This window comes from Hylobates moloch, unplaced genomic scaffold (assembly GCF_009828535.3).
Source record: "Hylobates moloch isolate HMO894 unplaced genomic scaffold, HMol_V3 SCAFFOLD_14, whole genome shotgun sequence".
NCBI lineage: Eukaryota > Metazoa > Chordata > Mammalia > Primates > Hylobatidae > Hylobates > Hylobates moloch.
The window spans coordinates 95,235,509-95,307,374 of NW_026652289.1; the positions used below are offsets into that span (position 1 = coordinate 95,235,509).

The 71,866-nt window shown below is 44.4% G+C and overlaps 1 protein-coding gene across 5 annotated transcripts; it reads right to left on the reverse strand.

The window, feature by feature from the left end:
- Positions 1–6,462: 6,462 nt before the first annotated feature.
- Positions 6,463–54,891, reverse strand: TNFAIP8L3 (TNF alpha induced protein 8 like 3). 5 transcript variants are annotated; one of them, XM_058427980.1, is made up of 3 exons: positions 54,720–54,891; positions 44,331–44,474; positions 6,471–8,303 (listed from the first exon to the last, which is right to left on the reverse strand). In XM_058427980.1, exons 1-3 carry the CDS (start codon positions 54,889–54,891, stop codon positions 7,741–7,743), a joined length of 879 nt encoding a protein of 292 aa, XP_058283963.1. In that variant the 3' UTR covers positions 6,471–7,740. The 5 variants fall into 5 exon arrangements, 4 of the variants coding, with proteins under 4 accessions (XP_032031433.1, XP_058283963.1, XP_058283961.1 ...); XM_032175542.2 differs by lacking the exon at positions 54,720–54,891 and having other exon boundaries at positions 6,463–8,303; positions 44,331–44,685; XM_058427978.1 differs by lacking the exons at positions 44,331–44,474; positions 54,720–54,891 and adding an exon at positions 27,054–27,219.
- Between the last annotated feature and the right edge of the window lie 16,975 nt (positions 54,892–71,866).

A 71,866-nucleotide genomic window follows, 5' to 3' on the forward strand; every position in this document is an offset into this window, starting at 1 on the left:
CATACACTGACAGATTCATCCTGAGAAATGCGTTGTTAGGTGATTTGATTGTTGTGCAAACATCATAGACTGTACTTACAAAAACCTACATGGTGTAGCTTACCACACACCTAGGATATATAGTAGAGCCTATTGCTCCTAGGCTACAAACCTGTACTGCATGTTACTGAACTGAATAGGTGACTGTAACACAATGGTAAGTATTTATGTATCTAAAATACCTAAACATAGAAAAGGTATAGTAAAAATACAGTAGAAAACATAAAAAGTGGTACACCTGTATGGGGCACTTAACCATGAATGGAGCTTGCAGGACTGGAAGTTCCCCTGGGTGAGTCAGTGAGTGAGTGTTGAGTGAATTTGAAGGCCTAGGACATTACTGCACACCCCTATAAACTATAAACAATGTACATTTAGGCTACACTAAATTTATAAAAAATATTTTTCCTTCTTCAATAAAATTAACCTTAGCTTACTGAAACTGTAAATTTTTAAATTTTTAAAAAATATTTTGACTCTTTTGTAACAACACTTAGCTTAACACATACATTGTACAGCTATAAAAAATGTTTTCTTCCTTTATGTCCTTATTCTACAAACTTTTTCTATTTTTAAAATTTTTACTTTTTAAACTTTCTTGTTAATAAACTAAGAAACAAACACACACATTAACCTAGGCCTACGAAGGGTCAGGATCATGAAGACATAACCAGGTGACAGGAATTTTTCAGCTCCATTATAATCCTATGAGACGACTGTTGTCTATGGGGTCAGTTATTGACCAAAATGTCCTTATGTAGCGCATAACACATCACAATTCAAAAAACCATTGAATTGTACTCTCAAACTGGTGAATTGTATGTTATGTGAACTATATCTTTATAAATCTATTTTTAAAAAAGGACTGAGAATTCCATAAAATGTTTCATTTGTTGGTGGAATGGCTTCATTAATATATTTTAAAATAATTCTCATAGCATCCTATGATATCTGACTCAAATCAATAATGACTTATTCATGACTTTGCTTATACCCTGTTCTCTGTCCAGAGACCTGTTACTGGAGTCTGACACAATTTTGATCTGTAATGCATGTCTCACTAGAGGGTTGAGCCTAACATTGAACCCCAGCGGGCTCCTGCTGAGTTGGCTAATTGGCTGACTCCCTGGGCCCACAGTGTGTAGTTCTCTGGTGTTTATGGAGTCTTGATTTTACTTTTCATTTTTCTGGCTTAAAGCTTTTCCCCTTTGAAATCCATCAACTAAGATCTTCATTCAAAAGTTCTGAAGAGGATCATTGAGCAGTCATTTTTCAATTCGGAGGCTATTGCTCTGTTGAATAATGAATAGGTTTTCCTTCTAAGAGATCTACAGCGCAGAAATGCCCAGAGCTTCTCTTCTATGCTGCTTGGAAGAACTATGGAACTGGAAGGATTCTTAAAGACCTTGTACAACTCCCTGCTTTTGCAGTTGAGGAAACTGAGGCTTGAAGAGGTGAAGCATAAGGAAATCCCTGGCTAGTGGGCAAGCTAAGACAAATCCTCCTGACCCATGGCTGGCTCCATGTTCTACATTTTCTATTGACTGTGAAAGCTGAAAAGACAGCAAACCCCAAAATATCCATCTCCCTCATCTCCCCCAACCCAAAGCCAACAATCTATTTCTAAAATCAAGTTGTCACTATTTCTGAAACACAAAGTAGGGGAAGCCCCATCCCATGGCTGAGAGGAAATGTGACCCTCTTACAGGGAAGCCAGCTGCTGGAAGAGGTGGAAAGAGCCCAAGTCCGTCCTCGGGGACCAGCCCACAAGCTCTTCCTTTACCAGTGACAGAGCCTGAGAAAGCGCTTCTCTCCCTAACATAACCTAATTGCCACTTCCCCATTAGCCTCTGGCACTCACTGTGTGCCAAGCTCTGGCTCCTGCCCAGCTGCTCCTTGAGTTGGGAGCCAAACCCCAGACTCCCTTGTCTCAGGAACTGGTCCAGAATGGCCTTAGTAGTCAGCTAAGGAGCTCTATATGAAGGCCTGGGAGGGCTGGCTGCCCAGACTCTGGCTGCCTGGGTGGGCTGCCAGGACCCCTCCTCTGTACAGACCTGCCCCAGCTCAGCAAAGGAAGGGCATGTAAGGAAAAGGCAAGGCTACCAGTGGAACTGTAGTGCTGTTGGGGGTGGGTGTGAGTCTTTGCACCAGCTGACCTCTCCTTTTTCTGGGGCTGGAAGGAATTTGATGTCACCAGTATCTTAGAGCCACAGGCCTCATTCTTCAGGAACAACCTCTTGGGATCCTGGAAGCATACAAGGTCTCCTGAGGCCTTGGACTTGTGTCTGCATGCCAGCAGATGAGGCTGGAACTAGGACAGAGTGTGAGCACGTGCAGGTGACCTCTTCAAAAGCTTCTCCCCGTTCCTTTCCTTGGGAGTAACACTGCCTGCTTTGTCCAGTGGTGGACACTCTTGAGCCTTTGAGGTTTAGTATTAGGATTGCCAGCATAGGTTGGTCAATTCTTTAATTTGATTTCTATGTTGATATGGTTTGAATGTGTGTCCCCTCTAAATCTTAAGTTGAAATGTAATCCCTGGTGTTGGAGGCGGGGCCTGGTGGAACATGTTTGGCTCAATGGGGATGGATCCTCCATGAATGTCTTGGTGCTGCCCTCGCAGTAATGAGTGAGTTCTTACTCTGAATTCATGTGAGATCTGGTTGTTTAAAAGACAGGTTGTTAAAAGAGAGCATCTCCTCTCTTGCTCCTTTGCTCCCTCGCTTGCCATGTGACATGCCTGCTCCCACTTCACTTTCTGCCATGAGTAAAAGCTCCCTGAGTGCTCACCAGGATCACATGTTGGCACCAGGCTTCCTGTACAGCCTGCATAACCGTGAGACAAAATAAACCTTCTGTCTTTGTAAATTACACAGCCTCAGGTATTTCTTTTTGGCAATGCAAGCAGACTAACACATATGTGGTAGCTTCTTTTGGCCAGGTTTCAAAGGGCAGGCAGAACATGTGGAAGCTGACCTGCATATAGAATGCAGACCTATGGGTGCTTCAGACACTTGGCTCACCTCTCAACCTTCAAGCCCCCACAAGTAAGTCACTGTTTAGGGGAAGGTGACATTCATTCTCTGCAAGCCTCCACTTTCATATGTCGTAGCAATGTTTCTCTAAATTGAGTACTCACAGACCCTGCAAGTTCGCCCTGCAGACCTCTAGGTGATGTCAGACCTTAAACACATGAAGTTGAATTCTTTTCTTTCACCTGCCGTGCTCAGTCATCATGAGTGATGTTGTAAACACAACGTCAGAAACTCAGACTGAAGCCAGATGGCACCACATGGCTATAAGGTCATTCCCAAATAATGTGGAACATACTTATGTTGATTTTAATTTTTTAAAAAAGTTGTCAGAATGAAACAAAAACTTAAAAACTTATTTTGGAACTCATGGACTCCACCTCCCCCACCCCCTTGCCCTCAGGACTTTCAGAGATTCATAGATGCTATTTTGAGGAATAGTGTTGTAGGAGATTCTCTCTCCCCTTCCCCTGCCCTTGCCAACAAGCAAGACCTCCCTCTAAAGAAAGAGCATGAGCTGGGCCCAGCTTGGGCTGTGGCTCATGTAGCAAGGTCAGATTAAACAAGCAAAATCCAGTTGACCATTCAACTCCCAGTTGGGCAGGCCTTGGCAACCCTCTTCTCGAAGGCCATCTGATTCATAACTTTATTGTCAACATTCTGGTCCATTGTTGGATAGCTCCTGTTAGTGCAATGTTTTCACAGCTAAAGTTGAATTTTCACTGACTGGTTTCAGTCTTGACCTCTGGGATCATGTTGAATTAAAAAAAGAGAAAAGTCCTAAAAATATTGGGGCAAGGCTGGGCACAGTTGGCTCACTCACATCTGTAATCTCAGCTCTTTGGGAGAATGAAGTGAGAGGATTGCTTAAGGCTAGGAGTTGGAGACCACCTTGGGCAACAAAGCGAGACCCCCGTCTCTACCAAAAAAAAAAAAAAAAAATTAGCCGGGCATGGTGGTGCACACCTGTAGTCCCAGCTACTCGGGAAGTTTAGGCAGGAGGATTGCTTGAGCCCAGGAGTTTGAGGCTTCAGTGAGCTGTGATCATGCCACTGCACTCCAACCTGGGTGACAGAGGAAGACCTTATCTCTAAAAAGTAAAAAAAATAAAAAAAGATATTAGGGCAGAGGGCACTTAGGCCTGATTCGAGCTCTTTTCTTTTTTAAAATATGAACGGATGTAATAAGTTCATTGGAGCAGCCAGTGAACGTACTGATTTGATTCTATAAAATGTACAGATGGGAGAGATGAGAGTGTGAAGAAGCACAGATGGAGAAGTCTTTTCATTTTGTCGCTGAGCAGAGACCTGGAGTTACTGAGGGTGTCAAGACCCACAGATGCAAACACAGAGAAGAGTGGTACAGACACATGGCAGGCGGCAGCTGGCAGGGAATGTGTTTCTGCAAGGCTCAGATACATGAGGAAGGACACGCACAAAAGGGCTTGATGAGGATTTCAGCACAAGTCCCTGGTGTCGTCCTGTGGGGACAGAGCTGAGTGTTCAGGGACGGTTGAAGACCCAGTGATGTTTCCAGATGACTTATGCAAGCTGCTCCTGCCACTCCTCAGCCTTAAGGAATGTCACGCCCCTACTTGGTTTGCTGAATCAGGCATTGCTGTCTGAAGTCTGTGTGGAGCTAGATCAATTGAGCCATCTTGTACCATTGCTTCTTTCGAAATTGCTTTCCTATCACTTTGCAAAATGATACGTTTGTTATTGGGGACCTAAAAATGTAGCTGTTCTAACTCTGCTTTTGTGGGTTCTTATATTGAGATTTTGTACAGAGCTCTGAGCACAAATGCACATCTAGAGTCCTGCTTTCCAAAGCATCTGCTGGCCTCTATCACATTTTTTTCAGCCAAAATAGCCTTTCAGGGCCACCAGGTGATGTGGTTAGAGTACTTAGGATAAACCAATAGGACTGTATAATGAGATGCTAGCTTTGGTCACTAGATTGTTACGTAAAATATTTGAAATTTGTAGGCCTTTCAGCTGCTTGATGAAACTCAAGAACCACTTGATTTAGATGCAAATCGTATGTTTGAAATGTGCACATGGGATTGGTTTTGGCTTTGTATTTTTAGAGGAGTTCTTGTGCCCAGGTAGCCCAGCTCCCCACTGGTTGCTGCTGCTAAGTCTGGGGGTCTTGGGTAGACAGCCCACTGGCTCCCTCAGCAGAGAGCCTAAGGTAATAGAAAATGTTTTGGTCCACACTCTGCCATTGCACTTGGTGAGATTCACTGGTGGAGGTGCTGATCCTTCCTTAACCAAAGCAGAAAGGACCCAGTTTCCTCAGAGACTTGTGGGCTGTCAGAACCCAACTCAGCCTTCCTCCTACACCACTGTTGTGCTGTGGCCTGCAGGGCCAGGAGAGAACCCATCACCTTCTTTAGCTGGGGGTCCTGCCTTCTTCCCCACTGTATCTCACACGGACAGAAGACAGGTTCACTCATTCCTCTTGGGTCTGAGTTCTCTGTAATGGTCCACTTAATGAACAGTGAACCTACTTCTAGAACCATCTCTTGAACAAGAAAACAGTCTTTGGTCAGATAAATACATCAAGGCAAACCTTGAAGACTGCATGAGAAAATCCAGCACTGCTGGACTGGTGCCTTGCAGGCAGCTGGGAAGGAAGGGGAGCCAACTGCCTGTAGTTCCCACCAGCAGTGCCAAATGAAAATGACTAGCCATCTCCCCAGCCCAGGTGTGCACAGGGCATCATTGTTCAACCCTTAGGTTTGAGTAGAGGGCTAGGCCATGTTTGTCCAATATGGAGAACAGGGGTTGGCCTTACTCCTCCATATTCCATACTGAATAGCCTTCCTATGAACTAATTCTGGCTGCGTGGCTGAAGAACGTAACTAGATGGTTTGCTATGATGTTGACATGACAGCCAGCTGAGGCTGAATGGCCAGTGAGGCTCAGTGGACATTGTTTCACACGTCCCCACAAACCATCTCTTGATGTTCCTGCTGGAGATAGACCGTGGGGTGGGATGAACCATAGAGCTGTGCTAGTATGGTATTTTTACATTATCATTAGAAGAGAAGCAGAGGAGGATGGGAGGAAGGGCAAGTCTCTTAATGTGGCACAGTGTTGAAAGGAAGTACATTGTTCTGACGTTGGTTAAGACCATGATGAAAAGATGTCAGAAGCTGCACTGTGAAAGCAAGGCTGTGACATTTGGAGAAGGTGGTTTGTGTCTGTGGGCTAGCTCCCCATTGACCATCTCACAGATCCACCCACTTGTGCTCCCCTGAATCTACCTCCCCTTGGGGTTCGAGTGCAGAACTCTTGCTCTTCATTTTCTTCTTCCTTTCAATCCTGTTATTCTTAACACTGTATTTAACTCCAAGGAATTTTATTTTGAATCACAACTCTAAGATCTCTTGTTTGGAGGGCAGTTTCAATTTATTAATGAACCAGAGAAAACAGCACAAAATGACTGTGAAAGGCCAAGAAAGATGGGTAGGGGTTCATTCTGCCTGATTCTCCCGTGCATATGGAATAAAGCCTCCCTGAGCTCCATGCCCCTTAGATAAGGGAAGGCTGGTCCTGCAGAGGGAGCACAGTGCTTCTCTGTTTCTGTGTTGTGGATGGAAAACTCTCTCTCCCTACCCCCCCATGGAAATTTTCCCTCCGCAGGATCATAAACCTGAACATCTAAGACCTCAAAAACACTTCTTTTTTAAAATTATTATTATTATTATTATTTTAGAGACAGAGTCTTGCTCTGTTGCCCAGGCTGGAGTACAGTGGCATGATCTCAGCTCACTGCAGCCTCCATCTCCCGGGTTCAAACAATTCTCCTGCCTCAGCCTCCTGAGTAGCTGGGATTACAGGCATGCACCACCACGCCTGGCTAATTTTTGTAATTTTAGTAGGGATGGGGTTTCATCATGTTGGCCAGGCTGATCTCGAATTCTGGACCTCAGGCAATCTGCCCGCTTCGGCCTCCCAAAGTGCTGGGATTACAGGTGTGAGCCACCACGCCTGGCCAAAAAGACGACTCTTGAAACACATTTTTCCAATTTGCAGCTATACTTTTTCACACCTTTGGATTTCACTTTGTCTGAAGCAGTGCATTTAGAGACAGATTGCAAACCCAGTTCATTAGATTCTATTGTTCTTTTCTCCTATGCTGCTTAATAGTCTACATCCAGGTTTATCCCCTCACGCTCAGAAGACAAAATATTAAGACCTTAAATTAGAGATTCCAAAAGTATGAACATACATCATCTCATCTGGTCCTCACAAAAGCCCTGTGAGGCAGGCAGGCAGGCATCATGGTTCCAGAATGCAGAGGACAGAGTCCTAACTGGTTAAGCTGGAAACCAAATCCATGTCCTCTGTCTCCTGGTTTAGTGCTCCTCCCATTCCATGAGATGAACAGCACTCACTGTAATGAACAAAACAGCCTTTCTGCTTAGAATAGATGAAATGTCCTTTAGGCTTGCACACAGGTGATTTTAAGTAGAAACCTTGCTAGAAAGCTTGGAAGAAAAACACACCTGAGCTCAGTTCAGCATCAGAATCAGCATCAGAGGGATGAACAGGGCAGAACATGGACATCTTTGACAAGGGTTTCTGTTTATGTTCTTGATTCTCACCCACATCATGGTTGAGTGCTGTAACTTTAAAGCAGCAAAGTCCAGTAGGAGGGAAGGCATTTAAAGGACTTTCTCATCTAGCAACTTATTGATTCCTTCACAAATCCTCTTGAGGTTGGGCCTACAGTCTCCATCCAGACTATAGAGGGTGGAGAGGAACTCCACATCGGCAAAGTGGTTAAAGACGTGGTTGATGCGCCCGTGGGTCCTGGGCGTCAGGTGCCGCTGCACCAGTTCATGCACCAGGTCCTTGCACTCATGCAGGAGATTGGAGAGCACATTCCTATCGAAGGTGTATTCCACCTCATAGAAGCTGACGATGGTCATGGCCGTCTGGTTCAGCTTCTTCCGGAACTTCTCCACAATAACAAGCTCCTCTTGGCTAAACTGGTTGTTCCGGTAGAGGATCCCGATTTTGATCGCCACCTTGATTAAGTCTTTCATGATCTTGTGGGCTTCCTTCTTGTTTTGTGTGTGCTCTTTGGTGACTTTGTAGAGCTCATCAAAGATCTCGCTGCTGGTGTCATCAATCAACATGTTGGCCACAGTTTTGCTGGCTATTTTGCTCAGAATCTTCTTCTGGGCTTGAAGCGCAAGACTCTTTGAACTAAAAACATCAGGACCTATGGTAAAAAAAATATATAAAAGTTTTAGAAATATAAGAACTGTCTATTATTTTCCCACAAGTAAAACACACTAACTTGAACTTATGTTCTTAGTGCAAAAACTCATGTCTTTATATCCCCTCACTCCCTAATTAAACCCCACCCCAGCCTGGTTCCCCCACTTTCCTCTCCACATGATATGCTTTGTTTACCCTTTTGAATCCTCTAAACTGTGCTTATGCTCTTTCCTCTGCTGGAGGTCGTCTCCTCTTATCCAGGCCAAATCTTACCTTTTTAAACCTACTGCATTCATAAAGACTTCCTGATTCTACTAGCTCACAGAGGACACTCTACCACTGCTGTCACACTGGAAACCATTCAGCTTTGCAAACTATACAGGAGCAAATTATTGCTTAATGGCAAGAATGTAGCCCCATTGTCAACCCCAGTCCCAGGGCAGACATGGATAGTTGATCACGACAGTCATTTTGACTGAGCCTCAGAACCCACATATCATTGGGTCTAAGAGGAATTCTTTGGATTTTGAAATATTGAAAATTGGATGGGTCTTTCAGTTAATGTTGCCAGGTAGCTGTTGTGCTGTGGTTGTTATTACCTGTGTGCACACCAATTTACACAAAAGTTGTGAGAGATTTGGGAGAAAGTCAAGAGAAATTTTTGTAAGAAATGTTGCCTCCTGAATACCCTTGATGGCATAGAGAGTTGTACTGTGGGAACACAGACATCAGTAACTCCAAATCAAAGATGCTAGAGATGAGTAGTACTCTGAAAGTGAAGCAGCTTAGGAAAACCAGACCCAATTTATTTTGCTGTTATTTTCTACTTTATGAATGAATGAGAGCAATATATGTTTAAAAAAATCCACAATATTATATGCAAAGAAGTCTAAAAAGCCTCTTTCAATAAGTATAAATAAAAATTCTAACTAATAAGAAAGAAATGGTTCATAATTTAATTTATAGCATTCTTTTTTCTTAAGAACACATAAAATGGCATCTTACAATTGATGGTGTTTTGATTTGATGAAGTACTCTACAAGGCCACCAATTAGCTGGAGCTGACATCTGAAATGAAACCCACTAGCTATCCTCACTCTACAGTATATGTGTGTATTGTTCTTATCTTCCCAAGGAGATCCAAATTGCCCAAGGACAGAGGCAATGTCTCCCAGAGCACCTAGCTCAGTTCTGAGCATAGGGAATGGTGCCGTTGAGTAAAATACCAGAGAAATGTAGAAGAATAAGAAGGTAGTAAAATACAGTGTACATCAAACTGATACTAAGAAAAACCAATATTCCTTTTAAGAATGAGGGCCTGGAGAATCCCAAGAGCTTTTGTCCAGTGCTTCGTGTCCACACAGGAGTGACTGGATAAGCAGAGCAGACAGAGCGACGGCCACATGCCCTGGCTTTTGTTGTCCTTGTCTGGTCCCTCCCTCTCTGCTCCTTCTGGGTCAGCAGAACTAAACCAGTGAGCACCAGGGGCCTTCCACAGCCCTAGCAAGCTCTCTTCCAAAGTCTGAGACCATAGAATCTTTAAGCAACTTCACACCCAAGTGACCCTGACATGGCCAGGCTTTTCCCTTCCACCTCAGTGCTAAGAGGAATAAACGCTCATTGTGTGGAATATAAAAGGAATGTACAATCTCTCCTGACTCTTCTTTACTATGAGAAAGCTCCGACTTCCTGACTGATGCTATTCCAGAGTTTGAGGCAAATGATATTCCTGCCCAGTCTCATCATCTACCATGATCAGTAGAGCTTTGTGTGAATAGCTTTTGTTCTCTGCAAAATCAAAGCTGTTCTCCAAAGGCAAATATTTACAAGCACTAAGCATATTCAGAAGATTGCACTGTATGCTTTGAAGTCAATTCCACAGATGAAGCTTAAAGACTGTTGAGTAATCGCCCTGTCACTGAAATAAGTATATGCCTCCTCAGGTGACTATTCTAATAGGAATAGTGGAATGTAGATGGATCCATTCTAGAATATAAAAAAATGAGTCATGGCTTTGTAGTCACAGCTTCTAAAAACTGCCCAAGAATAAGTCTTTAGACTCTCTAGAAATGCAGCCAACATGCATTTACACAGAAGCAGCAGGTCAACTACATATGCATCCAGTGGCAGGTTGGTGCCTGAGGGCAGGGACTCATGTCTAAGCCCGATTACCCCCAATGCCTGGCACATTGGCCACACACAGCAGGTGTTGGCTGAGTGAAGGGAGTGCTGGTTCTGTGCCAGGTGCTGTTTAACCCTTTGGGCTGGGTTAAGTGGGCATTTTCCCGAGGCTTTCCTGCTGGCCTGATTCCATACCCTGCTGTTTGTACTGCCAGCATTTCCTCTATTCTGCTCTGGACCAGTTTTCAGAGCTCACATATCACATTTAAAATAAATATAAGATTTATTTTAAAAATAATTAATTGGCTGGGTGCTGTGGCTCATGCCTGTAATCCCAGCATTTTGGGAGGCTGAGGCGGGTGGATCAGTTGAGGTCAGGAGTTCGAGACCACCCTGGCCAACATGGCTAAACCCCATCTCTATTAAAAATACAAAAATTAGCCAGGCGTGATGGCGTGCATCTGTAGGCCCAGCTACTTGCGAGGCTGAAACACCAGGATGGCTTGAACTCGGGAGGCAAGTGTTGCAGTGAGCTGAGATCACGCCACTGCACTCTGGCCTGATCGACAGAGCAAGACTGTCTCAAAAAAGTCATAATAATTCAATTTACCAACATTTATTTTGTTTTGTTTTTTGAGATGGGGGTCTCGCTATGGTGGCCTCAAAGCTGGCCTTGAACTCCAGGGCTCAAGCAATCCGCCTGTCTCAGCTTCCCAAGTAGCTGGGACTACAGGAATGTACACTGTGCCAGGCCCCTATAAGAAATTTTAACAACTGTATACCTCCTTGAATATTTTAAAACTTGTCAGCAAGTATTTTTCATGTTAAGATTAAATAGTTAGGAAAGATATAATTTCTAGATAATGTAAATAGTGACATTTTCAAATTAACCTGTTAAATCATTCTTTTAAATGTGTCCAATGTAACATAAGTACCGTTGTTATATAATACCCATTATTGTACACTTGAAAAACGACATGAACAAGGTCTTCTTTAAAAATTGGAAATGTTACATTTTTTTCTCCTTGAAATTGTATCTCTATTCTACTTCACCCACAGCACTTTAACTTCATGTATGTGCTTTGCTTGAAAATATTTATCAATCCATCATAATTCTCTACAACCAAAGGATGCATATGAATTTAAATTTAAATTAAAAGAAGATTCCAGGGACCATAAATCTCTAAGCAAAAATTAAAAATTTTCCTTTGGAGTGAGTTATCATTTTAATTATTTTAGGTATAATATAAAATATCAAAATTTTGATAACTACTTACTAAACATAAGAAATGAAGTTTTATTGGAAATGCACCTCTAAATAAGATGGGCAGGGGTGAGTTATGGTGCCTTATCAAAAGAGTCATCATTGGCAATGTGAATTTCACATCAACTGTTTGTTTGCCAGGAGGTTTTGTACCCCCAGGGCAAAATGTCCAATTAAAATTTTTTTCTTGGCCACCACACCCTGTAATCTCAGCACTTTGGGAGGCTGAGCTAGGTAGATCGCTTGAGCCTAGGAGTTTGAGACCATCCTGGGCAACATGGCAAAACCCTGCCTCTAGGAAAAATACAAAAATTAGCTGGGTGTGGTGCCATGCACTTGTAGTCCCAGCTACTTGAGAGGCTGAGGTGGGAGGATGGCTTGAGCCCAGGAGATTGAGGCTGCAGTGAGCTGTGATCATGCCACTGCACTCCAACCTGTGTGACAGAGTGAGACTGTCTCAATAAAAATAAAATAAAATAAAATAAAATACAGTGAAAAATTAGCCAGGCATGCACCTGTGGTCTCAGCTACTCAGGAGGCTAAGATAGGAGGATTGCTTGAGCCCAGGAGGTCGAGGCTACAACAGTGGAAGAAAGGGAGATCCACCACGCCTTGACCTTAGGTTTCTTCTTAGGCAGATGAGTTTGTATATTAGTATGTACAAAGAATATGTATTGAAGTTGTCAAGAGGAATTTGGATCTATAACTGAGTTCCCTCGAAACTCTGCACATGTTGTGGAATGTCTCTGGACTCTTGCAGTCTGCCCATCAACCATTCTGAATCCTATTCTTCTGCAAGAGCAGCAGACTTCCATGAAATGTTAAGAAGTGTTCCTTGGGAAGAAAAGAAGAATTTCTTGATTACATAAATTTAAAAAAACACTGATTAAGCAAAGTGAAATAGCTTATTTTCTGTGAGATTTTAAAAATATTTATTTAATACATTAGGGTGTTCTATCAACTCCCAGAAAGAAGTGGGTGTGGTAGGCAGAATGACCCCCAGAGATATCCACATCCTCATCCTTGGAACCACTGGATATGCTGCCTTACTTGGCAAAAGGGAATTTGCAGACATGATTAAGTTGAGAGTGAAAGAGGGAAGTGGGAGAGTGAGTTAGAGAAAGAGATGTGATGATGAAAACAGAGGTTGGAGTGACATGGTGGCTGGCTCTGAAGATGGATGGAGAAGTCAGAACCAAGGAACGTGTCCTGTAGAAGCTGGAGATGGCCAGGGAGGGGATCGTCCCCTGGAGCCTCCAGGAAAAAAACAAAACGGAGCTCCTGCCAGCACCTGGATTTTAGCTCTGTAAAATCCATTTCGGACTTCTGATCTCCAGAAATATAAAATGACAAATTGGTGTCTTAAGCCACTAAATTTGTGGTAATTTGTTGCAGCAGCAATAGGAAATGTATTCAGGTGGGTAGAATGAGATGTAGCAGTCTTGATTTTCTTTGATTAGGGAACTATTTTTGTCTCCTGAGTGACCAAATGCCTAGTTTTCCAGCAAGGAGGGCTTTCCCAGGCAGTGGACTTTCATTGCTAAAATTGGAAATATTCCATACAAATTGGGACAAGTTGGTGATCTATTCCTGAGCTACTAGTGATGTATATTTATCATATGAAGAACGAGAAGTAACAAAGATACAACTTAAGAGTGGAGGAAGATTATACCATTTAAGAAGCTTCTATCTCAGCAGGGAAACTGAGTACCTACCCATCTTGCCACATTTACCACCTGCTCTACCTGCTTTTTAATTCTAGAGCCAACCTTTTGTCCCTTTTAGACCAAGGTCCCTTTGTCCCTTGTTTTCTCTGCAATTATTGAGCATTTACTCTTAGTTTGGCTATGTAGCAAGTGCTATGAGGAAATCCCGAGAAAAGTATTCAGTTAGGTCTTGCTCTGAATATGATCCTGCAATGAGGCCAGATATAGACAATGAATCAAAATACAGAAACATGTGAAACAGCCCACATTGGCATGAGTGAGAATAGCTGGGGTAAAGTCCATGGGCTCTGAAGGTGGATTTGCACGTAGGTAGGGACAGCTATGATGTTAGGAAGTGGTTTCTGAAGTCATGGATATAGGCCAGTATTTTTCCCCAAGTCACAAAGTCCCTGGGTGTTTTCCCTGATAAGCTTCCAGCCATCTATCTTGTATAAGAATTTATTATTTACCTGCAAGTAATTTGGGGTGCAAACTTCTACAGTGAGGGCTCAGGAGGGTCACCGGGATAGCATCTCTGAAGCTTTAAAGATCAAAAGTGTCATGTAGAGGAACCCAAATGTTATGGACCGCCAAAATTACCAGGAAGGCTTTAAGAAAAGACAACAACCAAGTAGATTTCCATACTCTACCCCAAATTGTTACAAGCTCCCTAAGTGATTCTGACATGATGAATGTAGGACCCATGATTTATAACAGTGTCCTCCAACATGTATCCTATAGAGAACTTGTCCTGTTAGATGCTCCAGGAAAGAAAGTCTTGAGGTCAGTTAAAAGAGTTTGTAGATGACAATATATCATGGTTTGCTTTTGATGGTTCACCAAAACAGGTAGCTTATTAAGGCTTTGAGAAGTCCTACAGTAAAGATACCTGCATAGTTTTGTTTAGTCCACCACTTCTCAAATTTACTGGACATATACATATACATATGAATATATATATACGTATATGACATATATATATCACATTCTCTGGTATGCATTATAGGAAATACTGGGATAGGATTGAGAGAAATAAAATCAAGACACTGGTCAACAGAACACTTTCACAACTCTCAGAGCTTAATGGGGAAGCTGGGGAGATACCATTGTTTCCAACATGCATACATAATGTTACAAATGATTTAGGGGAGAGAGAGGGCACTGAGGAAGCAGTCCCATTTAGAAGACTTTTTGCACATGGAAATCTTGGCCTTGCTTTCAACCATACTTCTGCCTCAGCCTTCTGCACAGGGTGCCTATTGGTGACCCACCAAGGAGGAACACTGCAGGCTGAGAGAAAGAGCATGAGCTAAGCTTTGGGAGTCAAGGTCACGAGTGTGCTTGGGATATTTGGGAAACAGGCCTAACTAGTGGACCATGTTTATTAATGGGGAAACACTAAAAGATGGAGGATGGGTCTTGGTAAAAACTTCTCTTTCTGTATACAAGCCCTAGGAAAGCTCTTTTGGCCAGGGATAATTCTTTTAACCATGTTTGAACAAAAGTTCCCATTTTCCAGGCATGAAAGGTAATGGATTGTTTATAGTACCTCAGAATCTCTGAGAATAGACATAAAAATGTGATTATGTAGCGATAGCAAATTCATCCTGGTAGAAAGACAGGGGGCTTCCTTAAACCAAGATTGATAGAAGAGCTCAATCAAAGATAATATGAAGGCTCTGAGAATAAGGACCCTTCGATCATTTACAAGAAAGGAAACACACCAGGACTATGTTGGGAGAATGGTGTGACAATGGCAGTGAGCTAGTTTGGAGAGAGAAAGTGAAAGATAATTTAAGGGGGGAACTTCATGGCATGGAAAAGTGCTGGGGCCAGTCTGAGCTGCTGCTTTTATAAATGATGTTCAGCCGGAGTACAAGTGATGTTTCCATGTTTCTAGAAAACACTAAGCTCTCCCAGATGGTGAAATGCCAAGCTAATGGTGATAAACAACAGGAAGATCTTTACCAAGCTGGGTGAGTGGGCAGAAGAGCTTCAGCATGGTAAGAACAAGGTAATAAATTTTGGGAAAAATAAAGTAAATGATGGTTATAAAAGATGACAGGCTCTGAGCTCTCAGCTACAGCCCAGAAAAGGGGCTCTGAGCATCACTCCAGGATGTGGGAGTGGACAGGGTGAGGGGACAGCTATTCTCCCCTCTTTTTCACAGGACTTGGAAACTTCTCTAAGGAGTGTGTGGAAAACTTGAATGTAAGTGTGGATAGCTGTGTAAAAATTATAAAATGGGAAATTATTTGTAATAGCCAGTGCACATCAGAATTACTTTATTTCTCTAAATAGCTTAAGATAATGGCAGGGAAGAGAATTAGCTAAAAATGTTAAGCAGAAGTTAAGAGTGAAGATGGTTCCCAGAAGAAAACAATCTGGAGTGCTTAATGGGCATCATCTGTCAAGGCAGGGGACCCAAAAGACAGGGAAGGTGGGAGGAAAGGCCCAAGGGATGGGGTAAGAGCCTTGGGCAGAGGGAGATTCCTGGTAGTCCAAGTTTCTGGCACTCAATCACTTACACTTAATTGTTAGGGGAAAAAAAACAAAAAATGAAAGAACTTCAAGCAAATCTCCTTAAGACGGATCAGGCTCACAAACTGCTTTGAACTTGAACTTTCTTTTCTTTTCTTTTTTTTGAGACAGAGTCTCGCTTTGTCGCCCAGGCTGGAGGGCAGTGGCACAATCTCAGCTCACTGCAACCTCCGCTTCCCACATTCAAGTGATTCTCCTGCCTCAGCCTCCCGAGTAGCTGGGACTACAGGTGCACACCACCATGCCTGGCTAATTTTTGTATTTTTAGTAGAGACAGAGTTTCAACATGTTGGCCAGGCTGGTCTACAAACTCCTGACCTCGTGATCTACCTGCCTCGGCCTCCCAAAGTGCTGGAATTACAGGTGTTGAGCCACAGCGTCTGGCCTGAACTTGAACTTTCATGATGAGCAAACACAGTTTATGCAGCCAGAAAAGCTGATTGAACCTGTCACATCTCTCATGCTCCATCTTTCACTACTGATAAGTGGCCAGGAGCGAGTGGTGAGAATGATGGCCTCCCCACCCCTTCCCGTCTCCTTTTCTGTTCTGTGGGTGAATGATGAGGAAGGTGTTTGCTGTAGGGGTGAGGCGTGGTGGTATGCAGGATGGGATATCCTTGATGATGATAAAATGCTTCCTCAAGAAGACACTGCCTCTGCTTTAGGTTTTGGTTGTCCCTAAGTAGCTGTGGGGGCAGGACCATTAAGGAACTTTAAGTAGTGTTTTGAAATGTGAACCTCATACAGTTGTGGTTTCCAGAGAGACTCACTGAGTTGTTGCATCTCTAGTGGATTCAAACTAGAAAACATTTTTCATCCCTTGTATAAAACTGTTGTTTGTATATTCCTAGAATTCTAAAGAAAGAACATGGAGCTGGAGGAGGTAGAATGAAATGAAAGCCTTAAGGGATGGTGGGGCCTTTGAGTTAGAGACAAGCAAAAAAACCTTGATCCTCCCCTCTCCCATGGAGAAATGATCAAAGCTTAGAAGCTCATGAAAAGTGCCTTTTATTGGTCCAGTTCCTTTCATACGTGAGAAAGGGTGGCACTTCTGAGGCTTACAAAAGGCATTTGGGAACACTTTAAAAGGCAATCCTGGTAAAACTTAGATGATTTAGAAGGGTTAGGGAATGGATTTTTCAGACTCAGGGTTAACTTCACAGCATATTCTTGAAGACTTCTTGGGTCTGGTCCCTTCCCTACCCTCCAGAGGAGCCACCTGCCTTGAAGACAGATACCCCGAGCTTACCCCTGCTTCTGGGAAGTCCTGAGGTCTCCCAAATTTCTACCACCTGCCACAGGAAGCAGGCAGCTTGTGGGACTCATGGGGGACACCGTGACTTAAAGGGTAGCAGCCTCCACTAGGCACCACTGGTGGGGTGCAAAAAATGGAACTCTTAGAACCTCTATTTAGGTTTCCTTTTTTGTAATGAGATAAATTAAGCTTTACTAATATTTAATACACAGACAGATTTGGGCCCCACTGTTGTGTGGCATTCTGAGGGATGAGGGAAAGATCCCCCACATGGGGTGGGGAGAGGTGCTTAGTCTATGCCTCACTTGTTTGTTCTCTTTCAGCAGTTTTGATTTATTTCAGCATATGTTTATGTGTGCTTGGTTAAACAGACTAACTGATTATATTATTTCATTCTAACTAAACTAGCCCTTGCAAAATAGCCCAGTGATTTCAAAAAATGCCTGAAAGAAACAAAACTGAGGACTGAAGATGAGCTGCTAATCATATAGGCACATGTGAACAGCAGGAAAACACAGAGTGGACAATTATCCTTCCTCTTGATAAGAGCTTTCCCGCAGCCCCACTTTAAGGGAAAAGTAATGATCTAATCAGATCTGACAAGAAATGGGCCATCGACATTTCAAAAATTTCTATGGGACAACTTGAAGAATGGATTTCAAACACTTTTACTTGCCTCGAGATATTTCCTGAAGGCAGTAGGAAGCCATAGCAATTAGAAAGATAGTTAAATGCTTTGTATTTAAAGATAGTTAAATGCCTCCTGTTTCTGATCTTTAGCTTGTCCTCTGGGTGACAGGGAGACAGCAGAGTAAGGAACAGCATGGGTGATTGCTGGGGTTCAGGGACGAGTCAAGGATGACGATGAGTTGTTTCTTCTAGCTTGAAAGACAGGTAGGGTGAAAGGATATAGAGGTGCCGCCAACTGAAATGGACATCTTGGAGGAGAAGCCAGCCTGTAGCGAAGATGAATTCATCCCTGAGTTCCAGGTACCCATGGGGCATCTGGGTGGAGATGGTGACACCACCCTGTCTAGCAGGACACTTCAAATCTCACCTGTCCTACCCTAGTCTTCCCATTTTCCCCTGCAAATCCTGTCCCTTTCCAGTAAGGAAGAGATGATGAAAAGACCCATCTTCCTGAAATAATTAGCCCACTAGAGATCTTGAGGGATAAGTGGGTTCTTCCTTCAAAATGCAAACACGTCTATTTAGCTGGTTAAAGTGGATTCTCTATTCACGTTAGTCAGCCACACTGTATCTCTCTTGGGAGTCTCTCTCCCCTTTGTCGTCCACCATCAAACCACTCCTCCTCTTTCTTTTTTTTTTTGCAAGACGGAGTCTTGCTCTGTTGCCCAGGCTGGAGTGCAGTGGCACGATCTCAGCTCACTGCAACCTCCGCCTCCCGGGTTCAAGCGATTCTCCTGCCTCAGCCTCCTGAGTAAGCTGAGATTACAGGTGCGTGCCATCACGCCTGGCTAATTTTTGTATTTTTAGTAGAGATGGAGTTTCACCAGGTTGGCCAGGTTGGTCTTGAACTCCTGACCTCATGATCTGCGCCCCCCTCGGCCTCCCAAAGTGCTGGGATTACAGGGGTGAGCCACTGCACCTGGCCTACCCCTCCTCTTTCATCAAGAGAATGAATTATTTAAAAATTAGGGTAGGGAGGGAGAGGCAGTCTGGGTGCAATAGGACGGGGGCAGAGGTTGGAAGGATGAAGGAGTGAATTACCGGAGACAACCAAATGCAGAACAGGGGTGCTGGTTCACCAGTCTTCACCCCCTCTGCCATGTGACCAGCTTTCCTGACTCCGGCTGTGGCTTAGGTGCCCCTGAGATCCTGCCTTTGGCTGGGGCCTGCTAACAGGCAGAGAGCTTTGGCTTTGCAGTTGGTAGCTGCTCAGTCCCAGAGATTCATTCATCCACAGGCTAGGAATGGGGATTTGTGTGTTTTGGGGGCACCAAACATGACAACATTTCCCAACTCTTTTGGACATTTTAAGGGTGCTGAATAAGAACATACAAAAGCATTGGCAGTCAAAACAGGACGCAATTTCAGATTGCTTCAGTGCCTTACATTGAATAATTACACTTGAAAAGCAGCATTTAATTGTCTTCAAGATGAAGACCTTTCCCCTACCCCGATTCCTGGGTCTTGAAGAGAAGAGAGATTGGCAGGAGGAGCTGTAAAACCTTTTAGCTCATTATCTCAGCTTGTTTTAGAGCCTCCAATCCACCACCCATCAGCACTGAGCAATCTGTAACTCAATTAATGGTAATGTCAGAGATAAGGACAACTGCTGAGTACAGATTATGCACATGAGGTGGTATATACCGTGTATCTGATCCTCACAACAATTCCTCAAGAGAGGGACTGTGAGTTCCATTTTATAGATGAGGAAACTGAGGCACAGTCAATTTAAGTAATTCACTGCAAGCTAAGTGGCTAGTAAGTAGCAAAGCTGCAGTTGGGCCCAAGTTCACCAGACACCAAAGCCTACAGTCTTTGCCTTCCTGTATCTGCCTTCGAAAAATTCCCCTTGGCTCCCTAATGACTGCGATTTCTCACTCATTTGAAACATTAAAGGCCTCAATTTGAATCTCCACCTACCTAGGGGAGTTGTATTTCATCACTTTTTTAAATACCAAAGGGACAGTCTTATGTGATAGAACATACTCATCAAGACTTGAAGATAGATGTAGCTTTCATTTTTAGAGGGAATTCTGTATATTTAAACAGTTACATATTGATGTTGCTTTTCATATTGATTTTATAGCCTGCTCTGAAAAGTGAATGAGTGTTTGATAATTTTACTTACCAGAGCTAACCGAAGCAGATACTTGTGAAGCCACTGGGGGGTAAATCATCTCCAAATCAACAGGTTAATTTTGGAGATCTCAGAGATATTTTTGGCTCTCTGCAGAAAAGTAACCATCACTAAAAACAACATCTACTTACATGATTTCTTTAAATGAAGCTTATTCATTCCCCCAAATCCCTTGCATCTAACAAATAACTAGTGTCTCTCTGAATGGCAGATCATATTCAGGCATAATAATAATAAAGTTAAAGTGCCCGCTCTTCCATGTGCTTTATGCACAGTTAAGCCATCATATTCTTGCAACAACTGTATGAAGTAGGCACTAATGTCAGCAATAGCAATAGATGCAGCATTTCACATCAAGGAAGCCAAGGCAAAGACAGATTAAGTAGCTTGCCTGAATCTAACATTTAGAAAGTGGCAGAGCTGGATTGGGCAGACTCTGCCCCAGAGTCTGCCTGAGTTCAGTGCTTCAGCCTGCCACAATGAGCTGCGATGCATGGGGTGATAAACATCAATTAGTTTAAATGTTTTCTGAATTATTGCCGACTTTAAGATGGAGATTGAGCAGTATTTTTCCCTCACAAGAATTAATTTTCTAAAAACCACTAAGTGTTTCAAATATATACATAATAGATAAAAATACGTAATACATAAAAACATATACATAAACATAAACAAAATAGAAGATAATTTAACAAACACTGTGTAGCCACCACCCAGATGGAACAATTCTTAATATTTTAAATATTAAGCATTTCAAACATATGGACAAAATAGAACATAATTTAACAAACACTGTGTGGTCACCACTCAGGTGGAAAAATTCTTGATATTTTACCCTCAAAGACAGGGAGAGGTAAAGCCCTCTTTGCTTTCAACTCCCTCTCTTCTGCTTCTAGCTCCCAGATCAAACTGCACTACAGAAGTTGTATTTTTGTTTCATCCATCCACGTTTTTATGCTTTTGTCTCGTTTCATAAGTATGCATGCATCAACATCATGTTTAAACTTCACACAGAAGGTGTCATACTACACAGATCCTTCTACAACTCTTTATTCCACATCCTGTTTTCAAGATTTATCTTGTTTAATCATTTAGTTGCTTATATAAATATATATCTTCAAGTTTCCTCCAGATGGACATTTAAGTTCTTTCCATTTTCTGTAAGGAAAAAAGTGTCTCCTTGTGTGCACACACACAACAGTCTCCTGGGGTCTACACCTAGAACCTGATTGCCAAGTCCTGCAGCAGCAAGGGCTGCCAATGGCTCTCCAGAGAGACTGCACTTATTTTCACTCCCAGCAGCAGTGTCTGAGTTCCTGTGGTTGCACTTCCTCATCAACACTTCAAATCATCCAACTTTTTAATTTTTGCCAATCTGATAGGTATAAAATGGTACCTTGTTTTAATATGCAGGTTCTTGATTGCTGGTGAGATTCAATATATTTGTGTTTATTGGGCGTTAAGGTTTTTCTCTTCTGCAAATTGCTTGTTCATATAATTTACTCATTTTTTCAGTTGAATTATATATATTTTTCTTTTTTGTATATTTTGCTATGATTCTAAGCCTCTGCTGATCACAGGGGTGGCAACTATCTCTTCCCAGTCTGTAGCATTACATTTTAACTTTATTATGGTGTCTTTAGTCATACAGAAAGCTATTTTTTTTTTTTAGACGGAGTTTGACTCTTGTTGCCCAGGCTGGAGTGCAATAGCACAATCTCGGCTCACCGCAACCTCTGCTTCCCGGGTTCAAGTGATTCTCTTGCTGCAGCCTCCCGAGTAGCTGGGATTACAGGCATGTACCACCACGCCCGGCTAATTGTGTATTTTTAGTACAGAGGGGGTTTCTCCATGTTGGTCAGGCTGATCTCGAACTCCTGATCTCAGGTGATCCGCCTCCTCTTGGCCTCCCAAAGTGCTGGGATTATAGTCGTGAGCCACCGCGCCCGGCCAGAAATCTAAAATTTTAATAGTTTAATTTATCAATCGTTTCCTTGATGGTTGGTGGTTTCTGTATCTCATTTTAAAAATTCTTCTCTTGCCATGAGGTGATAAAAGATAATCATATATTTTCCAGAGGTTTAAAGGTTTTGTTTTTCACATTTAGGTCTTTAATCAATCTGAAAATTATCTGTACATATTGCATGAGGTTGGGAATCTTTTTCTCCCCACAATTTATTCTATTTATTGAATAGTTCATACTTCTGCTACCTATCTGGTAGGCCTCTTCTTTTCATATCAGGTTTCTATATTGCATAGATCTGTTTTTGAGTTTTTTACTCTGTTCCATTGGTCTATTTCAGTACAAAAACCAAGTTTTCTTAATATAACTCATAAGTCATGATAGACCAAAGGGAAGTGCCCCCCGCCCACCCTCACTTTATTCTGCTTAGAAACTGTCTTGATTATTCTTGCCTTTATTCTTCCATAGGAATTTTAGGATCACATGATCAAATGCCATGAGCACTCTACGTTAATCTGAAGTAAACTGGTATCTTTTTTTTTTTTTCTTGAGACAGAATTTTGCTCTTGTTGCCCAGGCTGGAGTGCAATGGTGCAATCTCGACTCACTGCAACCTCCACCTCCCGGGTTCAAGCGATTCTCCTACCTCAGCCTCCCGAGTAGCTGGGATTACAGGCATGCGCCACCATGCCTGCCTAATTTTGTATTTTTAGTAGAGATGGGGTTTCTCCATGTTGGTCAGGCTGGTCTCAAACTCCCGACCTCAGGTGATCTGCCTGCCTTGGCCTCCCAAAGTGCTGGGATTAGAGGCGTGAGCCACCACGCCCGGCCTAAACTGGTATCTTTATGATACTGAATCTTCCTCTCCATTAACATGACATGTCTCTCCATTTAGTCATATCTCCTTCTGTGTCCTTCAATTGTTTACAGTCATCTCCATAAATCTTTTGCATCTATCTTTCATTAGATTTACTTCTAGCTACCTTATAGTTTTGGTTGCTGCTGTTAATTTTTTTCTATTACAGTTTCTAAATGGTTATTAATGATGCATAGGAACCCAACTGATCCCTGTATACTTATCTTCAATTGAGACATTTTGCTGAGCTCTGTTATGAGTTCTAATATATTTTATATAGCATCTCTTGGACTTTTTAATGTAGACAACATTGCCTACACAAAATGATTGTTTTCTTTGACCCCCTATTTCTTTTTCCTGCTTTATAACACCGGTAGAAACATCCAGCATAGTGTTGAATAGCATTACGTGGCATCCTGATCTTGTTCCTAACTTTAACAGGATTGTCTCTAAAATTTCCCTGAGTATGCAATGTTTGCTGTGGGTTTTGATGGATACCCCTTATCAAGTTATCTTCCTTTTATTCCTATTTTGCTAAGGCATTGTTTGCTTTTAAGTAGAAATGTATCCAATTTTAGCAAACACTTTCTTTGTATCCACTGAGATGATCATATAATTTATCTTATGATATGTAAATTTAACCAATTATTCAAAGACTTTTTGATTTAAATCATCATTGTATTCCCAGGATAAGCCCTACTTGGTCATGACGCATATGTATTTACTATACTGGTGAATTCTACTAGTAAATATTGCATTTTGCAACTAAACTCAAAAGTGAGATTAGTCTATAACATTTTCATAGTACTATCTTTGTCAAATTTTGATGTCAGAGAAGACTAGTCCCATAAAACAGATTGAGTAGCTTTCCTTCTTTTTCTGTGTCTGAGAGTGTTTATGTAAGGTGGGGATTAACTGTTTTTTGACAGTTTTAGTAAAACTCGCCTGCATTTCACTCGACATTCTGAGGATATCTTTCCATGACAACAAATGTACTACATCATTGTTTTTTGACAATAGCACATGCCACCATTTTCTCTACTGTTCCCCTCTTGGTAGGTTTCAAACTGTTTCCAGTTTTTGCTATGAAGTATCTGCAGAAAGTAACAACCTAGCAGCAGGCTGCCTGTTGGGGAAAAGGGTGCCTATTGCCACATGGTAGGATTCCCTTCTAATGCTCCTTCCTAAGTAACAAAGTAACAGGAGACACTGAAGAGGAGCTCCACGAACAGACCTCTCTGGCTCTGCTCACAGGATCCCATTCCTCCTACCAGAGGCCTGCTTGCCCAATTCAAAGCCAAAAGGAAGCTCAACCCTTCACAAAAATGGTTTTGCCCTAACCCAACTGGCTGAAATAGTCAGGATGACAGCCCAACAGTACCAGAAATCAAGCCAGCTCTCCCTAAGGGTGCTGCCCTGGCTGCCAGCCATGCCCTGACTCTCTTGTGCCATAGCTGAATCCAGTGGACCCTCGCCCAGGTGGAAGAGGCACAGCTGACAGGTTGTTTGTTGCAGCTGAAGGTCCCCTCCCACCATAAGCCCCTGGCCAACCCTTAATGTCCCTCTTGTCAGGGAAGCTGGCCCTCACACCCAGCTCAGTGGGTAGCCCTGTTCTTGTGCTGCACTGCGACTGGCCATCCACTTTCCACATCCGGTGCTGAGTTCTTAGGGACTGATGCTCAGAAGACCTGTGAATCCCCATAAGCAGAACTGCCTACTACGTAGAAGTTGCTCAGTATATGTCTTGTATATATGTCTCAGTAAATGAATGACTGATGAGTGATTTTAGCGTGTTTGATCTTGTTCTTTGAGGCTCAGATTCTAGCAGTTCAGGACCCACACCTGGAAGGAGGTGCATATTCACAATGTGCAGGTAGAACTGAATGTACTCAAACGCCTTCTGAACTAAGCACAAGGTCCACCCTTTGCCTTTCATACAGAGCTATCTGCTTGGCCCACTTGGGTTCTGCCTGTCTTTGACCCAACAACAGCAGCATCACCTGGGGGCCAGATGGATCGCCCACCACGCTCTCAGTGTTCAGTTCCAGCAGTAAACCCTTTCTCCATGGCAGCAGCACCCCTCCTTCCTGCCACCCCTGGAGCCTCCCCATTTACGCCCCTTCACACTCATGAGCTATTTTAATATACTCAGGAGCTGTCGGGCTTGGAATAGCACAGTCCACGTTCTGTCTCTCTGGGTAATCCTCTCTCTCTGCTGGCAGCTCCCAAACTTTCTCCACCACGGCAGGCACCCAAGAACTCAGACTCAGAACACCAGACTGCTAACAAGGACACCAGTAGGATGCCACATTCAGAGCCACGGGAGCATGCCAACACCGTAATATGTGAAATTAGTAAACAGTCTAATGCAATAAAAATGTCAGTCTTTGGAATGCTGTAATTTTTGGAGTATGGATGCAGAACCTAAAATGCAAAACAATAAAATGGAACAAACTCCAGTCTATCTTGGAAAAAAGAAACAAAACATGGCCTGCGACAGTGGACTGAGGCTACTGGAAGGTGCCCTAATTAATTAATGTAGTAACATGTAAACCCTCAGCTTAGTGAGCTTAACAACAACTAGACAAACTGTTAGCTGTACTTGAGAGGTCAGAACACACGAGGGAGAAGAAACCAGAAGGTACTTCTGGATGGGAGATGATTTGGCAGACAGCATTACGGCTTCCTCAATGTTCTACTTGATTTTTTTTTAGTGAAATATGAATCCTGAACAATGACATTTTTGGATTTCAGTCAATCTGAATGCAGAACAGCAGGAAAGGGACATGTAATATATTGCTTATAATCTCCCTTACATATATTCTGTAGTAAAACTGGTTTTGTTTACGGATTTAAGACAAGTCAAGCCACATTTTTAATATCTGCTGGTGACATGGTCAATATCTGGCCTGTGGAATGACAGTGTTGAGGGATGTTGTTAGCAGATGGGAGGTGGGATGACACCCGCAAGAGCTCCTGAGGTTGGGCTTCTAAGCTCTGCTGGGACCGCTACTGTGATGGAACCACTCTGAGTCCAGGGGGAATCCCATTCACATCACGTAACGGGAGGGGCCAACTAGCTGTGGAGGCTTAACTTCCTGGAAGTTTCTCAGAAATGTGACTTTCTCTCAGGCTTCCTTTCTAAATTAAACTCTAAGGCCACAAATGGCTCAGAATAGAATTTTTTATACTTCATGGTAACGTAAAGAAGTACCACCAAAAGGTTTCACTGTTTTCCAACCAAATCACCAGGTGTGTTCACTCAAAGATGCTGAGAATGGCTGTCCTGTACAATCAAGATGCCAGGGTGTATCCATGGAGTAGCTAGCTCCTCGGATACAGGGAAAACGAGAAAGCCCAGTCCTGGTCCTGACTTTTGCCACTGAGCCGGCAGCAGGAAGTGGAAGACAGAGCCCGGCCTCCAGCCCTGCCCTGCCCCTGCTACCCCCAGTGCACTCACTGTGTGCCATGGGCCCATCTCTTTAACTGATGGTTTCTGGGTGTTAAATGAGAAAGCAGACTAGAAGATTCTGCTAATTTGCTTTCTCTTCTCAATTTAATAGTAACCCCTTAAGTATGATAAGTTGAATTTTTGTCATCATCTGGGCACGCATCAGATGTGCGTTGATGCCTGTGGAGGGGTCCTCCGCGTTCCTCCTCTCCCGTGCTGGATTACAGCCGCCCCCCATTCTGCTCCCGCCATTCTTCGTAAATGGAATCCTCCTGCTTCCTTCTCACTCTGTAACACCTGGGGCATCGACCTTGGAGCCTCCAGCTTTCCCTGTCTGTGGCTTCCCTCCAAAATGCTGCTCCCTCCCCTGTTTTCCTGGGGCCCTTGACTCCTCCATTAGACCTCAGCCTCCTGTCAGTCCTTGGCCTGTGCTCGCCACAGAGCGTGCGGTCAGCAGGCGTCATGCTGGCTCTCCCCAAGGCCTCTTCCTGTGTTGGCCTCAGTGCCCACAGACCAAACCACAGACTGCCAGGCCCCCAGGCCCCTGGCCCCGGCAGGCCGCCCTGTGCTGACGTAGCTGTGGGTGGGACTCGTGTCCGAAACCTCAAGGCCAGCTCTTCCCGCTGGTCCCACATCCCAGCTGCCCCGCCTGTCTCCTCAGCCTCTCATCCCGCTCTGCTCAGCGCAACTCCTCCCTAAGCCAAGCACGCCCTGCTGCCCACCCCGCTCCCATCTTCTGCAAGGGGTCCTAGTCAAGGAACCTCCACCTGGCTTCAATTGTTTGTTCCCTGGCAGTTCCGAGAGGGGAGACCTTTGACAGAGACAGGAGACAGCCAAGGGGTCCCTTGCAAAACATCCCATTCAAGCCTAAAACAGCCTGAAAGCTGAAAGACCCGACTGCCGGTCCCATATGAAACCCGCAACCCAGAGGGAGAACAGCCCCTCTCTGCCCGCCCTTCCCCGACAGCTTCCCGCTTAATAATGCGCACATGCGCACTGGGGGAATAGGGGCGGAGCCTCGGGATTTCGCGCCTTTGGCAGGGGGAGGAGCCTGGCCTCTTCAGCTCGAGTGTGCTGGCCTGGAATTCAGTCTGTGAGGTGGAAGCCTGTTAGCAGGACCTCTTATTTTTTTCTCTGAGAGCTTTCTTTTAATAAATTCTGCTCCCCTCACCTTTCAATGTGTCTGCGGGCCTCATCTTTCCTGGTCATGTGACAAGAACCCCGTTTTAGCTGAACTAAGGAGAAAAAACTTCTTCATCACCTTAACCGTCCTGTTCACCGTGGCGTCCCTGACATGTGCTAGGAACTCAATAATATACATTTAAACCTCAAAAAATAAATAGCGATTGGGCAGCCCCGGAAGAGGCCTGAGGAGGGAATGGCCACGGCAGGACAGAGGAGCTGTGGTTTTTTTCTTCCCTGGCTTTCACCACAGACTCAATGGTAACTGCTCTCACCAAGGTCACCAAATAATCTTGTAATTGGCCCTGAGGAGTGTTTGGAAACACGGGAGGGCATTTTCGGTTGTCACACATATAAGTGGGGGCGGGGGGTTCTAAAGACTGTTTCCGGGGGGCAGATATGCTAACTACTTGTAATCCTGGAACGCCGAGGGCACCCCTGATACACACGGCTTACCTGGCCACCAGCAGGAGGGGACCCTCTGTTGGTCTTGCTTTCCTAGCCCCACCTCTTCTGGCCCTCGTTAGCCTCCTCCAGGCCTCCTCCTCCTCTGTCTATGCCTCATGTCTGGGTGTCCTCCGGAGCTCACTCAGGGTCCTCTTCTCTCGCTAGACACTTCCCAAGTGTGAGCTGCCACCCCTGTCCCATGGACTGACCCCTGCCCCATATGTTCCCCAGTTCAGGGGACTCTCCCATCCATAACTGCTTGCCTGACCGCTCCCCCTCCACATTCAACATTTCTCTCAGCTCCTTTCTCCAACCCTCCTGAAGTCCTCTCCTTGTATTATACGTGACTCTGCCACCGGCCTGTGTCCAGACAAGAACCTGGGGACCATCCTTGTCTTATTTCTCTCCCTCACCCCCCATATCTAATGAGGCCTCCGACTGTCTACTCAGCTTCTGTAATATCTTTAAATGCACCTGCCTTCCTCTGCCTCTCTTTCGCTACCTCATGGTTTCTTCCCCGAATGCTTGTCTGTCTCCTTGCTCATCTCTTTACCCCAGCTACCGTTCTATTTTCCACACCAGGCTGACAGCAGGCTTCGAGGATGCTGCTCCTCTGGAAAAGGCCTCGAGGGGATTCCCATAACCTTCAAGACAGAGCCCAGACAACTCTTTAGCATGGCACACCAGGCCACTGAACTGACATCTGTCTTCTCTTTATCCTCTACAAACCCTAAGCTCCTGGCTCCAGGCCACAGGCAGGTCTCACCTGCACCAGGCCTGGGTCCCCTTGCACCTCTGCATTTTCTATTCCTGTGCTGGGACACTGACCTCTTACTCTCTTCCCAGCCCAATTCCTGCTTAGCTTCCAGGGCTCTATTTGAATGACTTCTGACTTCTAGGCAATTTCTTTTTGCAATCACCTGCCCTGTCACTTATCACCTTGTGGAGCAATCAATCATCCACTAGCTAGATGAGGAATTTTATCACCCACTGGTCTGTGAACTCCTTGAGGGCAGGGACCAAGGCTTATTTATCTGGGCAACTGTAGCCAGGGACTGAAACAGAGAATGTTCATTGCTTGAATGCATGGCTCTCACTCTTGACATTTTATTGAAATGCATTCACACTCATGTCAGGAACAATAATGATAATGAGAGCTGGCATGTCCTCCCACCAGGGGCCTGAGACACTCCCACCTGGGAATGGTTGCCACATCACTCACCAGGTTGCTCTGTCACTTCTTTTCTTTTTATTAAGAAAATTATTTTCAAATTATTACAGGGTACAATTATTTAAAAAGTCAAATCAGACTGAGCATGGTGGCTCATGCCTATAATCTCAGCACTTTGGAGGCCAACATGGGAGGTTCACTTGAGGCTAGGAATTCGAGGCTGCAGTGAGCTATGATCGTGCCACTGCACTCTGCACTCCAGCCTGGGTGACAGAGCAAGACTCTGTCTCAAAAAAAAAAGAAAGAAAAAGAAAAGTCATTCCACAAGGGAGGCTTATAACATAATGTAGCATCCCCAGCACACCTCTGATGCTAGCTACTTACAGACAAAATACTTTAAACTATTTTAGCTGTTTCAATGAATAATTACCTCTCTATATTTAAATTACATGCTTACACTGTTAATTCTTGATTTTATTTGCTTTTAACTTTCTACTACAGAAGGTGAAAACTTAGCTTTCTTTCCCATTCATTTCTCCTTCCACCTTCCAATTTGCTTCTCTTTCAACATTTGGTTAAATCAAACTTCAGCGATGACATTACTATGACTTAGCTATCATTCATAGCCGAGTTGTGTAGTGTCCTATGACTTCCATGCCTGCATTTCCTTTCTTATTCATCTTGCTTTCCCAGGAGTTAAACACTACTTTTTAATCTCCTGGTTAGTTTTTTATCTGTCTAGTGCCAATTCATTCCTAAAGTTCCTAGCAGAATAGAAAGTTCTTCTCAATAGGTTCAAACACATCAACTAATCAACTGCTTCCATTTTTTTTTCTTGGAGATATCTCTGGCAGCCCTCTGTCCCCCAACTCAAGTCTGGGCATGTTTCTCTTGATGCCTGACACACGCAGTCATCCTGGGTCCTCTCTTCACTCTTTACCCCTTCTCTCCTGTGTCCATCTCCTGTTTCTTGGATCTCACAACTCCTTTTTCTTAATTTGGTCCTCGATTCAGTGGAGCACTTGGTCCAGCACAGGCATCGGCAAACTGCCTTAAAGAGCCAGAGAGTAAAGGAGAAAAAGGCAAAATAGAGGATATTGTGTAGAAAACCATGTAAGGTGTAAATAACCATGTAAGGTGTACTTAAAAATGTACACACAAAAACAGGTGGCAGGCCAGATTTGGCCTGGGGGCCTCAGTTGGCTGCCGCCTGAGTAAGCAGCTATCTCAGGAAGAGGACATGATAGTCATTTTTTGGTATCTAACATATCATACAATGACTTTATTCCAACTGCACGCTTGATGGATGGTTTGCCTTGGTCTAGAGCTCTATGTTGGAAATCATTTGTCTTGAGAATTCAAAGGCAGGGCATCATTGTTGTCTAAAGTTCAGTGTTGCTATTTAGAAAACTAATATACCTTGGTAAGGGCCTGTTTTTTTCTCTCTGGAAGCTTTTAAGATTTTTGCTTCGTGACTCGACTCCAGGAATGGCCATAAGACTTGGATTTTTCACTGCCTTAGTCCCTCTAACACTCAGGAGGGCTTGTGGGGGTGGGTGGGGGCCCAAGGCAGAGAAAACAGAGAGGAGCATCTGGGCCTGAGATGGGCTAGGGAAGGGAAGACATCCCAGGTGAGGCAGAGAGCTGGGACCAGGGAGATGGGGAGGACAGGGTGAGGTCAGGAGGAGATATTGAGCTTCTGGAGTGTGGACAAGATGGGTAGGGCCCATGGGGGAGCCCAGCTTTTCTGGAAGTTTTAGATTCTTTGAGCTTAAGAGAGGCTACCCTCCAAGGTGGAGGGCCCAAGAAAGCTGGGGCAGCCATGACGGGACTCAGTGACTCATGAGAGAATGGACTTGTCCTACAGCACTCCTATCATGTGCCCCATGATTCCCTGAACCACTGACCAGCTGCTCTTGGCCCTCACCTGGCCTTGATTCCACCTGTGTGCTGTCTTAGCACCAACCTCCACCCTCTTCACACACTGCTCAGACCTCAGCCACTCTCATTGGGTTATGACAATTTGGCAGAGCTATTTTTTACTTAGTTTGTTTTTTAACAACAACACAACAGAAAACAAAACAAAACACTAAGAATGGGTGGAAACAGGACTCCTCATCCATTCCCTGAGTCTCGGCACATCACTGACCTCCCTCCCAGGATGAGGAGAAATCCTGGGTAGGGGTGGTTGGTAGCAGCCCTTGTGCTTACCATGCCTGCTGGTCTTAGGATGAGCTATCCATCATTTTGGGCACAATGCTCCCTTTGTCCAACAATTTGCTCCTATCTCAATCATTCTCCCTCTCATATTCCCTGATCTCTCCTTTTAAAATTGCAGTGGTCATAGTTACTCACTTGCAAATAATAAGAAAAGATGGCTAGATGGTCCCTTCATAAAGGCACTAAATAAGGGAACTTTCCTGCTTTCAACTTGAAAACTAAGAAAGAGTGATTTTTTTTTTTTTTTTTTTTAAATAAGGGGAGTTTTCTGGAAGGGTGAAAAAGCATAGTCAACATAGAGTCATGAGTGACTTGATGGGGCTACGTTCTCAGAAATGCATTATTAGGGGATTTTGTCATTGTGTGAACATCATACGGTGTACTTATACAAACCTAGATGGTCAAGCCCACTACCACCTAGGCTATATGGTACAGCCTTTTGCTTCTAGGCTACAAACTTGTACCGCATGTTACTGTACTGAATAGTGTAGGCACCTGTAACACAATGGTATTTGTATATCTAAACATGTATAAGGTACAGTAAAAATGCAGTATAAAAGATAAAAAATGGTTCACTTCTTTAAGGCACTTAGCATGAATAGAACTTGCAGGACTGGAAGTTGTTCCAGGTGAGTCAGTGAATGAGTGGAGAGTGAATGTGGAGGCCCAGGACATGACTGTACACTACTATAGACTTCATCAACACTGTACACCTAGGCTACACTAATCTTATAAAAAATCTTTTTCTTTCTTCAGTGATAAATTACCCTTAGCTTACTGAAACTTCTTTACTTTATAAACTTTAAATTTTTAAAAACTTTTTGACTTTTGTAGTAACAGCTTAAAACACAAGCACATTGTATAGCTGTACAAAAATTATTTTTTCCTTTATATCTTTATTCTATAAGATTTTTTCTATAAATTTTTTTTTTTTTTTTACTTTTTAAACTTTTTTGTTAAAAACTAAGAAAAACACATACATTAGTCTCTGCTGACAAAGGGTCAAGATCGTCAAAACATCCTCAGGTGCAAGGAATTTTCAGCTCCATTGTAAGCCTAGGGACTACTATCACGTCCAAAATATCATTACACGGCACCTGACTGTATAATTTTATACCTGAAAAGGAGTAAGGATAAATCATTTTTCATAATATAAACCAAGAAAGTAAATAAAGATAGACAAAATCCTGGCTGATGGGGAATACCAACTATTAAGGGTGACTGGGGCTAATTTAAAACTGGGTTAAAAATTCTGTTAAATGTGAATCTAAATGGTGGGCACTTCCTTTTCTGGAAGCTTCCTGACTGGGCTCCCTCTGCTTGGGAGGCTAGAGGGGAGTAAGGAATTCTGGGGCCACCGTATGATCTCTTATTTTTAGCTTCAAGATGCACAAGGAATCTTCAATTAAATTTCAGTCTAATTCCTTCAGAAATAGATTCACATTATATTTAATATCACACCACTCCTCAATAATAAATTTTTTTGGAATGATGGACTAACGGTGGTGGTGGCAGACCAATACCTCCTAAAAGCTAACAATCCTGTTATAACAGACTTTTAAATGTCCTTGTTTCCCCCTCTAATTTAAGAAGTAATAAAAACACAAAATTAATATAGGTGAATGAAAATGTGGGAAGTGAATGTCACTCATATCTGGAATAGAGGTCAAGGACAGAGGAAGGGTTGCAGAGGGCATGCGGGTCAGAGCTGCCAGGTGGACCCCCTGCCAGCCAGCAAGCAGCAGCGATGCTGAGTTTCAAGACAGCCAAGATGGCTGAGTCCACAGGCTCACCCATGGGTGCATTTAGACTGGGATGCTGCAGTGCCCTCGGCCAGTCTGTAGGCCTCATATTTTCAAGCTCGTTAACTATTCTGACCCTCTGTTCATGGCATGGAGGCCCACAAAGGCTAGGCTAGGTGGGCTCAGAGCAGGAGGTGGTAATGGGGGTGGAGGCACCAGAGAAAGCAAGGGCTGAGGCTAGGGCAGGGGGTGAACAGGGCAGAAGGCTGGATCACCCCAGGCAGGGGGCTGGGCAGAGCCAGTGAGGGGGGCCACAGAGGACTGGAACACAGGGAATTGATGGAAGAGCAAATTTCAAGGGAGAGGACGGAGGTGGCCTGGGACAAGCCTGCAGGAGGATGAGCTGGGGAACAGGCACTGCAGCTCACTTGGCTATTGTTTATAAAAGCAAATTACCAGCTGAAAGCTGCATGTACTCACTGAAGACATATCTGGAAGACTACAAAGAAGACAATTAAAATTACCTATGCACTCATCACAGAGTGGTTTATTTTGCTCAAGCATTAACAAAGAATCTCAAGTGTTTATGTGTGTGAATGTGAGGGGAGATTTCTCTCCCTCTCCATATACGAAGGGGTAGATGTATAGGGGTGTGTGTGTGTGTGTGTGTGTGTGTGTGTGTGTGTGTATGCACATTTATGTATATACGTACATACAGAAAAACAGGGATCACAGATTATTGAGCCTTCTTTGACAATGTTATAATGTGAACATTTCCCTATATCATCAAATGTTTTTCAAATTAACTTTTCTTAACATCTGAATAATATCCCACTGTGTGGAAATGTCATTATGTATTTAATCATTCCATAAATATTTGACTGAATATTCAAGTTGTTTATTTAGGTTTGTTTCTGCCCCCGCCCTGGGCAGTTTTAAATAGCAAAAATCTGCCACTTACTTTATGATTGGGATAATTTAATCTCTCTGCATCTGTTTCTTCATCTGTAAACTAGGAATGATAATACCTGCTTTACCCACGTCATGGTTTTGCTATGAGAACATGTGTGGAAGAGTTTTCACTGTTCTATGATTTCACAGTCTTTTAACTTTGAGTGACTTAGTGGCTGTCAAGGCCACCAGCAGAGTTGGGAAAAAGTGAGGGAAAGGTGATGGCCTGGATGTGGGTGTGTTGGGGTGTCTCCTAAACAGTGAGGAAGAGGGGTCCGGGGCCTTTAGAAGACAGGAGTCTTGCTCAGGAAAGGAGACTGGGCTAGAGTACAACTTTGGGAGTCTTTAGCTTCCCAAAAGCTAAAGCTTTTGTTATAAGAATGGATGATCTTTTCTAATAAAGTATTTTGTCAGAAAAAAGCAAGGCAAGAGCTCCATCTTAGGGGACACAGGTAGGAAAAAGGTATTAATGAGGGATGCAGGAGGAGCAACTAAGAAGGTACAGGGAAACCAGGATTATACACAGAGACGTTAGAAACAAAGAAAAACAGAGTCACAAGAATTCAGGTTTGATACTTACCAGATACTGCTGTGGGCTCTCTAAAAGTTGACCCTGTATAAATTTAGCTCTGCCTGCCTTGTTTGACTCAGCAAATTATGAAGTTAAATCCTAAAGGTAGAGAGACCAAACGTGGATGAACAAACATGCCAGTTTCTTTACAATAAAAAAAAGTCAATCTAAAGAAAGATAAAATGTACTTGGAGAACTAGTGGCCAATAAACCTTTTCTTGAAGCTAGTAGCTATTTAAGCTCAAAGTAAATTAACCTTTGCAATTGTCACTGGGCATCTGTAAAACCTACCAAATGCCTCTCAAGTATTAAAAAAAAAAAATGCGTTAATCTTCTGAGGGCTTTGTGGAGGGCTCTTCTGACTAAGAAAGAGAAGTGGGCCTGACCCAAGAGAAGGAGGCCCCTGGGCAACGTGCTAGTGTGGGCCTGTACTGGTCTGACCTGTGGCAAATGGGCCCAGGATGGAGAAACCTAAGAAAGGAAATGCAGCAGATGGGAGGGAGTGGCAAGAACACAGTAGAAGGTGTCAGAAGGAAAAACAGCAAAAGTCCTTTTGATATCTCAATACCTGGAATAGCTCTGATTCTTTTTTTTTTTTTTTTAATTACATGTTTTGGGGTAAACACAAAGAAGCCACGGTATCTGGCCTCCAGTTCTGGTTCTAACACTGCCTGAGAGTGGAACAAAATGTTTTTAGCATCCCAGGTCAACATTTCAGAAACAGGACTCTCATTATTTTTAAACCCTCCTCTCTCCCTAAATAAAGCTCTCACATCTTTTTCAAATTGCTTTTGGACCACCTTCTTGGAATAGTGCAGTCTTCTCTTAGGACTCAATCTAATTTTCTTCCTTGTACTGTTTTCACATATTCTACCATGAGCTTACACTTTTTTGGTCAGAAAATAATGTTACTGACAAGCAATAACTAAGCGACAATGCTTGAAACACAAACCTAAGTCATCCAGCTCTGAATGTCAAGTTCTTTTCACTATGTTGCACTCTCACCTTTTGAATTTTCTCTTCTCAAGTCCTGCTGGTCACCATGTCCTGGGGATTGTAAATCTGAAATGATTCTAAATGCTGGGGTGAAAAAAAGGGCTTAGGATCCAGCTTAAGCACACTTTGAAAAAGGGTGTATTTGACTTTGGTATCTCTCTTAACTCTGCTTTTCAAACCTTCTTCTCTCTCTCACCAGGCCCATGTGATCCAGAAGAAGCCCATGGCTGCAGTGTCCTTCTAGGGCCTTCCCCCTAGCAGTGGCTTTGTGCCAACTCTCCCATCTTCCCTCACAGATCGCCCTTTACCATCCCCTGATCTGGATCCGGAGTCAGCCAGTCCTCCATGTTGTTACTGGGCTAATGCAGGGAATGTCTGCAGCTTAAAGCAGGCCTTTGTGGAGGCAGAATGCCCTCACCTAACAGAGGAAGCCTAACGGTCAGGGTTCTGGGAACCGTGGGAGCTGTGTGGGGTATGCAAGACAGCCTGGTGGCATCCAAGAATCTAATTACGTAGTCTACCTGGTGCAAGAGAAGAGTGTCTGGAGTTAGACTGGCTTCATTTCTACTGACAAGCTGTGCAATCCTGAGCAGGTTACTTAACCTCTCTGTGTTTGGTTTTCTGTTCTATAAATTGGGGCTATTTATAGTACATAGCCCAGAAGGCTGGTATAAGGATCAACTACCATATAAACAATTAACCCAGTCCCGAATACATTGTAAGTGCTTAATTAATATAGGATAAATAAAAAGTAAGACATCATTATACTTTTATGTTCAGTAACAGCCCTCTGGGGCTGACCTTGGGCTGGCAAGGATCATGCCATCTTATTTCTCATCTTGTTTTGCTACAACTTCTTTTTTTTTTGGAGTCAGAGTCTCTCTTTTGCCCAGGCTGGAGTGCAGTGGCACGATCTAGGCTCACTGCAACTTCTGCCTCCCGAGTTCAAGCGATTCTCCTGCCTCAGCCTCCCGAGTAGCTAGGATTGCAGGCATGCAGCACCATGCCCAACTAATTTTTGTATTTTTAGTAGAGACGGCTGGTCTCGAACTTCTGACCTCAGGTGATCCACCTGCCTCAGCCTCCCAAAGTGCTGGGATTACAGGCATGAGCCACTGCACCCGGCTCACAACTTCTTAAACCCTGGTTTCTCTTATCCTGTAACCCCCAATCCCAGTCTTCCCACCCTCACTTTCTCAGTCTTATCCAAAGGAAACCAAGGAGCCACGACTCAATTGTGGCAGGAAAGAGCTGCCACAGAGGCCTGCTGGGCAGATGCCCCCCCTCACCTACCTCCCGTATTTGACTTCGTATTTGCCCACCTTCCCAGCATAACCCACAGGCTCCAAATCAGGAGCGTGGGACGTGTGTGCTCACTAGCAACAGCTCCTTCCAGAATCTCCTCCCTCATGTGAAACTGGATGCTTCTACTACAAAAATATAAACCAGGAGTCTCCATGAAGCTACGTATGGCTAACATGCTTCCTTTCATGGCCAGAATATTTTCCCAGAAAGCACATTTTACTTCTGAAACACAACCTAGAAGCCAGTGGCTGCCCCTGTGGTTTTTCAACAGTTTAAAGCAATATTGGACACCACCAAGTGTCTCCTTTTTTTCCCGGAGAACTGAGTTACAAAATACTGGTTTCTATTAGGGTGTGTCTAGCACTTTCTGTGCTGCCAAGCCTTCCATTTTTATAGTCTGCACATTTGTAGATTTTCCATGAACAGGCTCAAATTTATTCCCAGGCAATGATGCTTAGGAAATCCAATATGAACGTGAAGATTGTTCTAAAGCAGACTCAGAATTTGTCCCATGCCATTGCCTAAAAAGAGCATTTCTGATATGTAATAAAATAAAAATTTTCTAGCATTTTATATATATAATTTTATATATATAATTTTCTAGCATTTTATATATAATATATATAAAATATATATAATATATATATACGAAGCGGGGGGATATTTGCTCTCCTTATATGATTTTTTGGGCTGGATTTTTAGAGGAAACTTGTCTTTTAAATTCTTCTTCTCTATCCTTTTATTTCTATATTTGTATAGAATACAGCCCAAACATCCACCTACACAGGCATTTTACATAAAGAGTTGGAAGCCAAGTGACTGAAAAACAAAACAAAGTTATTTATGTAGTGTCTTTATAGAGATTTACATGTGAATTCGAATGGGAGCCAAGGGTAATAGCTGGAGGGAAATGAACCAGTTCGGGAACTATGCTAATGGAAAGTGTGACTATAATTTAGCTTTGTTGACAAATAAAAAGGCAAGTATTGTATTTTTTATGAGAAAAATAACATAGGAAATATAGCTTTCCATGTATAAATTCATATACACTCAGTCTTCACCTCAAGAAGCCTTCCCACTAGAATTCCAAATCACATTGCCCTATGCTCCAAATCCTGCACCAATTACTGCTGGTGCTGCTCAGTTTTACAAACCCAGTTTGAGGTGGGTTTTCTCTCCCCAATATGGCTACAAACCTCTGGAAGGCAGAAGCACATCTAAGTGCATTTCTGTATATTATCACAGCACCTGGCACCACTCTGAACACAAAACAACTGATCAGCCGGCATCTACTGAACTGTGTGGATTGAATAGTTGGATTCAGAGCTATGAGGTCTAGAATGGCCACTTTAATCTGGCAACTGAAACTGCCCCAAAGAGGTCTAGACAAAGTTTGCAGTTCAACAACTATCCCCTGAATTCTGCTGGTAGACAGGCCTGCCACCCCTAGTAAACAGACCTAAAGATCTGCGGAGGCCACCTGTGGTGACCACTGCCATGTGCTGCACGGACTCCCCTTCAGGAACGAAGGACTTCCTCCACAAGTGGCTGGTAGTGCTACCTGCAGAAGCCCTCAGCTGGAGGGAACAGCCTCACCCAAGGTCATACCTAGTTCCTTGAAATGGCTTGCCTTTAATGACTGCTTATTTTGGGGGTGTAAAAGTATAAAGACCTGGCCTCTCACTCCAACTCAGAATAGTTCTGATGAGCCAGCCATTCTAGCTCCAGAGTTCCCATGGGCTCAACTGAGGCTATTGGGTCTACATGGTAGCTCAGCTTCTCTGCCCGGTCCTGCTCCCTTCCCTTCCTCCTTTTTTCCCTTGCCTTCTACAGGTATTAATTCTAAGAGAAGTTCCAAATAAACCTTGTGGATGCTGCTGACCTCCATCTCAGAGTCTGCTTCCTAGCAAACCAACCCAGAACACCATCCATTCATCCATCTGTCCATCCACCCACCCACCCACCTATCCAGCCAGCAACTGGCCACTATGCTTAGGGGACATGGGTGGCATGGGGCTGATACAGATGAAAAAGACCCAGTCCTTGTCCTTAGAAAGTTAACTAACAGTCCAGCACAGGAATAACCATTAAGTATGCAATAGGAAGGGCTGGTGTCAAGGGATATGTGGCTGCGGATATGATGCCAGGTAAGGGAGGTGAGGAGTCTTCATGCACTGGCTTAGGCTGTGTAGACATACCCTGTCTCCTCATCCAATGTCAAGCCCTGGAGGGGCTTGCTTCATGCACTGGCTTAGGCTGTGTAGACATACCCTGTCTCCTCATCCAATGTCATGCACTGGCTTAGGCTTCGTGCACTGGCTTAGGCTGTGTAGACATACCTAAGCCTTCATGCACTGGCTTAGGCTGTGTAGACATACCCTGTCTCCTCATCCAATGTCAAGCCCTGGAGGACAGGGTGAACTGTGTCCTTATCTCTCTTTGCATTTCCCATAATTCCTAACACAGAATCCCAGACAGTACAGAAATCTTGAAACACTAAAACAAAACAAAACACTGAGGGAAAGCCTTGGCATCCTGTCTACTTTTAGGACAGGTTTCTGGCTGCTGGTCTGGCCTTTTAGGACAAAGTTCTCAGGAGGTTCCTCAAGATGCTCATTCACTTACTATGTCCATAAAATCTCAGGAACATGAAGAAGCACAAGACAAGGTCCTGACTCCCAAAGCAGCTACAGCTTACTCTGTGGATGAGGCAGAGATCCGTGCAAATTTCAACAAACAGGAACAAGAAATGGGAATATGACTAATAACCAAATGGCACATCATTCCCAGGCTGTCCTTGCCCTTAGCAGGCCAGCCCATTTATCTTCAATCTGTCAGTAGACAAAGATTACTAAACAGCCTCTGCAAGGAACCTAGCAATGAGAATCAACAAACCCTCAAACCTCACAGTGCCTCAAAACCAATGCACCTGCGAAACTTAATGTCAAAGGGGAAAAGAACCTTTACCCCAAACACCACTGCTAAGTGCCTGAAGGAAGAGGCAGCGTCTGTGGGGTGGGGGAGCCTGTCTCCTGCACTTCCCTGCCTCCAGAGAACGTTACCCAACACAACATGCCACTGTCTCCTTCAACTCTCCCTCTCCTTTCACTGCTTTTGTATAATCTGTCACCAACTTCTGTTGCTGATTTCTCTGAAATGCCATTTGCACTCTCCATTTTCTGTCTCGCCTTAGTGCCACTACCTTCTCTGATGTTGTGGCCATACCCTGGGAGTTGAGGTACCAAGTCCAGGCAAACCTTGCATCTCTCCATCTCTGCCAGATGTACATTCTGAAAACTCAGCTTTCATTTGGTCACGTCTCTGCTCAAGAATCATGGCGGCTCCAGAGGCCCTGCCAAGACCAACTTACTCCCTGTACTCGCCTAGCTTTATCTCCCAGAACTCCCCAGTATGTGCCCTCTATTTTAGCTGCCTTCCTGTTTATCTGTGTCTTTTCTCAAGCTGTATGACTTCTGGAATGTCTTTCCCTCTCACCTGCCACCTCCTCAACAGGATCCTATTGAATCCTATCCACTCCTTCAGTTGGTTCACATGGACCAAGCTGAGCATGTAGGGGAGGAGAGAGAGAGGAAGAGCAGAGTTAGGGGCCTGGTGTTTTCCCAGTCCTGTTTTTCTCTTGTGGTTCCCCTACCACATTCTGACTGCATCACATGGAAATGCTTTTCTGCAGCACCGACCCAGGCACAAGGGCACCATCAGCTTGATTGCCCTGGACCATCTATTTGTGGGAGGAAGGAGCTTATCTGCCCTCAGCTGGGTAGGCTGTCTTGATCTTCCAAGCCAGAAAGGGGAAAAAACTGATGTCGCTGTTTACTCCCCTGTTGCTTCTTAGGAAAGACTTAACCACTCCCAAGTGAATACACCAAGCTCTAGGATTTCTGAGATGGATGGTGGGTTTGCCAAAGGAAAGAGGGCCAAGTTGGGTCTCTGGAAAGAATCCAGTGTTCCATAAACCTTGCCTCTTCCTAATCATAGAAAGATCCATAAAATGACAGAAAGGTAGAGGAGAATGCAGGCAGCACAATGACATAGAAGCATCATTCTGTGCTTCCTGAAAAACAGAAAATGCAGATGGAGACAAATTTCATCCTCCGCCCCACCCTCCACTGCAGCGTGTTGCTCTATGAGAGATCTGCTCTGCACGCACAAAGCGGGGGGAACTTTGGAAGAGTCTCTTGAAAGTGGTAGAGTAAAAAGTGAGTTGTCTTTGTCCTCTGCCAATAGGTGACTAGAAAGGTGACCATGATGGGCAAAACTGGCAGGGAGGAAGGTGCACACCTCCTGTGCTTCCTGCCACCTTGAAGGGAAAAGGTTTACCAATGGAATGGGGGAGGTGGAGGGCATGGGATTGCCTCCTCTTCTTCCACTTGAAGCACCGTGAAAGAAGAAACGCTTTCATCCCCACATTAGCAGGTGGATTGAGTAAGGGGTTCTCTGCTTTTTTTATAACTTTCCTTAGAGGCGTAGGAGAAGCTGGTGAAAGCAGCAGGTTGGAATATCCCCATCTTCATGCCTTGTGCTAGAAGATGGATGAAGATGAGAAGAGGTAAACTAAAAAGACCTCCTCAAGCATACACACACACACACACACACACACACACGTGCACACACCAGAGATAATGAACAAGAGACTGAAAAGGAGAAAATTCAAAACAAATCTCTATAGGCAGTTATATTAATGTGATAATAACAACAGCAACATTAATTGTTTTAAACATGCAGTTATATTTTAAAACACTGGAGTTCATTATTTAGCAGTATTCTTACAACAAATAATCCAATCAGGTAATAATCAAAATAACAGCTACCATTTACTAAATGATTACCAGGAACACCTCTCATGTGTTATTATACTGAATCTTCATAAACCCCTGTGGTACTATTGTTATCCTCATTTTACAGAGTGGGAAACTGAGGTTGAAGATGTTAAATAACTTGCTCATGAAGTGGAGACTGAAACTCAGCTCTGTTCAATTCCAGAGTCCAGCCTTTTACCCTTACAATGTCCATCTTATGGCAGGGCTTTTTCACAAATTCAGGAAATGGAAAGGCATGGACGAGGAAGCAGCCCTTATGTCTCAACTCCCTGTGAGGCAGGTACACACACACATATAAGTACTCCAAGAGGTCCCACTCATTCTGCTGTACTTCTCAGTTACACCCATTCAGCTTTCATAGATACAGGTCCATGGATGAATGTCAAGTTTCTTGTAGGGACAAAGGTCAGTCTCTAAGGAGAACACACCTGTCATCTAACCTGTATCTGAATCTGCAACAATGGTTTCCATTTGACAGGATGCAGCCCTAGCAACGTGGTGAATTAACATCCAGCTTTGAAGCACTGTCATACAGGAGAATACTTTAAGATGGAATATAATGAGTGAGACTGACTGCCATTTAGCGAATGGCTTGTGACATTAAAATACATGTTCAACTTGTGAGTTTCAAGCACACGCAGAAAGAAGAAACGACTGCAGAAAACAGCAAGGTGCAAACAAATAGTGACAGCTCACGACAGCTGGCTGCCCTGTTCTTCATGGGGCCCATCTGACCTTAGTGATGTTTGCTGTCAGCTACGCAGAGGCCTTCTGACACAAACTGACTGTGAATATAACAGGGGTATTAAACACTGGGGCAGGCTGGAGAGAGAAAACAACAGGGTGCATAAGAATTCTTTTCCTTCCCTTTCACCCAAGTACCAGGGATTCTGAAGATTCTCCTCCCTTCCATCGGCTTCTCTTCCTTCCTCTTTCTCTAAGCCTCCTTATCCTCCTCCCCCTTCTCCCTCAACCCCTTAACTTCAACCAGAAGAAGAGATGGAGGGTTGGGCAGGGTAGGACAGAGAATGTTGTTCCTGTGATTTTGCGAGAGTTGAGTGTCAGTATCAATGTCCCCTTCCCGCTTGCGCTCTCAAAATAGATACACACAAAACACCTACTGGAACTTTTAAATGATAAGAGGAGATCCACAAGCCACCCGTGAAGCAAAATCTCAGCACTTTATAGTCACAGAAACATACAGGCATGCAAAGGGCTCATGTTTATGAATTATATACACACATACCTACGCAAAGCAGGTGGCACTTGCACACACACAGGAATCCTTAAATACACGCATCTTGGCATTTCCTTTCCACCAGCTTCGGCCCTTCCCACCCACCCAAAGGTGCGGGCCACAGCCACCCTCCGTGGGGTCTGATGCAGGGTGAAGGGCGTCACTGGGTCCTGGCTACTCCCTGGCTGTGAGAAGTGGGCACGCCCTTTACTCTATGGGAATCTCTGTAAAATGAAAATAACTGCCTGGCCAGAGGCTGTGAGGATGAAAGGGTATTAATAATATACGCAGGGCGCTGTCCTGCTTGGTTCCCGAACCTCCCTTTGCTACACCCACGGCTGGACTGATGGTGCCTTCTGTCACTTGGTCCCCACCGTCAGGACTCTAGTGTGACACTGGGAAGAGTGGGGGCTTAGCCAGGGCCGCGGCCTTACAGGAGGGTCCCAACCCGCAGGTCACGGGTCTGCAGGCCCACAGCTAACCTTCAGAGGTGCACGAGCGCCGGGAGCCGTGGGCACGTGCGGAGGGCGAGCGGGTCCCAGGTGCGTAGACCCGTGGGTGGGGGGCGGAGCGGGCCGGTGGAGGTGGGCAGAGCCCGGCGGCAAGTCGACCCACGGCTGTGGGTGGCTTCCTCCTGTTGCTCAGTATCAGGGAGAGGCGGGGGAGGACATTCATTTTCTTTTCTTCCCTAAGTAAGCATCCACCTATTGCTTTAATAACTATCGATTGTGAAAAGCCGGCGGGGCCTCTTAAAGGCGAAGCCTGGAGGCGCGCGCCCCCGCGTCCGTGTTCAGGGACCAGTCTGCGGGGACCTTCTGGACCTTCTCCGCCGGCTGCGCGGCAGCGATGGACCAGCGCCCGTGCATGGGCTCTCCTAGCAGCCTCGGGAACCGCAGCCGCAAGCTGTGATTTGACCCCTGCCCCAACCACTCGCGAGGCCTTTTCTGTTCAGAGCCCCCAGTCGCGTTCTTGGACCCAGTCACCTGCTCCGCAGCGCAGTCCCAGCGCCCCAGGTTCGAGGACCCGGCCCGCGCTCGGAAAGTTATTTCAAAAGGCAGATGTGTTGCAACCCTCTCTGCAGCAAACTACAGTACGCGGATTCCCGAACCCTTCCCCGCCCCCACCCAGCCCGGGCGACCAGAGCCCGCCGCGGGAGACTGGCAGCAAGAAGAGCCACCCCTAAATGCACCTTCCCTCCCTCCCGCACGCCCAAGTGCAATGGGGTTGGGGGAAGCCCCAAGGCAAACTCACAGCGCGGAGCAATCCCCAGTCTTGGCCTGGAAGGGGTCGGGCTGCTGAGGAGCGGCTTCCCGATTTCATGCCCCAGCCTCCCGTCCTCCCCAGCCCCAGCCCACCCGGCTGGGCCGTCGCGGCCCCTCGGTACCTGCGGCGGTCACGGGCTCGCCCTCGCTCTGCTCCCCGGAATCCGAATCCATGCTGCGGGCTGCTGGCAGGGCGTCCACGGCCACCCGCCCGTCTGCGGGGCGCTCGGGCAGCCGCGGCGCACTCAGGGCGGACAGCGGGGCGGCTGGAGCCCAGGCGGCGCGGGCTGGGCGGTGCGCGGCGGCAGCGGCCAGGGGGCGGCTCCGCAGAGGCGAGCACCGCCCGCACCCCGCTCCCCGCGCCCGCCGGCCGGTGCCTGCGCGCGAGGCGAGCGCAGGGCGGAGGGTGGGGCGCGCCGGCAGAGAGCCGGGCGGAGGGAGGGGAGGCGCGAGCGCAGAGGAGCCCGAGCGTCCGGCGCCCGGCGGGTTCCAGGCTGGGGTTAAATATTCCGGGGGCGGTGCCGCACCTCCCTACCCGCGCCCTGCGTCGGAGCCCCTGGACTTGCCTCGCGCAGCGAGGTTGTGCTGGTCTGCAAGGCCGAGCCCCTTCCCTAGGGTGAGGCCAAGTTTGTAAAATTCCTAGGTGAAAAAGAGCTTCAACTCGCGCAGGAAAGGAGAGGTTCCGAGTGTTCCGAGTTATGGGGCTGCCAGGGTTCGAGTCCAACTCCACCGCTCAGAGACCTTGGACGAGACCTGTATTTGTTTTCTCACTAGGAAGATGAGGGAAGAGGGTCGGGGAATAACGGAAAGGGACGGGGTGGGGGGAGATGACAGTTGGACTGTTGTGGAAAGTAGTAAGACAAGGCATGTGCGGGACCGAGCGCAGGACCTGGCACCTACTGACGAAGTAAACACACAGGCGGGTAATGCTAACTCTGGCTGTTTGAGTCTTCTCCCGGCGAGGGCAGGGCAGGTGGGGCAAGCGGTGGTGAAGCGGGTTCCGGGGGCTCGGTGAGTCTGAACACTGGCTCGCCTGGAAGGCTGGAGCCACCCTGCAAATCCAGCAGCCGTGCTATTTCGCGCCCGCGACTAGAGGGGCCAGAATTAATTTTAAAAGCTTTTCTTTGTTGATGGGATTAAACACAGAGTGCTAAACTTCCGTAACACCCTCCTTTCCGAAAGGAAAAAAAAAGCATTTGTAAACCTATTTACTAATTAAGAGCCAAACGAGGGGGGAAGTGCACGGAGCACCGAGGCCTTTTTTTGTTGTTGTTAATTCTTGGTTTTCTGTATGCTCTTATTGCCTCCCTGTTATAGGCTTCTACACTCACAAAGCCTCAAGCTGGGTTCTCTGCATGTAAAGTCTGCCCAGAGAATGCAAACTATTGGCCAGAGCAAAAGAAAATCAAGAAGAAAAAGTCTGCTAAAAAGCGCCACTTACTGAACGTTTCCCTTTGTGTCCTCATCTAATCTGTACAATGACCCAGTGAAGAATTTAGGTTGCACCATTTGAAAATACTTTTTGGAAGTAGAATATGGTTGGAAGTTGGCAAGTTCATAGAATTCAACTTATTTTCATTCCCATTTTACAGATGGGAAAAGTCTCAGAGACAGCAGATGATGTCCCTGTGGTCCCGGGTCGTCCAGTAGTTGGGTGAGCTGGGACTTGAAATCAGGACTTTCTGATGTCCAGATCTGCTCCTGCCTGCTATGGTACAGTGTCATAAGTGAATTTCGGCTTCTGGTCTACCTGAAGGCTGACGTCTTTAGTGAAGTGTAGGCTTAACAGAGTGCAAATACCACTCTACTTTGTGTGTTCAGAAAACAAAGGATGGCCAAGCTCATGGACTCTAGTGATAAAAGTTGGATGGATATTGATGAAATGGTCAAAAGAGCCCCACAGTGGATGTGTTATCTTGGGCAAATGGCTAAACCTCCCTCGGTTTCCTCAAGTGTTGGTGTCTCCTTCATAGGGTGTTTGTGAATAAATGAAATAATGAGTGTGAGCTATTACTCAATGCCTGGCACACAGTGAATGTTTGATAACTGGAAAGAACACTAATTTTTAGATCGAATGGATCCCATTTAGAAAAACAAAATGTTTTAGAATTGCATTTTTTAATGAAAAAAGTGGTAGCCGGGCGCGGCGGCTCACACCTGTAATCCCAGCACTTTGGGAAACTGAGGCGGGCGGATCACCTGAGGTCGGGAGTTCAAGACCAGCCTGACCAACATAGAGAAACTCTGTCTCGACTAAAAACACAAAATTATCAGGTGTGGTGGTGCATGCCTGTAATCATCGCTACTCAGGAGGCTGAGGCAGGAGAATCGCTTGAACCTGGGAGGCGGAGGTTGCAGTGAGCCGAGATCGTGCCATTGCACTCCAGCCTGGGCAAGAAGAGCGAAACACTGTCTCAAAAAAAAAAAAAAAAAAAAAAGAAAAAGAAAAAAGTAATGGCCAAATTTGGATACAAGATGATACTCAAAAAACAAATAGCTGGGATCATTTAAAAAGTTTGCCATAATAGCTTTTCGGTTATAAGGTAAAACAACAATGATAGCTTCACAGAACAGAGCATATGGGATTCAAAAGGCATTCAGCTTCCTCTAAAGGTTGTGCCTAGATTCAATAACAGGAAATGTGAAACTTTCCCTGTTCCCTTAGACCTCCTTTCCTTGCACTTCATGGAAGCTTTTTTGGTTTTGTTTGTGTTTTAATGGACAGGTAGCCTGGGTTGCAGTGTGAGGGAGACAGACCACAGAGACATGTATGAGTAACAGCAAAAAGGAAACAGAGAAGCTACTGGAATTTGGTCAACAGTAAACAATGTACTGAGAACACACATTTACAACACATGTATGCTTATCAGTCATCAAGTCTTCCCTAATTATCTAGTACATTTTGACCCAGAGATAAATGCTTGGGGCCTGGAGGGGAGAAAGAACTGGTCAAGGTATCCTGAAAAGTCTTTGAGTGAAGTTCTTAGATAATGCCTGTTCATTTACCTGCTCCTATATTCATTCATAGTATATTTCTGTGAAAGGAGGCAGACATAGAATGAAAAATTGAATTGAATGTGGAATTAGACAATGGGGAAGAGAGATCCAAACTAAATAAGGTCTCGATTCCAATTTCCTATGATGTGCAATCTGTTGTCATGGGACAGCAAGACAAAGGGAAATGACTACTGGTACGTGTGTGAGTTTAATGAGGAACATTAGTGGAACATACCTTATCTCTCCTCCCAGTTTGGAAAAATCTGTGTAAGAGAAGGAAGTCCTTAAAATAGTATCCTATGACCATCACCCCCACTAAAACAGTGAAATCTGAGGTGGTGAATCTCCTTTTACAAACCAGTTCTGATATATTTCTTGGGGGCGGGGGGAAACTCTTAAGAAAGAGAAAAAGGGAAAGGGTTTCTGTAGTTCCTCTGTATATTTTTAGAAAAATGGCATCACTTTGCAGACTTGAATCTAGAGTCTGAGGGTTATAAACCACCTTCCTCAGTGTTTCCACTACATCTTTTCAGCCTGGCAGCTCTTCAGACATTTGAGTTTCTACCACTCATTGGTCATTTCTTAACTCGAGTGAACAAAATTGTTGGCTTTTTAAGGGAATTGCCTGTCTGGTGGGTAAAGCGTATCTATTTGTAAGGTGTCAAGAAACAGATAATAAAATAGATCCATTTCTGCTAACACAATAATACTCCTTTAATCTGAGCCAGTGCTATGACTCATCTGCCTGTCTCCTCTTGTGGGATGGAAAGGGAGCTGTCTGCAAACCTTCAGCAGTGGGAGGAGGGAAGGAGATACTTTTCACATGCTAGGACTGCTGTTCTGCTTTGAAAACCCACCAGCTCTAGAACTGCTGTTTTCTCTAGGCTGAAGTGGCCTTTGGTCCTTAGAGGTGAAAGGTTGGCCCTATTTTTAATAATTTGTCTGAAGGTAGACTTTGGTCCCAAGGAAGCTTCTACCCAGAGCTGAGGGGCCCTCCATGGGACTGTAGGTAAGCTGGAGAGCAGGGTCCAAGCTAGCTTGATATCCATCTAACAGAACAAGATGCTAGAAGACAGCCTTGAAAAAGGGAGCTTTTCCTATTTCTTTCTCGCCAGTAAAAATAAGCTTTTATTAGTCCCCCCTCTTATTTAAAAAGTAATGCAGATTACTAGAAAAATTGGAAAATACATATAAACAAAAAAGAAGAATATAAATTAATTCATAATTTTACTAATTGCAATCACGTTTAACATATCTTTTGAGAAGTTTCCTTCTGTGTGTGTACAGTATTCTGCTTTTGTAAATTGCTTTTTCCTTTTAACAATATGTTGTGAACATCATTTCATCTACTCTTTGATAACATGATTTTTAATAGCTGTACAATATTCTACTGGATGAGTACACCATATGTATTTAAACAATCCTCTATTGTTGAGCAGTTGTTTCCAATTTTCTGCTATATTAGCATCAATCAATATCCTCATGTCTAAATCTTTGCACACATCATTAATCAATGCCTGTGAACTTTCAGCAGCCTCCTTGGTTTACCTTGGGAGAGAGAAACAAGAAAGAAAATTGCAACTAACAAAATAATTGCTGTATATATCCCAAGACTTTAAGGTTATCAAGAATTTTCATGGGTATAATCTCCACTAGGCAGTGGGTGGGTTATTTGAGTTCATTCTTGCATTTGTCCAGCATCAGTTGAGCCCAGAGGGGATTTCTATAGGTCTAGGAGAAGAATGCAAAGTTTCCTTCCACACTTTCTTTGTGTTCAATGTGTCCTCTACACAGCCCCATCCAAGTCCAGACCCCTTGTAGGAGGCAGAGGGTGGATGAGGCTGGCAACTTTGGCATTCAGCTGTTCTCCTGGGTTCTTAGCTTCTGCTTTCTGAGCTGCCGGCAGGATAGCTTTCTTGGTGGTTAATGCAATTATAGTGACTCAAAAGCACTGATCCAAAGGGAGAGGGAAATTGAGAAGGAGAAAGGGAGAAGAGAAAGAGAGAGAGAGAAGAAAACTCTATGGGCCCAACCTCTGTTGTGCCCTAGCCCAACCCTATGGGGTTATTTATAAGCCCTTTAAACAGCAGCACCAGGATCTTAGGTTCACTGGGAGCCTCCCTGATCACATATGGTGTGTGATCTCACTTGTGGCATTCATTTTGGCTGTGGGATGTGACTCCACTGCTGTATGAGAGCTGTTCTTACAAGCATCTACACAGCTTGTATGTGGGTACCCTAAGTAACTGTTGAGCTCTGCCCAGTGCCTTCCCATCTTCCTGGATCCTTACACAGCTTTGTGGCATAGAAAAGGTCAGTATTATTCCCACAGGGGAGAAGACGGAATCAAGACCCGTGAGTCTTCAGCAGCAGCTAGAGTCTTTATGGTTTTCAGGATGATAGGAAAGTACCCAAAGACTGGGTGGGGCAATGTTACCCCAGTTTTCAAAGGGAAGAAAGGAGTTGATTCTGGAAATAACCAATTGGTGACTTTTTTGTTGCTGTCTGGCAAAAGTCTGAAACAAACAGGTTTATAAATGGTTAAAGAAGAGAATGGTGATCACCAGCAGCCAACATGGGTTCCTTACCATGTCCTGCTAAAATAACCATGTTAACTTTCTTTAAACAGAGTCATGAAGTGTATAAATCAAGATAATTTTAATTTGACTTGGGATGTATCAAGTATTTGTTGAGTACCCTCTGTGTTTCGGGTGCAAAATGAAGGGAAGTGACTGTCACAGATACCACATGTTGTGATTTAAGTTTTGAGGAGGTCTTACACAGTTTCCTTGCTGCTAGGTGGATCTGGAGTAGGTTGAACAATCCTACCCAGTGAGCTTTGATTCATGGCTTTGAGTTACCTAGGAGGGAGGTATCCAGTGGAGTGACACAGAGCTCTGCCCTTGGCTCTAGTTTATTCTACTTATTTTTTTTTAAAGACAACAACAAGAGTAGTGATTTAGAGAAAGAATTTTATGCTTGTGCTTATCAATGGTATAGATTACCATACTAACACAGGTCAGAGAAGACAAAATCATATGGGAAACACATATGGGTCTTAGTTGTCCATAAGAGCAACATAAGTCAACAGTGGGATAATAGCTCTATTGCTACAATAAGGGCAGGAATAGTTCTTCTGTATTGGAGCTAGTCTTACAGACACCTGGGGTCTTATGAACATCTGGTGTCACATTTTAAGGAGGCATATCAGGAATCTCCCCAAGGTGGGGGAATCAAGATGATGAAAGAGGTTTGGAAACCATTCTGTATGAGAAAGTTTGAATGTCAGGCTGGAGAAGGAAAAAGAAACAAACAAGGCATGACTGGATGGATGTCCTTAAATGTGTAGAGACTTAGATTCTAGGCTGATGTGGGACTAATGGATAAAAGTTATAAGAAGGGAGAATTTGGATCTTGTGCCAGTCCTGGCCTGCCTGTCCTTGCCCTTTCCATCCTCTGTATGGAAAAGGGGCTGACCCCTACAGGCTGCATTTGCCGGGCCCCTGTACTAGCTGGTTTCTAGCTGGATACAGCCAGTGGGAGGCACTGGCAGAAGATGGGCAGGTCAGGGAAGGAATATTCTCCCCTATCCTCTATCCCTCAATCTTGGCACCTTTGACATTTGCTATATCTCCTTTGTGACTCCAGCTCCTACCAAATGGACCTGCTGTGGTTCCAGCTTTCACGAGGTGACCCCAACCCCTTGGCTCCAGTAACAGCACCTCCTCCCTTTTGTCCTGCAGCCCAGGGTGGCAGTGACTTCCTGCTGCTGCTAATGTCTAGGTTACCTCACTATCCTCTGTTTGGCTTCTCAAACCCGTGTAGCCAGTTCCCTGCATTGCATGATCTCCTTTGAAAATATGTAAAATAGTGTGGGGCGCGGTGGCTCTCGCCTGTAATCCCAGCAGTTTGGGAGGCCGAGGCAAGCGGATCACCTGCGGTCAAGAGTTCGAGGCCAGCCTGATCAACATGGAGAAACCCCGTCTTTACTAAATATACAAAATTAGCCCAGCATGGTGGTGCATGCCTATAATCCCAGCTACTCGGGAGGCTGAGGCAGGAGAATCATTTGAACCTGGGAGGCTGAGGTTGCAGTTAGCCGAGATCCCACCATTGCCCTCCAGCCTGGGCAACAAGAGCAAAACTCCGTCTCAAAAAAAAAAAAAAAAGAAAGAAAAGAAAAGAATATATGTAGGCTGGGCGCAGTGGCTGAAGCCTGTAATCCCAGCACTTTGGGAGGCCGAGGTGGGCAGATCATGAGGTCAGGAGATCGAGACCTTCCTGGCTAACATGGTGAAACCCTGTCTCTACTAAAGATACAAAAAGTTAGCCGGGCATGATGGCGGGTGCCTGTAGTCCTAACTACTCAGGAGGCAGGAGAATGGCGTGAACCTGGGAGGCGGAGCTTGCAGTGAGCTGAGATCGCGCCACTGCACTCCAACCTGGGCGACAGAGCAAGATTCCATCTCAAAAAAAAAAAAAAAAAAAAAGAAAGAAAGAAATAAAAAGAAAAGAAAATATGTAAAATATTTTCCTAGTTAGACCTCATTGATACAGACATGTACCAGTGGTACTGGAATAAGAAAGTGTTTTTTTAATGATTACAACTGGATGACCATGGGTAGGGGTATTGTGGGAGGCTGGAGTCCATGACTTTTAGGATTCCTTTGGAAATTGAGACATGGAAAGGAAATGATGTGTCCAAGTCCTGGGAGTGGCAGAGCTGCGACTAGAACTCAAGGCTCCTATTCCCCAGACAGGCATGCTTTCATCTGATGCTGACTCTCCTCCTGCGCATGTCTTTAAAAGTATCCTGTCGTGGTTTATGTTAGTCATCCTTCTGATCTATGGAAGGGAAAATTGAGTCTCCTAAATTTGTTTTTTTCTTTTAATTCTCTCATGTTTATGTGACAACCCAGTTCAATAATGCTTACTCACTAATTATTTTACAGAACAAATATCGCTCGCCAAGTGTTGAGTGGAAACCTTTTGTTCCTCCCTTCAAAGCATTTTCTACTTAGAAAAGCTAAATACATGTTCCAATCTGGAAGGTTCCATTTATGTAAGTCTCTGATTTCATAACATCTACGCCCAGTCTAGGGCTGTAGAAGAGGGAAGAAATGTTCAAGGTCACCTAGTCTAACCCCATCACTTTAGATATGAAGAAATAAATCTAGAAAGATGGAGTGGTTTGCCCAGAGTTAGGAACAACTGGGACCAGGACCCATGTCTCTGGCCCTATTTCAGGATTTCCCATCATATTACCATGCTCCTTTATAGCCCTTCTACTCCAGCCCGGGACAGCAGTGACTTCCTGCTACTTCCTTTACTACATCCAGTTTTCATTTGGTTTTCACCCTCACTTCCCAAATCTCTCTCCCCAGTACTGATCTTTCCTCTCCTTTTACCTCCTGTACACAAGTGTTCTACTAGACCATATACATCTGGAATGGAATTAACAAAATCAGGACTTGACCAATGCCTCTTTTCAATTTCTTCATCTCATCAAAGACTCCTCCCTCCTCCCCTCCTCTTCCCTCCGCCTCCCTCCCTTTCCCTTCCCTTTTCTTCTTTTCTGGGTTTTCAAACTTTCCATTCCTCTCTTCTATCTATCCAACATTTTCTTTCCCACCAAGTCTTCTCTTGGCATTGTCCTTAAACGGATCCCTCCCTTCGGAGGGATCTGCCTGGTTGAAGCTATCAACGCTTCTAAAAGAGGAATCTTCCATGCCTGGTTGCCATAAGCCTTTGCTCATTCTCTGAGGAGGCATAAGTTAATGTTATCCCTTAGTAAGACACCTGGGCCTCTCTCCATTACTTCTCTGGCCTCTTGACTGTGGCTGTGGGCATCTTAACACCTCAAACACTATTGCAGAGAAGGGAATTCCTTCCATGGCTAAGGATATCAAATTTATTTTATTTCAAATCATTAACAGACATCATCCCATGAGAGTTTCCAATGTTTCAACAACTTTCTCCTTTGACTGTCACTATCAATCTTAGCTAATTTTTAGATCTTGCCAAATTTGTGTTATCTAGACATTCATGAGTGGTTAGATTTATTGAAGCTCTTTCAGGATAACATTACAGCATAATGTTCGAGTCACAGTGACCTCATTCAAGTGGACTGGTTCTCCTCTGAAACAGACACTTTGACACCATATTTCCAGTTAGTTGAACTGTGAACTGTGGTCTTCTGTCCTTCCAAACTCCGTGTTACTTTCTTCTAATATGTATTTTGTCTCAGTCACATAGTTGTCGAAAACCCAGGAACTGGGTTCATCCTCCACATTCCTGTAACTCATACTTTAACTTCTCTTGATGAAATTTGTAAGTCCAAGGATCAAATATTTGGGTTCTATCGAAGGAAATAAGCATGTGGGACATGTGCCTTCTTCCTTAGTATAGGTGATATTGCTGCAAGAGTTAAGAGGAATGAGGAGTTACTGGCAGGAAAGAGGAGAGCCTCTGAAACCAGGAATCACTTCCCAACATGCTCTCCTCTGCTAGTATAGAGTGGAGGGTGAGGTCAGTGCAACCATTCTCACCTCACATCTTTCCAACAATCACGTCTCCATTGTACTGAATGCCAATAGCTTCCCAGTTCCCCAGGCTCGTAGTCTCCAAATTAGTGCCCTTATTTCTGTCTTCCTTGCTTCCATGCTGCCATCCAAAGTCCTATCAACATCTGATGCTATTTCTTGCATGAGTCTCTTGATTTTACCCTTTCCTTTCCATCTCCACGGGCTCCCTCCTCCCAGCTCTTTCTTGTGTCTTGATTGCTGCAACAGCAGTCTCTTGGCTGTCTCCCTTTATCCAGCCTTGCCCAAATCCAGCTACACCCAAGCCAGAGTTCGAGCTTTCTCAGCCATCCTAGAGCCAGCCTCTTTACTATCCTGCTATGCTCCCCACTCACAGGAGAGTCTTGAATATACACCAAAACAAAGAACTACCCAGAGCCCACACAGCAAGGAGTTTGTCATAGCCCAGCCATGTCCTGCATCTGCGCCATGTCAGTCTGTTTCTGCTCTCTGCCCTGCTCCTGCGTGTCTTTCCTCTGACTCTCTGTCTGCTGCAGCCTCGTCTCTGGTGAGTACACTCCTGGCCCCTCCTTCCCCCAGCTTAAGCCTGTCTCCTCCCTGCCAGTGGATGCTTTGATGTGATGGCTGGAGGTCTTGGCTCTCGGACCTGGCCTTGGGCCCTTCTCTCTGAATTATCCTCATGGGACCTTCTGGCCAGCGTGCCCTTGTGTTCCTGGAACCCATATCCTCTTAGCTTTGCCTCTAAGTGAATCAATGTTGAGTAATTTCTGCTGTGTTGGAGTGAAGACACCTGGATTTTTGTTCTGGCTGTTCATGAATTTGATGTGGGGCACTAAATAAGAGATGGGCTGCCTGTGCTGGCCCTCTTCAGATGCCAGCTCTGTGCATCCTTAGCTCACCACCTTGCATGCTTTGCACATGCCTCCCTGCCCCTATACTCCCTTCTCTGCCAGTTCCTGAGCCAGAGCTGACCAAGTCCCTTTCCCCTCTGAAGATGAAAAGATAAGGGGATGAGTCTTGTTTGTAACGTGGCATCCCTTGTGCTTTGGGTCCCTGCATATCCATTGACCCACAGTTTCCCCTTTGGCTCTGCCTCACAGAGTGTGGAAACCAGTGTGCTTGGGTTTTGCCGTGGTTTCCCCATTTGGACTCAGGTGTCCTTCTTGGGACAGTAGCCCTAACTTGCACACCGACTCTTTAGGAGGTCTGGTCATTTCCCATTACTTGAGGTAACACTAGCAAGTCAGTTTTCATCTCTAGGGAGTTTACCTAACACTACCTGCCATTTAGTGGACTCTTTGCTTCAAAAATTAATTAGATTGGACTTTCTGAATGACTAAAAAAATTTTTTTAACTACCAGTTGCGTTATAACACCTTTAAAAAATATGATCAAGAACCAGGGAGAAATCAGAAAGTAAAGATCCCTAAGCTATCAGAAAAGACATCTTTTACTCAGGAGAGGGCCCTGCAGGCTCTCACTCATAGTCTAGTTTTCTTTCTTTACCCCAAAATTCTATCAGGTATGGGAACAGGAGGGCAGGGTAGAGAGGTGCTCCTGTCCACACCCACTTTACCTCTTACTCCCCTGATGGCTTCCTACTGCAAACGCCTGAAGGCTTTTGATAGTTCCTGGGAGTTAAGGGGAGTGGTTCTTAGAGAACGTTGGGCAAGATTTGGAGATGAAATCTAGGTTCCTGCCCCTTGTGTGGGACAGTTCTGCATAGTCTTATAGAAGTTCCGGCAGGACTGAAGCCCAGCTGTCCACAGGGGTTAAATAAATAACCTCTCAGGAATGCACCTGGATGGGCTTCCTGGCACTTCCTGAGATCGCCTCCCAAACAACTAGCTCTCAAGTCCTTAATTCAGGGTCAGCTTCTGGAGAAACTTATCCCAAGGCATCCTGCAAGAACGAAAAGCCAAGAAATGATGGAAAGAAAAAATAGCAGAACTCTGAAAAAATACACACAACAACTAAAGTATTTTGGGGTCCTGGAGACCTTTAACAAGGACCATTGGGACACAAAGATATGTGGCATAGTTTCTCTACACACTGAGGGCTGAAGTGTTGTGATCTGGGTGGAGTGTATTCTTTTTAAGAGGCCCCAGGAATAAGTACGATATTTGAGAAGGTTCTACATGAAAAGCAAACATAGGTTGTCATACTTAAAGGAATGATTTGTTGGCTATCTAGAATCTTGAGTTTCCGAATGCCCCTTTCCCTGACGACCAGGATTTATCGGATTTTTAGTTGAATAAAATTCGTTGCTGTTAAGCCTCAAAGCTCCCAGTTCTAGCAGTTTGGTGCTTTAAGATTCATTTTCTTTATGTTTTTCAGTCTTTGATGTTGTCCCTTCTCATCTCCTTTTGCATAATGGATTTAGTTTTTTTTTTTTTTTTTTTAAATCTGCCTTCCCACAGAAGCCCCCTTTCCTTCTTGGTCATTTCAGTGTCCTTTCTTGAGCACCATTATCTCATTCCTGGGGTAAGAGGATCAGCTCTGCATTCAGTATTCCAAAGGCTAGTGCAGTGCACTGAAATTTATACTTCTGCTTTGTTTCCAATCCAAATTGATTTTTTTTTTTCAGTTTTCATCCAGATGTTTGATATCATGTAAACACAGCTTGAAAGTGTTCCTGAACTGCTTACAGATGTATGCCAGTGACACCCTTTCCAAATTATATATAATGATTCTCTGGGTCTATTTATATCCATGTCATAGTTTCTGGCTTGAATTTTAGCTATAAGACTAAGTTGAAAGAAAGTGAAAAATTCATGTGTATGGGTAAATTGTCCACTTGATTAAAGACTCCAGATATTTGGAAATATTCAGGGATTGATGCCATTTTCCACCACCATGGTGTTATGCCTGGATGTTTGTGTCCATTCCAAACTCACATGTAGAGGCCTAGCTTCTATGTGATAGTATTTGAAGAGCAGGCCTTTGGGAGGTAATTAGGGTTAGATGAAGTCACTAGGGTGGGACCCTTGTAATGGAATTAATGCCCTTATAAGAAGAGACACAAGAACTCTCTCTCTCTGCTCACAAGAAAGGTCAGCTGAGTACACAGCAAGAAGGTGCTCACCTGCTACCCAAGGGTAAAGCCTCACCAGAAACCAATCATACTGGCACCCTAATCTTAGACTTTCAGGCTCCAGAATGGTGAGAAAATTAGTTTTTGTTGTTTAAGCTACCTAGCCTATGGTATTTTGTGATGGCAGCCTGAGCATGCTAATATATTTGAGGACCCAGATTCTGTTGAGCCATTTAGTTTACAGTCACAGTGACTCTCAAATGTGCTATATACCTATTTAGACTATTCATCTAGTGTTTGACACCAAAATGATACCCTTTAAGGACCGAAGGTCTGCTCAATTCTTATCAAAGTCTTTATTGCAAGATGTGGTATGTATAGGTGATTGCATAGAGGATATCATAGAAAATTCTGTTTTCCAAAGATGGTGGCAACCATATCTCCCATCCACATGCTTTTTAATAATGTGATGACATGCCTTCTACCAAGAAGTGGGGTCTACGTCCCCTTTCTTTGAATCTGGATGGGCTTGTGACTTGCTTTGCAACGAACCAAGTTCAGTGAAAGGGACTTTGGATAACTTCTGAGGCTAGGCCAGAAAAGACTATCCAGCTTTTGTCTGGCTCTCTGGGACATTTACATTTGGAGCACTTAGCTGCTACAGAAGAATTCTGATTACTGTCAACCTCCATGCAGTGAGGCAGCCTGGGCCATGTGGACAAGCCATTTGCGAGTGCCCCTGTCCCAGCCAACACCCAGCACCAGCCATCAGCTGTGTAAGTAAAGATGCTTCCAGATTCCGGCTTTCACATTGCCCCTGTGTGAACACCAAACATCACGGAACAGAGCAAGCTATCCTTGTTGTTCCCTGTCCACATTACTCTTGTTCAAAATTGTAAGCAAACTAAAATAATAATTTTAAGCTACTAGGTTTTGGGGTAATTTGTTGTGCATCTATAGTAACTGGAACAAATGTACATGTCACTGATTCCTCTTGCCAGGAAGATCCCACCCCTGAATCACACTAGTCCAGCAGAAACCTACCTTGCTTAGATCTTGTCTTCAGCTGCTCTTGGGTGTGGTGCCCTGGTTTGTACCAAAAGGCAGGATCAGAGGCAGCTATTCTGTAGAGATACTGTTGAGGACGGAACAGAGTTCACTTATGCCTTACTGCAAGAAAAACTGCTTTCTTGAAGCAACTGGCATCTTGCAAATACTGTGAATCTTATCATTGTTCAGTTTTCCCTCTTTGCTTTGGCTTCTCTAATGCTTGGGACCAATTTTGGAACCAACTTGTAATAATTAATCTTATCTCATTGTATCCTGCTATATTTATTTTTGTAGTCCCCTCAAAATACTTCTGGAACAACATGGGGTAAATGGATTAATGAAGGGAAAAAATGTCCCTCAAATCACTGTAATGTTTGAGATTATTATTAGACTGAGCTAGTTCCAACATATAACTTTATTACAACTAAAAACCAAACATAATCTATACTCTCTAAAACAAAAATGCAAGAAGCTAAAAGGGTAGTCTAAGCCAGATGTTAAAAGAAATAATCATCACCACAAGGCAACACAATATCATGTAGTAAGCAAAATAATGAGATCCTTAGACAGGAAAAATAATATTTCTTGAGCACACACTGACTCCCAGGCACAGATTTTCTAGGTCCTTTAGGTACGCAATTTTTTTTAATCCTGATAAAACAGCTCCATGGGCTTGCAGCTATCTTATTTTGCTGAAGGCATAGATCAGATCCTGTTCATGTGAATACCATGCAGATGTGATTTTCATGGAGAGGGGGTTTCATTGTAATTAGTCATGGCCCAGAAGAAATTCAGTGCCCTGGCAGGGAAGGTGGAGTCACAAGAAGGAATAGTGACATTCCTGCAAGGGACAGCCTCTTACACAACTATTACTTTCTGAGCTCATGCTTTCAGAACAGGATGTTTCATTTTCTTTCTCCTCTTTCACATTATCACCACTGTGCCCCGACCTCCTCTGGAAAATAACACGGCTTCTTCAACGAGGTTCCCTGGAAACATCTCAGATGTCGGCTAGACTGTGGGTGAGGCTTCTGTCATTCCCAACTCTGAGAGCCTGCTTGTTTCTGGGCACTGACACACAGAGGCATGCCATTTTTCCCCACATATGAATGGAAACTGGGAAATGTGTTCTTGGTACCAAAATAATTCCTCTCAATGGATTCAGTCATGAGCAGATCAGGCAAGCATCATGACCATGGGCTTCTGGGTGGGGCTTGGACATTCTTGCATTTTGTGTCATGAATTGTTCACTGTAAAGACACCCTGCTTGCTGCCTTCTTGGTGAGGCAGTGATTTTAAGCACCAGAAAGGAGAAACCCTGACCTGTGGGCAAGAACTCCATCCAAGACCTAACCACAAGCTGCTGTTTATCTGGGTAATATTGCTGAAACTATGACTTAAATTCTCAAATTTCTCTAATGGCTTGTCTGTGTAAATGATCTTTTGGTTACTACTGGAGTTATAAGTAGGTATGAAGTGACTCAAGGGGTGATTTGGGTGAGCCAAACAGCTGGACACCTTCTCCCTGCTGGCCATGGTGCCTGAAGTTCTGTCATCAGTGGTTCACACCACTGAATCAAAAGGAATTTTTCAGTGTCCAGGAGTTCCCTAATAAAAATTTCCCTGGATTGATACTTGAAGCAGGTAGATGGGAGTCAAGGTAGGCTACTGCCCTCTCTAAACTCAGCCCTCTCCTCCCCAATTCCCAACCCACTAGCAACTAGTACCTGTGACCTTCATAAGGTCCCGGTTTGGTCCTGGCCAGTTCTGTACCAGTTCAGGATGTTAGTGTCTTTCACATGCCAGCAGATGGGGTTTGGCAGTTCACTCACTCATTATTAAGTCAGCAAAGAGTTATCCGGCAGGTGCATCTCAGGGATCAGGCATTTTGGCCAGACTCTGGGCATACTGGAGTGAACAAAGTCCCTGCCTTCATGGAGCACACATTATAGTGTAGGAAGTAGAGAACAACAAGTTCACCAGTAATATACATTGGTGATATGGTGGCAAGTACTGTGAAGACAATGAGGTGGGGCTGGAGAGTGAAAGGGATGGGGAAAGATGTGAATGATATTGTATATGGCAGACAGAGAGGTTCTCTTGGCTGAGATGACAATTGGGCAGAGAACTATAAGCAGTGAGTGAGCTATTGGGACCAGGATGCCAGGACAGGGAGTGGCTGGGGCAGAGCACCTGAGTGGGAGCCTGCTTGGTGGGGCTGAGGAACAGCAGAAGGCCCGGGTGGTTGAGTGGAGGCATGGAAAGGGTGGTAGTGAGGAAGTCAGAGAGGTGGGGTGACAGGAGCAGTTACTCCTGATTTCCCAGTTTGAGTGCCTAGAAGGCGTGGAGTAAGCCCTGGTAGGGCACTCACCCAGGAGCTCCATCCCGAGCCCTGGTGACCTGGATGAGGCCGTGGAAACTGCCTGTCGACTCTCTTGGGGCTATAACCCCATCCTTCTCTTCTGTATCAGCAAATATCATCCTGTCTACAGGGTGCTTTCCAGGCCCTCCCTGGGATGACCTCTATAGCCTTTGACTGGCCACTTCCCACCTCCCCTGCACAAGCAGTGGGGGCAGGCATCTCACAGGTGGCTCCCCTTCGCCCCAGCCCTATTCTGTCCCAGCTTCTGTGCTAACCCCTAACCGTCCCCCACAACCATCCTCTCATCCCTTTACTGAGCTTGGACCTGTTTGCGTGAAATTATCAAGAGCTGTGGGAGCAGTTGTGGGCAAATACCTTCCACCTAGCAAGTGTGGCCAGGGCCCGCCCTGGGTAAGCCTCTCCCACCCTGGGGAAATGTACTGAGTGCTTGCTATGTGCCAGGAACTGTGCCTTTCATATGTCAAGATTTCATTTAATCTACCCCACTTCTCAATGAGGTAATACTACTAAGTTTTAGCCCAATTTTACAGATGAGGAAATGGCTAAGTAATTTGGCCAAGGTCACACAGCTGGTAAGTGGTGAAGTTTTGGTTGAAACCTAAACCTGTCTTCCCCAGAGTCCTTCTTATTGAATGTGTGCAGGAAGAGGTTCTGAATGGAGAATGATAACAGGGACAGTTCTATTTCTCTAGGCATCAAGGAGCTGATCTATGCATCCTGCTCACATTGCTCGCCCACCAGGAATGAAGATCCTGGAAACTCTCCCGTCATCCTCCACCAGTGACAGCTCTACTATTCCAGCAACAAAAACGGCTCTGCTTATCTGGCCTGGAGTTCCCTGACTCCAAAAAGAAAAAATCCTGCATTTGTAGTATTTCCCCTGATGTATAAATATTCTTTTTCCCGGCCCTAATGCCTAGCCTCTTACATCCAACTTTCATTGAATGCCTGGTGGGTAGCAAGGGCTGGGAACACAAAGCTAGTTACAGCCTGGCCCCCGCCATCATGGGGTACCCAGAACAGAGGACCAGGTGACCTCTCGAGGCAGCTGCTCCATGACCCTGTTTTCCTGATGGAAAAACCACACTACTGTCTTCCCCCACAATTCTCTTCAGATCTGCAGGTTCTCAATGAGCAACTATTACCTGTCAGGTATGGTCTTGGGCCTGCTGAGGACACAGTGAAAAATGAGACGCTTCCAGTCTTAAGGAGTTAATAGCTGGATTTTGGGGGACAGGAGGCAATGCAGAGCAGGTGAAAGACAAGTACCCCAAACCCTCTGCTGGCAGGCAGAATATAAGGCCTCTTGTTGCTGAGCTATGTGTTTAAAAACAAAACAAAAAGTAAATAAAGACAATGCCATTTCAACAAGATGAACCTGAAATGAAAATGGAAAAATACTTTAAAATTTTCATGACATTCAAACTGAAAATTATTTTGAATTAAACTGGTGTTTTGAAAAAGTTCCACATTTATCTCACGTGGCTTTTTGAGAGCTTTCTAGTAGATTAGGAAGCTCCTGTGCAACTGGTTAGTTCAGTTTTCACTCAGCCTCCAGGTGTAGAATTCATAGGGAAAATCAACCCTGTTTCCAGGAGGAATTACAAAAACACAGATTTGAAGGCAACTTTCTTTGGCTCAGAAAGTATCATTTGTTTTCTGTTGCGGTTTCATTTGGGTCTCCTCCTTCCTCAGGGAGAGCCAGGAGAAGGCCCAATGTCCCCAGAGCTGTGAGTTACTGGGCACTGTTGGGAGATCATTTGGCACTTCAGAGTGCCAAATGTTCTCTCTGCCACCAGGCGTGTTCCTCATAATCTGCTACAGTGCCTAAAATTCTACCATGAGAGGTTTGTTGATTTATTTGACAATGTTTTCATTACACTACCTCTGGAGGCATCATCTCCCAGCAGCAAAACTTTTTTTGCGGGGGGATGATGGTAATGCAATGGAGCTCTTTCTGCAAATGAACTCTTGTACCAAAGGCCCTGTCATACGTAACTCAGATGCGAATTAGGGATCTCCTTCTCCTTGCATTCTAGGTGAGATTCTCTAGACATCTCTCTCTCCCCAACTCTACCTACTTCCACAGGCTGATGAAGCCCTGGGGTGTGACAATCTTGTGGTCCCCTCAGCTTCTGGCTCCTGCATCCTATTTTCTTTCTTTCTTTTTCTTTCTTTCTTTTCTTTCTTTCTTTCTTTCTTTCTTTCTTTCTTTCTTTCTTTCTTTCTTTCTTTCTTTTCTTTCTTTCTTCTTTCTTTCTTTCTTTCTTTTCTTTCTTTCTTCTTTCTTTCTTTCTTTCTTTCTTTCTTTCTTTCTTTCTTTCTTTCTTTCTTTCTTTCTTTCCTTTTCTTTCTTTCTGATGGAGACTCACCCTGTCACCCTGGCTGGAGTGCAATGGCGTGATCTCAGCTCACTGCAAACTTCGCCTCCTGGGTTCAAGAGATTCTTCCATGTTCAAGAGATTCTCCCACCGCAGTCTCCTGGGATTACAGGCATGCACCACCACACCTGGCTAATTTTTTGTATCTTTAGTAGAGATGGGATTTCACCATGTTGGCCGGGCTGGTCTCGAAATCCTGACCTCGGCCTCCCAAAGTGCTGGGATTACAGGCATGAGCCGCCGCGCCCGGCCCCCATTTTCTTATACATCTCCCCGATGCAGAGCTCAGGCATGCTACAGTTTCCATGGGCACACATTGTGGTGAGTGTTTTGTGAGTTTTGTGGAGATCCCTGAAGATTTCAGTGATATCTCAGGGGAGTTCAGTCTGTTGCCAGGCTCGTCCTTTTGTCCTTTGACGTCTCACACCCAGATTCTCTTGGGGCTCCAAATTTCTCTCTCTGCACTTGGACTACCTAACTCCATCTGGCCCCAGTGAATCCCTCTTCCCCCCAAGAAACACACTCCCTCTCCAACATCCACTCATTGCTCAAGCCTGGGACCGGTCATCCTTCCTTCCTTCCCTCTCTGTCTCCGTGTCTCACGTCCAAATACCAAGTCATATCTACCCTAAATAGCTCTATTTCTTCAAGCTGGGTACCGAATTTCAGCATGGGAGTGCTCAAAGAATATCTGCTGCTGGGAGGGGTACAGGGCTGGGGGCTCATTTCCTAGCTGTAAGAGCATAGGTAAACACTGCTTTGATTTTAACTTTCTGTTTATTGAGGTGACTTTCGGAGGTGCTTTGATCAAGATTATGGGAAGTGGTTAAAGACCCCTAACCTCTCTGCCAGCACTGTTCCTTCTCTCAGTCCCTGCCACCACCGTACCCCCTGAGGGAGGCAGGGCAACTGCACAGCCTCCCACCCAGAGTCCCTGCCTTCCTGCTCCTTCTGACCCATCCTCCACACAGCCCCCAGGACTGGCTTTCTGCAAGTTGAATCCAATCCTGCTGTTTCTCAGCTTCAGTGGTCCTTGTGGCCCTTCAGCTAAAAACCCAAATCCACTACACGACCTGCGGGGTCCACCAGTCTGGGCCCACCTCTCCAGCATCAGTCCAGCCTCCCTCAGATCAGCCACGCCAACCTGTTTTCAGTGCCATGGGTGCTCCTGTGGTGTTTGCACAAACTGTTACCTCTGCCTGTAACACTCTACACGCCCCATTACCTGGTGAAATCCTTTGGATCTCTGCTTACCCGCCCTGCTAGACATCGTTCCCTCTGGGATATGTTCCTGATGCCCTAGGCTACCCCATAGGGTGCTGGCGTGGAAAATTTTTGCTGAAGATAATAATAATAATAATAATAATAGTCCCTAAGTTGAGGGTTTCCCTTGCTGACTGTATTGCTAGCCCTGCTTTCCAGACAAGCCATTTTGCCCAAAGTTCTATCCCAAGTCTCTGACACAAGCCTGGCAGATCATAGGTGCCCAGTAACTATGTGCTGAATAAATGAGTGAATGAATGAATGAACAGGGTGCCAAAGGGATGTTTCCATGTGAAAACAGATCTCACGATGTTTCGTCTGGAAAAGAGACAACACGCAGGGGCAGGGAGGCTGTGCATGATCATTACCTGAGGTTGCTATGAGAGATGCTGGAGAATTAGAAATGAGGTGCACAAAGCCTGGGACCCAGTAAGCTTTCATGGAAGAACACTTCCCCACCCCTGTACCCATCTCCTCATTCCTTCTCCCACTACCCTCCCTGAGTGCATTGAATGAGGGGCAGGAAACACAGAGGTCAGAGAAGCAGGTTTCTGGCCCTGAAAGAAGTTTCGAACAGACCGTTCTGGAAACGAAACAGGATCCTTGTGATGGTGACATCCCTGCCCTGCATCATATGATGTTGAAACAGGGGTGCCACATGCCAGAAGAGGTGGGCATGGGAAAAGACCAGATGGCCCTTAGGTTTCCTTCTCTCTCCAAGAAGATGATTCAATTATGTCATCTTTTCATAAAAATCTTCTTTTGTTGCCTTGATTTAAAATAGGTGTAGGGATGCTGTAAATTTAAATATGAGAGAAATCTCAGGAAAATTACGTTACTAGGAAACCAAAAACGTTTGGCATTCTTTCAAGAGGAATTTCTATTCTGTCACCATATATTGTTCCTGAGGTCCTGCCAAACCGAATTCTTTATATGCGGCAAAGTCTTCTTTGGGCTGGATTCCCTCCAAAAATGGCCAAGGCTCACATCTCTGAGCCCCAAAAGCTACTTGTTGGTTATGCCCTTTCTTGCCGTTTTAGGAATTAAAGCCTAAAGCAGGGTTTTAAGCTTCTTATTCCAAGCAAGAGTGTGGATTTATTCTGGACATTTGGACTCTGTCAATAAAACATATAAAATTTCTCCACCTTGGCACTATGGCATTTTGGGGCAGGTGGTTCTTTGTTGTTGGGAGCTGCCCTTTGCATTGTATGATGCTGTGGCAGCATGTTTGGCCTCTATCAACTAGATACCAGGAGTACCTCCCCACTTGTGACAACCCAAAATGTCTCCATGTATTGCCAAATGTCTCCTGGGGAAGCAAAATCAACCCTGATTGGGAGCCACTGGTCTGAATAAAAAGAATGTAAGTAAGTCGTGTAGATGTTCAGTTAGTCTAGGTAACTAACCAAATCACACCTGGAACCCAGCTTTTCTGACCTCATAACTTGGGCCTAGGAGGTAGGACCTTGATGTGATTAAGATCAAGGACCCAAAGTCAAATGACCAGCATACATATCCTGGGCTTACTATCTCAAATTCTCAATCTTTGTGAACTTTAGCTTTTTCATCTGTGGGATGGGCTGATAATTGTACTTATCCTACTGGGTGGTCAAGAGAATTAAATGATACTGTTTGCAAAGACTTATCACACCACCTTAGTAAGGCTACAAGTCTTGTGACCTATTATTGTTTGTGACAAAAATTCTGTAGGCCAAAAAAGATAATCTATTCTTTGACAAATAACTTAAATACCTGCATGCATTCCATATTGGACAGCATAGGCTAACTGCTATAACAAACAACCCTGATGTTTAAGCGGCTGAACACAATAAAAGTTTATTTTTCACACACCCACTAGTCCATCACAGGTGTTTCTCATAGGGCTGCTCTCTGGGAGGCTCAGTCCCAAAAAGTGAGTCAGGAGCCCAGGCTCCTTCCATCTTGTGGCCCTGTCTCCTTTAGGATCTTTCCTAAAGCATGAATGTTCTGTGCAAATTGAAAGAATTCTGAAGTCAAATAAATTTGAGAAATAATACACTAATGAACTCTTTCTTGGAAATTCAAAGTGCCATTAGCATATGAAGGACTCTGATAAGTTCTGCAGTAAAGAAACCTGTTAGGCTTTGTTTAACCCAGTGTTTATTAAAAAGTTAAACTTCTGGGCCGGATGCAGTGGCTCACGCCTGTAATCTCAGCACTTTGGGAGGTCGAGGGGGGGTGGATCATTTGAGGTCAGGAGTTCAAGACTAACTTACCCAACATGGTGAGAACCTGTCTCTACTAAAAATACAAAAATTAGCTGGGCGTGGTGGCATGCACCTGTAATCCCAGCTACTTGGGAGGTTGAGATAGGACAATCACTTGAACCTGGGAGGTGGAGGTTGCGGTGAACTGAGATCGTACCACCGCTCCCTCCAGCCTGGGCAACAGAGTGAGACTCCATCTCAAAAAGAAAAAAAAAGTTAAACTTCTGTGGGTATTGACTTCCCCTGCTATTTAAAAATGCTGTCCTATTGGCTATTAACATCTCCATGGGACAAGCACCCTGTGGGAAATCTGCATGTTGGTTTTGAGCAGAGGAATGACATGGTCAGACCTGCGTTTCAGGAAGGGAATTTCAGAGACAACTTTAAAGTAGCTTGTAAAGACAAGTAATTTGACCCAGAAGGTGGCTTCTGTCACAATCTAAGCAAGTGATGGCCTGAACCAGGGTACTGGCAGTGGGCTGGGGGAAGAGGGACTAGGCTGTGAATACATAAAATTTTTATTTATCAATTATACCTTAATAAAGTTGGAGAAAGAAGAGTCATTTCAGTGGTAGAATCACTGGGACTTAGCAGTTCAGTGGCTGAAGAAATGGAAATGCCAGTGTTGTCTATCCTGTATGACAGAAAAGGCTGGATGATAAAAGCTGAAAACAGAACCTTGGAGGCTTGCAGGGAAGTCTCTGACATAGGGGACATCATCCAGGGAGAGGGTGTAGAAGAGGAGAGCAGAAGGCCCAGGGTGGAGTCCGGAAGAACAACCCATTAGGGGGCTTGGAGATAAGCAGTCAGAGAGGAGAAAGAGGCTGAGGCTGCAACCTGTCCCAGAGACCAGGACAGGAGGTGTGTCAAGAAGGCTGTTGAAGACAGCAGACACTGCAAAGGAGTCTTCTAGAAAATGAAAGGATTTGACCTGGATTTAAGAGCACATTGGATTTAAGAGCTTAGTCTTCTGGGATGGGGAGTAGAAGCCAACCTCAAGGCTTAGTGAGGCGATGGAGGCAACAAGGGTAGACACCTCTCCGAGAAGTTTGGCTGTATGGGAGGGAATAAGGAGGGATTCTTGATCCTCCCTGCAGGGGAAAACATCAGGGGTAAGAGAGAGATAGAGACACCTCAACAGAGGGGCCTGGGAAAGGGGAAGGAAGCCCCCTCCTTTGAAAGGAAGGCAGCAGGCAATGTTGAGAGTAGTGCAGAGAAATTGTGAGGTGCAAGGCAGGAAAATGGAGGGAGTTCCCATTCTTTTCAAGATGTAGACAGTGAGGGCATCTGGTAGGAGAGAGAAGAAGGGGTGTGTGAGAAGGGGTGCCTCTGAGGAGATGCTGCTCAGCTGCCAAGACTAATTTTACAAGCAGATTTCTTTTTTCAAAATGGAAGCTTTTTGATTGCTTAAGTTGATCATGGGCAATCATACTTACCAAAATTCTAATTATTCAGAAATACAGACAAATGATAGTGAAATTTGCCCATAAACTCACATCCCAGAAATAACCACTGTTAGGTATGTATATTTCCAGATCTTTCTCTCTCTCAATCTACCTCTACCTCCTTAGCTCTATTTCTATTTCTCTCTATTGTGGATTTTTTACAAAAATGGGATTATGCTTATTCCTTTGCACTCTGCTTTTTAAATCTTATTCTGTGCACTTTTTCATGTCTATTCATATGATTAGACATCATCATTTTAATGGCTTCATGGCATTCCATTTTATGGGTATATTATAAAGAGACTAATACAGAGTTATGTTCCTTACAATACATAATTTTTAAAGTTTTAAAAGCTAACTGGGGTTACATGCCCTCAGGATAAGACACATAAACACATTTTGTAGACAGAAAAAAAAAAAAGAAAAGAAAGCAGCTCCATGTTCTGGTGTCATCTTGGAAAATAACTCCTTTGTTCAGTTGTTTCTACTATGGTTCCTTTAGGAGCTGTTTGTTCTCCTTTTTATATCTAAACATAATTTCTGCAGAATCATTCTCCGTAAAAACACCCTGTATACTTTATTTTCAAATAAAAATACGCTTCCTCCTGATATAAGACATTGAGAAGAACCCAATGGCATCACTATGTGATGCTAAAAGGGCATAATCGGAATCTAATGATGATGAAACATCAGAGAAAGCCAAATCTGGGATATTCTACAAAATAACTAGTTATTCTTGCAACTTTTCTATAAGTCTGAAATTATGCCTAAGATAAAATAAATTTTAATGAGAATACAAACATAAACTCATTTTTATTCCTCTCAGAAGGCCTAGACATGCAGCTTGAAGTGTTTCGATATGGTTGACTGGTGACTCATTAACCTTGAGAAAAATCACAGAAATTTAGCTTTCCTTGTCAGTATTGCCAATAATTCACCATCTTTGGTGTCAGCCCTGATGACACACAATCTTTCAGCTCACCATTCTCTCATGCTTGCCCTCCTCTCACTGAACCTGTCCATCCAGCCATTGGCTCCCAGTCATAAAAACACTGCGTCATGCCCATATCTACCTGACTATGGTTTTGCATGTACCTGTCTAGGATTCTGTCTGTGTTGATCATAACAGTCAGGATTTTGGAGAATACTCAACATCTCTGGGTCCGATCAATAATTGTAGACATTTTCTTAAGACCCCATTTTTTCCTCATACCCCATCTTACAGTGATGGGATAAAATATATTTAGACTTGAATATTCCCTTCTCTCCTTTTGATAAGGAGAATGTTGTCTTTATACCTCAACTCTTTCTCCCTATATCCCATCCCTTGCCCGACTCCCCAACCCGTTACGAGTGCTTTCATTTGTCCGAAGGGTTCCAGGACTTTTGCGACACAGAACGGCTGGAACAGAGAGGTTAGAGTGGAAGGGGAACAGCTTAGCCCAAAAATTGAAGTTGACTTTTATAATAAAGTGCAGGAAGAGAGGAGAAAAAGAAAAAAGTGAAGGAGGCAATTAGGCATATAGCAAATAAAAGATTATGGAGTAGTGTGTTTGGAGGAGGGGGGGAAAACAGGGATTGAAGAAGAATTGCTGGGAGCTATGCATTGGAGAGATGGAAGTAAAAGACTGGAATTTTTCTTCTTTTTGGTTAATTTTCACTGTTTGGATTGTGCTTTTTTTTATTGTAACTCCATATAAAGCCTGGACACATGGATCTGGGATTTATAATGGTTATGTTATTCCCAATCTTTCAGTAGCTTCCTATTGCCTATAAAATAACTTGCAAGCTCTTTAATTTTGTCATTCAAGCCCGGTACTCCATGTCCAATCTGGCTCTTCGCAACCCTACATTCCTTGTAGGAACTCTTTCCTCCAATGAAACTGGCTGACTTCCCATGCTCCCACTATGCCACGTGGTGTGCTCACTCTGTCCCTCTGCTCACCTTCCCCCCATTTGAAGTCTGGCTTAGAAGTCTTTCTTCTCCTTAAAAACTCCCTTCCCTGGAAGCCTAGGCCTTTCTGGTGTCTCATTCCTTTGTACTTCTTCTTTTTTTTTTTTGAGACGGAGTCTCACTGTTGCCCAGGCTGGAGTGCAGTGGCGCGATCTCAGCTCACTGCAAGTTCCGCTTCCTGGGTTCACGCCATTCTCCTGCCTCAGCCTCCTGAGTAGCTGGGACTACAGGCGCCCGCCACCGCACCTGGCTAATGTTTTGTATTTTTAGTAGAGACAGGGTTTCACCGTGGTCTCGATCTCCTGGCCTCGCGATCCGCCCGCCTCGGCCTCCCAAAGTGCTGGGATTACAGACGTGAGCCACCGCGCCCGGCTATTCCTTTGTACTTCTATAGCACTTCTTGTACATCTTGCTCTGTAGTTCTCATTCCACCATCTCTTCTCATTAGTCACCTTTTCTTTGTGTGTGACTGGCCTCCCACTGGCTTGATAAGCTCCCTGAGGGCAGAAATGCCTCCCCTGTAGTGTCTAGCTCAGTGACTGTGGCTCGTAGGCTGCAAACACTTCTGTGATCTTAGTGGCTATGCTGTCTGACTAAACCACTTCCCATACCCTGACTTTGGCAGCCAGAGGCTTTCTTAGCTCTATTCTCTCTGTTGAGTGAGCCAAGCACTACTACACGGCAGCCCCTTCCAGTCTTTGACTTAGTTTAGAAAATTCTAGCAGATATTTGTAAGCAAATCCTGCTCCTCTCCTGCATAGTTGTGCCATTGGCCGAGAATTTCACTCATTTTATTTGCAGATTCCACCTTTAAGGTTAACATCGTCTCTTCCCATGTATTACATATGCTGGACCCAGACCACAGGGCTTCAAACACATGATCTGTACTCTAAGGCATTGTGTGCTTGAAATATGCTTCTAGTCATGACATCTTCAGTCCTTATTTATAAATATTCTTCTTTATTAAGGCATTTGAGGTCTATTAAGTACTCCCTATAGTTAAAGATAATATTTTATAGCAACTTTTAAAAAAATCAATGTGTCAATATGTTGCTGTGTTATAAATTCCTCCTTCACCTCCTGGAGTCACAGCTATTCCTCAATGTCTTATTCTCCATCTTTGGGCTACTTAGCTTTAAGATTTTTCTGGACTACTTATTTCCCTGCACCAGAAGCTTCAAGTGGTTTCCAAGTCAACAAAGGAAAGGTCTTAACTTTGCTTATCTCTCTCCATATCATCCCTCCCTGTTACTCCTGCCTGCCCTTCTCTTTATAATAGGAAAGAAGACAAAGGAGGTTTTTTTTTTTTTTTTTTTTTTTTCAGAATATATCTGTGCTGAGAGCAGAACAGACTCATCCAACTAGGATCTTTCCAATCCTGGGATATTTTCTCACTGAATTTATTTCCCTCCCTCTCTTTCTAACTTTTCGAGAAGCAGCCCTTCAGTTAACATGGATCCATCACCTCTATCTGCTTTGTGACAAAAACTCTCTGAGCTGTCCTCTCCTCATTGGTAAGACAGGGACACCACCTTCTTCCCTAGGTAGCTCTAAAGATTAAATGGGATATAATATAATCTAATAATGTAAACTATATAATCACATGCCTAGTATGGTGCTTGACATAAAGGAAGAGTTGAAGAGATGTGAGGTCTTTTCTCTGTAGGGAAGAAGAAATTTCTTTCCTCATCCATCAATAGGTTCATGGCTGACACCTTTATAACAAAAGGCAGATTAACAAACGAAAAGCATACACATTTATTTGAATTTCATGTGACACTGGAGCCTTCAGAAATAAAGACTCAAAGAAACAGAGGAAACTATATTTTTATGGACAGTCACACAGAAGTATGATTGGAGGACAGAAGGGTGTGATTTACTGGTAATAAACTGGGGGGAACTTACCACAGCCTGTTTGTTCAGATGCTTCTCTGTGTCTCTGTGTGACATTTCTTTCCTCCGAGTCTAAGGAGGATGTCTCTGGAATGAGGCTTTTATGACCTACTTTTAGAAGATTACAGAATTCTTTCATGGCCTGCATCAGGAGAGGAGGGTGGGAGAAGGCCAGGGAGACCTTCCTGCCGCTGCTGTTTTCTCAGATGCCAAGGTGCCATATCTTGGGGTAGTATGTGCTGAACCCCATCATCCCCCTCCTTCTACCTAAACAATACCTTAGAACAGTGGCCCTTAAACTAGGGTTACAAGAAACAAATGGGGTCCTTGAACAAAATCAGATTCCAGGGTCCCATACCTAGAGAGTCTGACTTAGTGGATCTGAATGAGGCCAAGGAATCTGGCTTGTTCGTCAGGCCATGATTCTAACACAGGCGGTTAGTAGATCACACTGTGAGAGACCCTGCTTTA

Coding starts and splice junctions, on each gene's coding strand:
- TNFAIP8L3 (XM_058427980.1), bottom strand. CDS start 54,891: ATGGGGAAACCACGGCAAAACCCAAGCACACTGGTTTCCACACTCTGT. Junction 44,475..54,719: donor TCAGAGGGGAAAGGGACTTG/GTCAGCTCTGGC, acceptor CCTGGGCTCCAG/CCGCCCCGCTGTCCGCCCTG. Junction 8,304..44,330: donor CGAGCCCGTGACCGCCGCAG/GTACCGAGGGGC, acceptor TTTTTACCATAG/GTCCTGATGTTTTTAGTTCA.